We start from the raw sequence: 72,089 nt of genomic DNA on the forward strand, positions 1-72,089 counted from the left end.
ACGCTATGTAGAAGGTCTGTCCTGGAGCTTTCCCCACCTGCTCAGACCCATGAAAGCCCTTGAGGCCTTGGCCAGACTATCCTCAGCCAGAAGCATTAGCCTGTCAGTGTAGAATGCCCTACACTGATTATAATGTGATATGATGCTCTGAAAAGGTCTGATTTCCCCCTAAACCACCTGGTTACTAACTAAGCTTTCTCCCAACTCACTTTTTGGTCAGCTTAGGCTCACTTTCTTTGCTCTCTGATGCACCCAAAACTATAGAACTAAAGCCAATTTTTATGCAGGTATCCTGGGGTGACTGTATGATTCCATATTCCCTATGGTCTGCCCTATGCCAGACATTAATCCTGTGCCTTCCTGTTAAGCTGTTTCTCAGGAGAGAGGGGAGAGAAGCCAGGTGAATTCTTCAGAGAGCTTTGTGCTCAAGGACATGCACACTCCCCTGCATTCCTGCTGCTACAGAGCCGAGGAAAGCACCTTCCTGCTTTTCCCAGCTCTCAGCTCCTTTTCTCGGGAGAGAGATGGAGAGTTAAAACTCTTTGCTTTTTATCTAGCCTGCTAGTTGAGGCAAGAACTTTTCTTGGGACTGTTCTGCTCCGGTCTGGAACAACATCACTGGGAGGCCCGACACCGCAGCCCAAAGGGGCCCACTCCGAACCCGAGCTCCGGAGAGGGCAGAGCCGCACCCACAAAGGACTCTGAAATCTTCCCAGGTCTTCTCCACAGCGAAAGGTTTTATTATTTAACATTATTCATTCTTTTTGGTGCCTGAGTGCACCCTGCTTGTTAAATAAATAACTTTTTTTTCACTTTCCTCCAAGGAATTTCTTTTCCCCGAACCTGGTGGGGGAGGGGCAGCTGAAATCTGCTTTCTATCAGAGGAAGTTTCCTCCAATTTGTCTCAAACTGGGACAGCAGGTCATTCTGTCTATGTCCTGCCACCCATTACCTTATCATGTGTTACGTCTTTCTGAGGTTGCAACTTACTTACAGTGTTTATTTGCATAATTTTACATCAGAAGAGTCCCTGCTGAGATGCCCTTAACTCCACAGAACAGAGTTCCCCAAGCCTCTGGTTTCTTTATCTTCTTTGGAGGCTGAACCAGGGATGACACCTCTATAGCTGAGCCATTTCAGATTCCTCTTCCACTTGCCCTCTGCTAAGCAGAACTCAGACGTACTGAAGGGTGGAGACTTGCATGCCCAATTCACATGGAATTTTTGCAGACCAGCCTGCTAGTGACAGATCCATCAAGCATTGCTTCTGAAGAGCAGCTCCTAGTCTTCCCTGCCAACTACTATTTGGAAGGCAGAAATTATCCAAGATATAGAAGTTTTAAGGCACATCAGGAGGCTAAAAGCACAGTGTATATATGTAACTTTTCATTTGGGGTGTAGATTTAGCAACTTTGAAGTGCCAGAGGATGTTTATTGCGTGTATTGTCTATAAAATGACATTACTAAAGCATCTTCTCTTAGAAGGCTTAGGCCTTTACAAGGCAAAGGCCAGTACACACCATCAGCAGAGGACAGCATGTTCTTTATATATCCATAAAGATTTCCAGTACACTTGTTGGTGAATTTGCCTGAACTCCATTATTATATCCAAAGACAGTAGCCAGCAGCTATTCAGAAGTGCTCAGAAAATGTGTCAGCAGTTAGCAAGTGAATTCATTTTTCTGTTTTAAAATTCTTTCAAGAACTAATAAACTACAATAACAATAGAACCTTTGACACTCTTACTCAGACCAATGTTTGGACACCTGACATGCTTGAGTGAAGTGTGATGGCATCTCTCACCAGCCCATGTCATACAGTTACACAGCATCTCCCTGCAGCTGGGAGCTACTTGGATGGACACGCTGTGCTGTAGAGGCAGGTGGAGAACTTCCCTGCAGGAATGGGATCACAGTCTCCACAGCTTTCCCCTGCCAACACCAGAACTCCGGGTGTGCAGCTGGCCCTCACTCACTGCCAGTGGGAATTATACCTGTGAAATGATCTTCCAGATACTGAAACCTGTGGTACATTTAACTACAAGACATTGGTGGCATAACCAGATTTATGAGGCCCCTTGAGTTACACAATGCTGACAGAAATGGTGATCCAACCTACTTTAGTCTCAACATTTTAATACCGATTATTTTGGTTACCAAAGGTTTTGCTGTGCAAGATCAGAGTGCTAATAAGTTTTAAACTCCCTAAAAATATTTTTCATGTTTCTTATGCAATGGAATGCTACAATTTTCCAAAGTCTGGTATCTCAACAGTTTTATAGACTTGAAGCTGTAACCTGCACTCAAGTGAGTGCCACTTGAGGAATAAAACTCTCTGTTGCTATTCCACCAAATTACCTGGTCCTCAAGCTGTGCCACTGATTCTGGACTAAATACTGCAACTACTGTAATTCTTTCTTTAGATAAAAACCGTATTTGTGGTAGATAATTACTTTTCTGTTAGATTCTGGCCCTTCTGAGGAAACAGAAAATTTTGCAAGTTAGAGAAAGTCATGAAAGAGCTAGATGAATGCAAAAAATGCATGAAAAGCAGTTTCTCTAGCCAATATCACCATACTGCTAAACAGGATAGCAACAATAAAGCCACAGCACGTACACAGCACCAGTATGTATACCTGGAAGCTTATATAAAGCAAGCATGTTCATCAGAAAAAAGCCACCTACATTTGGTTCTTGTTTTTGGTTAATTTTTGCATTGTTTAGAAGTACTTTTAGAAGTACTTGTTTAGAAGTAGTTTTAGGTGAAGCATTGTAAAATGCATTTGAGAGCAAATTATTTGCCTGTATTTCTTGCGCAACTTAAAATTTTCTAGCATTGGATGCACACAGAGAAAGAAAGAGCAGCTGCAGAACCAGAGTCACCACCATTAAAAGTAATTAAAACACAGTATTAATCTTTCACGGCAATTATTCTTTAACTGACCCCTCCACACTGTAAGAAGTGCCTAGTTAGAGCTTTCCCTCCAGCAGCAGCACTCTGACCTCACCAAGGGAAGAGAACACTCCCCATGAGACATGCCAGAAGGAGAACCAACCAAGCATGGCATCTCCCCCTTCAGACATCCAAAATTTACACGGAGCGGTCACACTTGGCCACATTCCAGGCTAACATTCCCTGCAAAGTAAAAATCCTTTGGTTATGTCAAAAAAAATCCCAGAGGGAGTGTATACAACACCTAAGTCATGCAACTCAGTTGCACGTCAGGCAAATACAAGTCCACCAAATGCAACAAGTGCAAATCTCCCTTCTAAGGAAAAAAAATTATATGAAATTTATATGGCTGACAATCCCCTCACAGCCTTTCCCACATACTTCTATGCCACACTTTTTTTACTCATTCTCAGTCCATGGTTGCATCATCTCACAGGTTAGCTCTAAGTGTCAAAGCTGGTGCTAATGTGGTGACAGCAGGAAGGACAAGGAGGGGTCAGGCTGATCTAGACCTTAATACAAGGAAAGAAACAATTTTCATCCTGTGTCTCACCAGTTTCCTACCCTGGGTTCATCTCCAGGCCCCCATATGCCATCGCATCCTTCCAGCTTCCATCCCAGTGGCTTTCAGCTCCTGCACACAGTCCAGCCCTGAGTGCCACAGAACAGTGCACCGGGACAGGAGAACCATGGTCACAATTAAACCCACTTCTGCTTAGGTTTGGTATTGTTAAGCGTACAAAACATCCCCCTCTTTACAGGGCACAACTGGTGTGAAATAATATTGGCAATAATATTGGCAAGGGACATATTTCTTATATGGGACAGGCCTGGGGCTCTTGTGCTCCTTTCCACTACCTCTGGCAGGGCCAAGGAATTCAAAATGTCCCTTGTCAGGTGCAGCTGTTCTGTGTGTGCCTTTGACTCGAACTTCAGTGAAGGGACAAACGGAGCGTTCAAAAGGAGACTGTCCTCCACCCCAATTCCTCAAAGAACCCTTGCTCAAAGGGTTGTGTCCACATTAGAAGAAATATCCTTAAACTCCTGTATGTGGCAAAAATGAAAAAGGATTATCAAGCAGTGCCATGATTGCTTCTTTAATATAATTAAATTAATTTCGGGTAGTGTTGTGTAAAGTAACCCATCTGCTTAGAGGCTACATTTCATTGTGCAATTGGGCCACGTGGATGTGCACCAAGAAGTATGCAAAGTTCTACAGAATTTTAGGTTTTAGATTGCTAAATGTTTTCTAAAGAGTAACTATTTTTAACTTAATTGGTTATGTTCTTAAAATCTTTAATTGCAAAAATTAAATCAGCATCTACTTTTCTGAGAATCTGAATTCAGTGAGAGCAATCGTTCAGAAGTATTTCCTATTTTAATGGATCAGTGAAAAAATACTGAGATAAAATAACAGCATGGGGTAAGATGAGGACTAAAGCTACGCTTAGTGGTACAGTATATCTTTGGGCCAAGGCCCACAGGACAGAAAGCATAACCAGTAATCTTCATAATGAAAAATGGTCACCATCATAAGGGGATTCTTCGTTAGCATCAGGCATATTCTTGTCTTTTCCAACACAATTTTCTCAGTATGAGTGAAGAAGATTACTAATGGTGTCCTGAAGTAGGGGATGGAAGGGGATGCATCAAAGGCAGTAAGAGCAAGACCTTTTTTCTGATCTTTTGAAGATTTGATGGGAGGAAAATATGGGTCCTTTGCAGGGATCCAAGTTCTGTTTGTCAACTGACTTGGTCTTTTCCGTTTCCCACTGTGCCTTAGTCAGAGCAAGAGGTGAATGGAGATGAGGCTTCCCAACAATTCTTCTGTCCAAGAACTGACATCTAAAGTCTCTCATTCCCTCCTCTACCCTCCATCACAGAACACTTCTGGCAGCAACCAGCCTTTGCAAACTCTAGCTCCCGGTCACACTGTTTGGTTTGGGACTTCAGCTGGGAAGGAAAGGCAAAGAACACAGTGTAAAAAAGTGATCCTGGGATCAGACAACATCCATGTGAGCGAGCTGCCACTGCCATATCCCAAGAGGCAGACACTGACAGGCTGTCACGGCTCCCAGGACATGGATGAGGAGGGAGGACAAGCTCCCTGGGGAAGGTGAAGCTCAGTGGGCTGTTGGCAGTATCAGGGCATGTAAATACTTGTCATGTTTCCTGGCTTTTCTGGATGTCTACAAATTGCATAATGACACAACGAGGAAAAGGGCCATTTGTTCTAATACTGAGATATCCCATGTATCCTACCTCTTCAGAGTTTATTGCTGGGGTTTCAACACAGCCATCAGTCCTGAGGCAGAGCTAGCAGGAGCTGAAAAACACAAGGGGAGAGATTTGAAAGAATAAAATCAGTGTTGGGAAAAAAAAAAAAAAGAGTACAAGTAGAGGAAAACTGAAGCACCAGGTAAGAAAAGCCCACGTCCTTTTCCCACTTTAAAATAAAGCAATTCTCCAAGGCTGATTTATTATTTTTTCTCTCTGGAAAACTGCAAGCTCTCAACAACCTTATCCATGGCGTCTCTCACACTGCACACACCTAATTAAAGGATATGTCATCATCCAAATTTACTGCAATATGTCAGTGGTCTGCTTGCTCCTTTTCTGTGGCACTGAAATCTCAATATGCAACTTCTGTATTTTCCCTCCACTATTCAAAACCAATTCCACAAAACCAAACCAAACCAAATCAAACCCAAAAAGCCCCCTATCGATCATGACTGCAACCGCCAAAAAATCCACTGGACACACAAGGGCATCCAAGCTGTGCCTGCAACTTTGGCTTTCACTTAGGAGTGATCCAAGGGGTTTAGGAGCTGATGGAAAGCACAAAGTAACGTAACAGCTGCGTTTCCGACATTAGTGTTTGTATAAATACAGCATCTTTCACACTAGGTCAGAAAACAGTGTGTATTTTTATAAAAATAAATCTGTTTTCTACAGCAAGCAAACCATTAGAGAATATAAAACTCTTTAGTTTGTGTGCTTCTCACCTCCTTAAAATTTCAGAAACAACGGAAGAGCACATGCGTATGTATACACACACACACACATTCACACAGACACGTGTCAATTAGATGAATAATGCCAAAAAATTATTAATGCGGTATATCTGATACGCTATGAAAGAATTATTCACTTTAAAGAATAAAATAATTGCCAAAAAGAAAGCTATTTTGAGTGCATCCTGTACCAAAACACTCAACAAGGGTTTGAGAGAAAAAGATAAGAGAAATTTTTATTATTCTAAAATAAGAATATAGTTACACGTTTACAGTGTAGCTGAGATGCTTTGTTGCTCTTCATCTGTTTTCAGAGCTAGCTACAAAGAAGTTTCCCATAGACTACATCACATCCATGATTATAAAGATATTTAAAAATCCCAGAAAGGGACTTATCAAATTAGCCTTTGATTACACTGAACACTTTACAGATAGGTCACTACTCACTTGCATCCAGAACTTAATGCTAAAGGAAATAACTAGTGAATGGAACAGCTATTTTGTCACATGCAAAGTGCTTTATGCCTTGCAAATTGTTGGGAAAAAACAGGTAAATCCTCCAACCCCCAACCCTGTTGTAACTATAATATGATTGAATACAAGTGCTAAAACCATACTATTTCTGTATCCAATAGAGTCATAACTGAGATGCTTCTAAGTATGAACCACATGAGCAAGTTAGAAAAAAATATTTGATTCAGATAAAAGACTGCAGCTAAAAACTTGGAAATTGCATTTCCTTGCATCTTTGTCCATACCCAAACCTTAGAAGGTGGTATGATTCAGCCTATGCTTTCACTGGGTGGATGGCCCTCACCCAATCACTGTATAAAAATGTTTATTTGTCCATTTTGAAGCTAAGATTCAAAGAGCTAGATTTCAGAGCATGACTACATTTGCAGTCATGTTATCATTACTCCTTTACTAAATACTAAAGCTATAGACCAGTATGTCTCTAATTGTGGAAAACGTTCTTAATAAATCAATCATGGTTGCATTTTAAAAATTATTTTAAGAGTGGTAAAATATTTTGCTTAATAAAATAGTCAAAACTGACTGAGATATTTATTTACGAGAACAGTCAGAACTGATTTTTTGAGAGTTAAAAAAACCCTCCAACCAAATTATGACATGTTCTTCTCAGATTAATTTCCAGCGACTGACAATTTTATGCTGTTTGCACCACATTAGTAGTTGTGTAGGCAGAAAAAGGAGGTTCATAAACAACTATGTTTTTTGGTGCTTAATAGTATTCTAACTGTGGAGTCTTTCAATTATTCCAGACCATCTTCCCCTCAATACTTTATGTGATTTTTAAAAATGTTTATTTTAGGAGCTGCTTTCTCCCAGTAAAGTTTACTATTTTGGAAACATTTCCATGTAAAACATGCTTTTGCTCTCTGCATATGTCTTACCCAAGATGGCATTTAAAATAACATTCCCAACTGGATTTCCAAGGGTCAGATGCAACTTGGCAAGGCGGAGACAATGAACTGATTATACCTTTGCGTTTGGTTTGGAGCGATTGTTTGCAGCCAGTGCAGCTGAAGAGTTAAAGCCATGTGCTGAATTTAAATCTATAAACATGAACGATGGTGCCAACTTGGCAGAGAATCCTGCATTCAAAAGGAATGGGGCTCCCTGGCTGCCCCAACAGAGGCAGCAAGGAGGAGGGGGAGCTGCTGCCTCCCCAGTCTGCACATGCGACACCCCCGTGCCTACGCCCCCAAACAGCCCCTACTTTGCAGAAAGTCTCTTTACAACAAAACAAGAAAGGTCACAGTTTGCATTTCAATGAGCATATTAAAAGGAGATCTGGCATTATTTTATTCCTTCATAAGAAAATTCTCAGATCTCAAGCTATAGCTATAAAGACAAGTGGTTTTTGTAACTGAGTTTAAATCAGTCCAACTCAAGTGGGGCTTACGGGTTTCAGGGTAATAGGCCTGAGCCAGCCTGGAAATAAGATGTCAGCTCCCAGCAAAACTGCAATAGTATCCTGCACAATGCTTTCAGACACACCATTTAAAATTCAAAATGCAGCTTGGAAGGAATTGAATTACAGTGTATAAATCTATATTTCATTTTAAGGACTGCAAAGCTATACCTTCTCTAAAACCAGAGGACAAAAAAACAAAGCTAAGGAAATGCTTTCTTTGGGAAAGACAGTCTTTTTAGTACATATTTTTAGCTTGATTGCAGGCTCTCAAAAGATCAGGCTGTTGGTGATATACCAAAGTTTTCAGGAGATATCTTTATCAGTGTACATTAAAGCTGTATGAACGGCTTTCAACGTTCTGAATCCTAGAGGATGCCTATTCTTTGTCAGTCTGTACACAAATGAAGACCTCCACACCATCTTTGCATCTAACTAAGCAGGAAACATTTCAGGATGTAACCCAAACATACCGACATAGAAACAGAAAGCAAAAAGAGCACCCAAACCCAAACCAGAAGGGAGATTAAGCTAATGCAATGTTTTCTGTTAAAGGACAAATGTCATCTTTTATTCAGCTGGACTCTTTTTCACAGAAGAGAAAAACCCGGCAGCACTCCAGTGCAGTGGTGAGCAGTGCCCTCTCACTGCCTCCAGACGCACGGACATTTGATTTGCTGCTGATTAGTGCGGGCAAAAGAGGGGGGGAAAGCTGGCATCAAGTCACATCCTCCATCTTAGTCCCAGCTGGTACCAAGCTCCGAAGAAACAAAGCGACTTCAGACTGTGCGATCATATATTCATGACCAAGAAGAAATATAAAAACCAGCACGTTTGAATTCCTGACAACCATAGAAGAATAGTGCATTGGCATGTTGAATTTTTCCAGCCAGCCTTTGCTGACCTATAAACCTTTGTGACTGGAACAAATGCAAATAGAGCTGACTTGCCTCCCAAACTACTGAAGGGTATTCAAGCCGAGTTGTGTCTAACAGGCTAACAATAACCCACTGTCCCACCCATGCAAAACACACAGTCTGGGAAAAACAGCTTTAGAAAAGCACTTGACAGAGACATAAAGTGCAGACTATGCCAGGAAAAAAAAAGCCATCTTTCTTATCTTTTTTTATACTTCACCTAAAATTCCACAATATAATGTAATATGGAGTAAAATTATCTAGCTATTAAAAGAAGAGTGCACAGTTTCGAAAACAGGCTGGAAATTGGCAGCTGAAAAAATCAGCGACTGCACTGTCTGAGGTCCCATCAGCTTCAGCCACCAAATTTCATGCCCTAAAAGCAAACTTACAGTAAATGACAAACATAAAAAATGGTTGTGTGCTAACCAATTGCATACTAGCACTGAACTACACTACACTTCAGGAAAAGTGTATTCAGAGTAGAAGGTCTGCTCGACTACAAAAATTCCTGGCTATTTCTCTTTAAGTGGTCACTATTCCTGTGTTTTTACTCAGTGAAGGGTGATAACTGACAATATTGACTACTCCAGCTTCCATACAGGCCCAAAAAAAGCTACAGGTGAGGAAGATCCAACTCATATGGTAACCCAACAAAATCTTTTCCAATCAGAGAAAGGAAACAAGGCACCACTGTAGGGCATTTACTCAGTGAAACAATTTCTTTTCATGAGGGGGCTAAAACAGGGAAGTGGGCGACTCTTTTCCCAAGTATTGCATGCCCTTGTGATTCTTGTATTTGACTGAGTACAGGTCTGTGACTGAATGGGAGCAAGCAGCCTTCCCTTGGTCCACGTTCACCAGAGGCCAGTTAAAGCAGCCTCAGTCCCTGTGCAGATGGAAAGGGCTGAACAAGAGCACAGGAATGCAGTGGCAATGTGGTGCTACCTCAGTGCTCCTGCTGTGTGTTAGGCAGGGCCACTAGGGATGGAATCTGGCCCTAGACTTCAGCCTGAGCACTTCCACCTTATCAGATAAATTCGTGCTTCCTTAATTCAGGTATTCATCCATCTAATTCCCTGAAGCTGTGGATGTAAGCAGTGAAGAAAAAGGGGCACCTCATGATGAGCACTCAGATCACCAGGTGACTGTGCTTGGAAGCCTGGGCTGAGCAAACTCCTGATCTGGTACTGAGATTTAGTCCCCAGATCTCATCTTCCTAAAGCAGAAAGAATCCAGGCCAGAGCACCAGTCCTACAAGCAGCTGCCATTAGTCTTTTCGCATTCAGCAAAATACTTGCGTGTCGAAAATTGATTGTGTGCAAATGCTTGGATTCTGAGCATGACAGATACATTTTTGAAACTTTTTCAACATCTGGCTTTTAAGAACAGAGTGTTAAGGAAAGCTGAGAAGATTTGTCTCAAGTTTCCATTAAAGCGCGTATGACATAAAACCATTTCATAAACATTCCCCCATTCCCTCATAGAAAAAGCAGAGGCAACTGGCAGCCAGAAAACTTAAAAGATACCACAAAAGGAGACACTCACATTTCTATCACCTGTGAGAAAAAGGTAAGGCAGAACCCTTGTGAGAGGCTACTGAATTTGCACAGGAAGAAGGAAGTCTCTTCTGGACCAAACGTCAATGTACGCACGCGCTGGGAGGTTTAAAGCAGAGTCTGGCTGCATGTGGAATCACTTCAGAATCACTGACTTACATGCAGTGACAGATGCAAAAGATGTACAAAATAAGTAATGTATCTGTGGAGAACTCCCAGCAATGAGCTTAAAAATCTGCCATTTTGGCATGTTTCTTATGAAAGGAGATCTGTATCCCCAACTCTCAGACATCCAGGAGATTTGGGCTTGCAGCAGCCCACAGGGTGTTTAGGCTGGAATTCATCCCATGAGTAGCAGCCGCCTCTGTTAGGAACCAAGTGTGACTTGCCTTTTGGGCTGCTTGTGCAGCCAGAAGAACAAGACACCTATCACTATAGGAGTTGTCTTCTGAGGTGACAGAAGGCATTCTCCACCTCTAGAGCCATTACAATAGGATCCTTGATGTCATTGATGACCTCAAAAGACAAGATGTAACATCCAGAGGCTGAAGCTTTCTATCCATAGTCTTGTGTTATAAAGCAAAAGCATATTCCAAAAATAAATTCCACTACGTTGAAACTGCAAATGGTGAAACAAAAGCAGGTATTTCATTGAAACTCACTGACGGTCATCTCTTCCTTGCACTTCTGCATAAATTTTATATGCTCTAATTGTATTTTGTTTTAAAATACTTTTTCAGTGGCATTGGTATTGATCCTAATTTTTCTGGATTTGCAGCATTTATAACCATTGTGGGGCTAAAGTCTGTAGAAAGACAAATATCAGAATATGAAGGGCATGCTCTTCCTTTGGTTTTTCTCAATCCATGCTTGCTAAAGGTGTTAGTGTTGCAGAGTGTCAGCAATATTCTGCCTTGTGATGAAATGAATGAAGCCAAATTACCATTATTCTACCTTAGAAACAACTAGTAGATCATTCTGCAAAAACAAAGATGTGTAAAAAGTCTCTTTACATTTCATGTAATGCAGCAAATTTATTCTGTGGATTAAAAGGAGTTTACCTCTGAAGTGCACATTAAAATTCACAGATTTTATGGACTTGCTTCAATGTGAAAAACAACTATGCTTTTTCTGTTTTAAAAATCTTTTCCTGCTACAGTTCCAAGAACTTGAAGGGTCAGATGAGTTTCAAAAGCATTAACGTATCTAAAACTTTCATCTGATCCTTGGTAACTTTTGAAATATGGAAGCAGGCAAAGCACAGCTGAAAAGTGAGCTCCCAGCTGTGGCACTGCCCCGGTACACAGGTCTGCGGGATGTCTCACACATTTGTTAGAGGCCTTTTGGAAATGCACAGGCTCTGTTTACTCAAACCAATCAGATCTGACCCAGAAAAGCCTACCTCAGTGTCTCTTGGGTCAGGGGACTGCTCCATGCACCTCCTGGCTCTCAGTTCACATCACCTCCTCCATCTAGTCATTCGTAGGACCGCTTGCTGTGGGGTGCAACATGTTTTCCCAAAAGTCTGCTCCACTGGACAGCTCCATGACTGATTAAGTAAAGCTAATAAAGTAGTGGTAGACACCACAGTTCTCTTAATTCTGTTTTGCATGTCCTTGTTCTTTTTTAAAAACACTGAAAATTCTTATTAATACCAAAGACAGGCATGACAAAGCCATTTAGTTTTTCTGACCAGTGACAAGACCAACCTGTGGGCCCACAGGAGATACTACGAACACCCAGCCAGAAGAGCATGAACTTAATGACACTTCACATGTGTGTCCTGTCTTACATGAAGCTGAAGAGTGGGGAAAAAAAGGCCTTCATAGCATTTTTTTGAAACAGCAGAATTTTTCCGTGGTCCCTTTTGACCTTCTGCAAGAAGAATACCTGAGTAGGTGTCTCAGTCAATTGAACTTTAAATTCAGACTAAATGGCCATTTCAGTCCAAGCATTCCTTGATTAAGTTTCTTCATATAAGATGGGGTAATCATCAACAGTAGAGATTAGATATACTACAAAAAGGTATTAATCAGAATGCTTTGAGTGCTATGAAAACCTCAGCAAGCTAGGAAGGCCAAAGATGAGACAAATGCAAACCCAGAACTAGCAAAAGGACACTCATGTGGGGAGCTTTACACACACTGTAAGCTCAATAATGAACTCAGAAAACCACCTTTCAGGTCCACTGTCCTGAAACTCTTGGCCAGTGGTCTTCTATTTCTAGCAGGCTGTTGCTTTTTTTGAATCCCAAAGGCAGCACAGATTTTCCACCCATCGCTGTATGAAGACGGCCCAGGGTTTCCTTCTGCCACTCCCTACTGCAGCATTCTCAGGGGTGAAACTGGGCCTACAATCACGAGACCAGCAGAGGTTGCTGGTTTCCTCAGCAGCACTTCATTTTAGAAATGTTAAAGGACAGAGGCTTGAAAAAGAACATTTCTGGAGAATTACATTTGTTGTTTGCAAGGCAAGCCAAAATTGATTTGGGTAATAAAACCACACAGTTATCAAAGAAACAAATTAAAACCAAAAACCTTTGGACCTCCTGACTCACAGCTACAACACTACCACCATGTCTTGGTTATACACAACAGAACAGCACTAAGACCCTTAATTCAATGCCTGCTCTTGACTAAAATCAAGCACACAGGAGAACTGTCCCAAAGACCCAAACTAGGGATGCCTCTGTTCCCATTTCCCTGCTGACACTGACTCCAGCCTGGAATGGACTCTCAATCCATCAAGAGCTACCGACCCACAAAGCGCCTGCCAACTGGGAGAGCTTCTCCAGCTTTCCTGACACATGAGGAGTACAACGTGCAGCCTAACATCCTCTAGGGCTTCCAGCCCATACGTCTTTTTGCGCCTTTTAGAATTTTCTGTGCTGTGGATTTGGAAGTCTCTTTTCTTTACAAAGAAAATTATCACTGATAGACAGTTTAAGCATGTCTGATTAGTAAATGTGAGAAATCATCCCTGTTCTTGTGTTCCTGTGAGTTGGCAAATTTTCTCATTCACTCACTGTTCAGCTTTAGTTTAACTCACCCCTATTTGAACAGAAGAGCATTACTCCACTATTGGCGGTTAGGATTTTTCCTTTTGTTTCTTTCTCTCATGGAATTTTGTCCCATCTGTTGCTAAGAAACAATAACAACCACTACTTAAGAGAAACCAAAAAAATGGCCAAAGTGGGGGAAGGGTGCAGCTGGCTACTTTCTTACCTGTGGGGTTTTCTCTTTGGAAGAGCAAAGATACCGTGAGATTTTGGCTGGGGGCTGAGGGTCTGGGCTTGGCTCCTCTTGCTCTCTCGCTGTCAGCATAGGAGGAAGACGGTTGAGCTGTTGCTCACTGTGGGGAGAATTCACTGCCACCGCCAGAACCCAGCCCTGTACTGCTTCTTCCTTACTGTGGGTGAGCCTTCGCTCATAACAGCAGCCATTGGACCTTATTAACACCCTACCTCACTAGAAGGACTCTCACCATCTACTGGGCTGCCTCAGGGGAAAACCTGGGGCCCCGACCCCCTCCGAGGGAGCCTTTCCCGGCCGTGCTCGGGAGCCAGGCTGCTGCTGCCCAGCCCCACCGCTTCTCTGCCACTGCTCCAGCTTTTTCGCTACACGGTAACCCCACACCCCCTGCAGCTCCTGCTACAGCTGTGGAGTTTCTGATACATTTCATTTGCTCGTCCCTGCCATCCCAGCCACCGCTCCAAGGTTCCTGCTGCAGCCCATTGTCACCACCCAGCCCGCCCACCATTACCACGTGAGGGAGACACAGCTCAACTCACGCCACAGCGCCCCCTGCAGCCGCGGGGGAGCCACCGCACTGGCCCTGCCCGGCCGGGAGCCACCAGCGCCCCTGCCGGCTGTGAGCGGAACTGCACCCGAGGGGAAAGGGCCTGCGGCTGAGAGAGGGCTGTCACTGGGTTTGTGGTTCTGTTTGTTTGCCTTGTTACACATATACACACTGTTATTCCTTTTCCCATATCTTTGCCTGAAAGCCCCTTAATTTCAAAATTATAATAATTTGGAGGGAAGGGAGTCATATGTCATATTTTTCCATTCCAAGAGAGGTTCCCGCCTTCCTTGGCAGACACCCGTTTTTCAAACCAAGACACCTACATTGGAACAAAAAGAGTAAATCTTGTTTGCAACACAGTACTTTGTTCAGGAATAAAAAGTTCAAATTATAAATAATTCAAGATTTGAATTCTGTATCTAATTCTATGCAGAAAGTCTTGTTTAGGTGAGGTGTAAAGAGCAAGTAAAATAAATAAACAAGGACTGCAGATAAGATTTCATCCAAACTCAACCTCAGAAATTGCTTAGAATTTGGAGAGTGCTTTGTTATCACTAAGGTGGTTGGGTTTCATTCCCCAATCTAAAAACTGAAGGTTATTTGTAGGAGTCCATTCTGGAGAGGGGCCACCCCTCACATAAACCTGCGCGCACTTGGTAAATCTCTTGTATAAAAGGGACAACCCATATTGACACTGCATTTCTCAGAATATTGTAAGAAAGAACCTGATAGAAGTATAAGTGACTAGTAAATTTTAAAAGAGACAGTGAGAGAAGGTATTCTTTCAGGAGGAGTGCCATGGAAGGGTTTTGCTGAAGGATTTGGGGTGTGAAGGCATTTTGGAGCAAGCAGTGTTGGTGAAGTTCTGTCAGATCGAGTCACACATGGTTATAAATATAAAAGCATGGATCTCTATTAAAACATAGATGTTTATCAGGTACAGCAAACTTAAAAGCAGTAATTTCCCATTAATTTAAACAGCAAAACGTAGGGGGGAAAATTAAATTTTAACGCTTCTGATGAGATCATCAAAATTTATACCTTTGATAGTTCTAACATGTTGTAGTAAAAATCTTCGGTTTGACTTCTTTTTGTTTTGCATTCGATGCAACCTCTGTGTCTTTTGCTGTGTCACAGTGTTTTCTTTGAAGAAAAGTTAAACTGGCTAATTTTTTAGTTTAGTTTAGTTCACTAATTTCCAGGAAAGTCTTTTCTCAGTTACAGTTGCTAATATTTTTCTAAGAACATATTTATTCTTCATAGTATTATACACAGCATTTCCCTTGGGTCGTTTGTCCTTATTTTGTAAGGCAAAGGGGACAATATAATTCTTTGGAAAAATGAATTGCTTCATCTCCCCAGGACAACTGTACAGCTCTTATCTCCAACCCAACAGCATGGGCAACAGCACAGAAATCCTGCACTGCTTCCATCAGATCACAGGCGATCTAAAGCATCTTCCTCCAGACTGCACTTTCTTCTGTGCCAAATGTAATATAAGCACCCTTCATTAGTCAGCCCAAAGGTCAATTTTGGGAAAGGTGCTGCCATGCAGACTTGTGAGTGCTGGAGCCAGGACTGTCACAAGCCCCAGACCCATTACAGTAAGGTACTAAACTGTGTTTAGCTATTCATACTACACTGGTGCCACCAGTTCCTACTTGAATCACATAACAGTGGGAGAGCAGATACTCAAATGGTTTATGCTGAGAAAGCTAATGGATCTTGAGGAATAGTGCGTTCTCCTTATTACAGGGGCATTGGTTCAAGCTTTCTGTTGGCTTCAATGAAAGTAGGATTCAGCCTCTTAATTTCTGGCCTCTGCTGTAAATCGTGAATTATATATCAGAGCTTTAGGAACCTGAAGTAAATGTTAAGAGATTTGCACAATTAGCATGAGACTCATTTGTATGTGACTAGGGAGACAAGTCTTTTTGATTCATTCAATTAATTTGTTTCTTGTGTTCTGATGCTTTCTCCAATATTCCCATAAGTAAGTTCAAGACTGAGGTAAAAGACTCTTATTTTTAGAAGCATGGTTAAACCCTGTGTAAGCAGCACCACTGTCTGTCACAGCACAAAGTGGGAAGCACACAAGGTTATATGCCGAGTTGTACAAAAAGGTTGCCTGGCCAAACCATTTGGAATGGATCATTAGGAAGTCTCCAAACGCTGCACTGAACAGCCAAGCAACACAATCCCCCCGATTGTTCTGCACGAGGCAGTGTGAGCCTGCCTGTGCGGTGGGGGCAGTTCCCACGCCTGCCCTGGGCTGTGGTAAATCACCTCCATCGTTCCATGTCCCTGAGCTCAGGCTCTGTCACCGTGTGCTCAGGACACCCCGACAGCAGGGGGGGCGTGCATTTCATATGCCTCATTGCCCTGGCAGAGGTGCCTATTAATAAAATACTGGAAATTAGCCTCACATTTAAGAGAAGCATTTTCACTTCCAGCCTGTTCACTCACAGATGACAAGACAGAATAAATAAAAATTACTTTTTCTGAGATTGTGGCAGACCACACTAGAAACAACTGAATCAGGAGAAAAGTAAAAGAATTCTCATCTTGTCCCAAATCAAACCCCTGAGTAAATACATGGAGTTACATCCTTACTTATTCCAAGAATCAATTTATTTAGTTATTGCCAACACTGGGAAGAGCATAAAAAATACACACATACTCCAGACAATCTTCTTGATTGTTTTATATATTTAGACTTCCAGACATTCATACTTTTATTTAGTCCCAAAATGACTCTACCTACATAACTATTTTTTAGAGGCAACTAAAATATTGGTATGCCCTTGCTGTAGACAATCTTCTGGATGGTTTTAACTACTGACTTCTTCTATGTGCCTTTTAACTTAACATTTCTGTACACTGCACTAAGACCATTTTAAAAAAGACATTAGCTATACTGAGAACTACAGGAATGATCAGAAAGCTTCTACATTAAACACTCCAGTACCCTCAAAAACTACAGGAGTCTCAAAACTCATTCTACATTGATGTGAACATGTTTTCTTCAACAACTTTCTGTTGTGGAAAGTTTATTCATCCTTTCCTTGCTTATTTTTTGTGTAACACAATAGCAACAGAACCTTGCCTTCTCTCTGCGGCCTGATTGTCTTAGTTCAATTCTCCATTCTGCTTTTTACGGGGCGATTTCATGCTACTACATTTATGTTTTCTTGTGTTTTCATTTCTAGCACAAATATATAAAACACATGGATATATGAGAATTCATAGTTGTGCTTCAGGAGCATTGTAACGGGCTTTGAAGGAGACTGAGTTTCTATATCTGAACTGATTGCACCTGGATATTGGGTCCATGTGTGCTGGAAAGAGGTTTCTAGACATAATCCTTCTCACTTATCCAGACCATGTATCAGGCACCCAGATAACAACAGCTTAATAGTGAAAAAACATAGAAAAAAAAAGTCCTGTTCACTCTGAAAGAGCGTTTAGAATAAACCACCACAACATTCTACCCTTCCTTCCTAGCAGGTCCTTGTGTTAGAATGCTCATGGTATTCATCTGAGGGAAAGAAAGATGGGTAACTGTACCTCATATGAGAATATGACAATATGTGCGTCACAGGGCAAATACAATTTCATTGTATTCTATTCATGAATTACAGGTTCAATCTGAAGGCATTGTAGTAGCCCTATGTTATACACACACACACACATACATGTAAATAAAATACGCTACTTGTGAGCTTTATTCTTTGGTCTAAACCAGATGAAAAATAAACAACACAAACAAGGTAAATGTCTAACATCCTTCTACAGTGCAATTTCTTACAGCAAAACCCAGCATTAATTTATGCTAGAAATATTTCTATCTGCCCCTTTTTAGAAACATGGAATGCACTTTAGTATCTCAATGCTCTTTTTGTCAGGCCATGCTCCCTTGGGTAGGAGGGGCTGTTTCCCAACACCAGAACAGACAACTCAAGAATTTGGAGCTCTACACTCTTAAGTGGAATAGACATTGCCAAGCCCTTTAGGGTCACATTTTTTGAAGGAGATCATCTTTCTTAGGGCCTGCTTTGCAAAGCACCCAGCTCTCACACACACAGAGTGGCCGAAGTCCTAAAACACTGAGCTTCTGGGTGTTGATCTGTTTTGCAACTCTTGCTCCAGCTCCAGATTTTGAATACTGTAGATACTGACCTCTTGGTTTTTTGGCTTTAGCATACAAACACCATCAAACTACAGAAAGCTGTAATGTAGGTGAGGGCAAATCATGTGGGACTAAACACTCTGGTGGAAAAAAACTGCGGAAGTTTTTTTCTCTTGGTGAGCTGGAGTATCAAGAGCCCAGCTGTTACCATCAGATGAGCAGGCGTCCTGATTTATTTACAGAACATGATACATCACAACGAAAGACACAGACCAATGTGCTACACAAACTGTTTTTGTAGTGGCAGAAATAATTCACTAGTTTTGTAAATCCTCCAAGGACAACTTCTGCCTTGCCTGATACAGAGGGGAATGTTAGAGAATTAACTCTAACAGCAGCTGCCTTAGCCATGTATTTCTTTGCCTTTATTACTCTCATACTGTGGAATTGCAGTACTTTTTTCATAAGTCAGAAAGCAGATTTCAAGGATCTGTATTAACCTGCGGTTTCTGTTACAGTTTTTATAAGCAACCACAACAAACACCTGCACTATACTTAAGTAACATGCATTAAGGGGTTTACCAGACTGTCCTTGGAACTTAATGAAATTTGGTTTGACTTGGAGAAAAAATCTCACAACTTGAACACCTGTAACATTTAAAATGCTTTGCAAAAGAGACCATCAAAGGCCAAAACCATTTGATGTATGGTGAGTTATCCCGTACTTATATGGAATTTGTGTTCAGGTCAATAAGAAAGCATAAGAAAATGTATATAGTACAAGTACTGATGGGGTCTTGGGAAAACAAAGATGTAGTCTTATGAGAAAGACAAGTTTTTCATATTTATTCCTCTGAAACTGCCTCTTGTAAAATAATTCAGATACAAACCAAAAGGTATCAAAATTCATTTGGCACAGTATATGTACACTAGTGTTTATATCCCAATATTTGTGGGATAGAACTAGATAGAACTAGAGTTGAGCAGCCACTTCTTAAATATCCTTACCTGAGCGTCCCTTTGCTTCACTTACACTTTTTGGGTTTTCCCCCTGGTTTTAAAATGTGGACATCTGAGGAAGGGGGAAAACATTGTTTCATATTATCTTTAATGAAACGTTAGTTTGATCAAAGTTTGCTAAATAAAATGACAAGATTGTTACTTCTCCAGAGGCAGTTCCATTCCCACAGATCATCTTCCTGCCGCCCTTGTGCCATATGACTGGAATTTCAAGGTAGAGAGACTTCAGACTGTTTTACTGTCTGAACTTTGGGACCGCTTCCTTGCATTTCTAAAGAGTTCCATAGGCCAAAATCCTCTGCTGAGTAGCACAACAAAAGCTGCTACAAGACAGACACAAGAAACTTACTCATTCCTGCTGCCTTAGTATAAAACTCCACATACAACTGACTTCTTAGTTAAGGCATTTAGGAAAACAATTGTTGGGGTTCCTCCCCCCTGCCATGGGGTCCTGGGAGAGGGGACCCTGGGGTAGAGGCATGGCCTAGGCACGGGGTCTCCCTGCTCCCTGGTCACATGTACCCTAATCCCGTTCCCCATTGGTTGTTTTGTGTTCCCCTGCATGGAGAAGGACCCAGCCAGTCCCGTGATGAGCAGTTCTTCGGTAGTCCCCCGGCCATGCGGCTGGAGAATAAAGATCTCTGAAACTTCTATCAAGAATCGTTCCCTATTTCTTTCCATGGGCCTTGCTGTCTAATGCATGTTGCAGGAGACCCCACTGCAACAAACAATCACCCTCTGCACTGGATTGACATCCATGTAACTGTTACTAATTTTTTATCCCTTTACTTTCAATTAAGTGGCTAAAAAAACTGCCTTCATGAAAAATGTTATGCATATTTATAATCCCGTGTATTTATAAATCTTTTTCATTGCTCTTTGTACTTAAGAATGGAAGAGATGTAATTTGTACACCAAGTTCTATCCACACACTAAATACCCTACAGAAGTCACGTAGAATGGAAATGCTGTGGTAGAACAGCTTTATCTCTACCCTGCTAACCGTGAGGCCTCAAAACTGTGAAGCCCAGAGCAATATAGGTCATCAGAACTTAATGCAAATTAAACACTAACACCACACCTGACATCATTGTATCTTCTGCATATACACTGAAAATACCATAAGCTTTGTTATTTTTCCTCTCTTACACTGTGGTATGTCCTTCTCTAAAACCTCAGAAGTGAAATGAGAACAGAAACACTATATTAAAAAATTGCTAACTATAACCCAGTATAGCTTTTTTTAATGTGCAAAACTCATGATTTGAAGACTGTTCTCTGGACAGTAACTGGTAACAAGTGCCATGCGCCCCAAAAACTGGTACTCTCCCCTCTCCAGCAGGAGACTTGTTTCATGCAGAACTTACAACATGTCACTGTGCCACCGACTGTTGTGGACTCCTGGGCATTGGGCCAAAATAGTCTGGGGGAGAAATTCCACATATGCAAAGGGGGGAAAAAACGAAATCGCTCCCTGGCAGAGACATATATATGTGTGTGTGTTTCGTTAAGAGTAGCTTTAAGCTACAAGAAGAGATTATGAGAGTTCTTTCAGAGATTATGTATTGATGAACCAGCTGCACAGTCCATGGCAATAAATAACCACAATTATGGTTTATTTGTGGATATTGGTGTGCACATGCATACATGAGGACACCACATGCCCACACATCAGAATAAACTGGCATTGCAGAACTACTGAAAAAATGGGATGATCCTGTTACTATAGCTCAAGAAATACGTGTTCCCTTCTCCTGCCAGTGAAACCTTGCCTTGGGGACAAAGCCTGATAATATTCAGTGAGTGTTATCCTCCAAAGGCCTTAGCCAGACATCACCAAATTATATTTCTTAATTAACTCCTACCATCTCCATGCCCATACCATCTACTTTCACACAGGACCGAGTGAACTGGTCAGCCAAACCTGGTGAGTTTCTTCTCCTGTACACATAAGAGGAAGATTCGGGCAAAATCATGACCACTAGGGAATACCATGGGAATTTGCCATACGCACCTCTATTAATCACAAAACTCAGGCAAGCAGTGAAAGGGATAAAAAGATGGAAAAGTTTTAAAGCTGTGATGATCCTTTTTCCTGTTTATGCAGTACCTAGCACAATAAAATAATGCCTCCTTATCAGTATGACAAACACAGAAATAGCTCTAAAATCCCCTCTGGACTAAGATGGAAAGTTGTGCTTCTGCACAATAGGCTGTACTGTTGTGGGAGTAGTAAAACCAGAATACATGGAACAAGAAGAATGGTTTTCTTTCCAAGTTTTATTTAGAAACATTTAAATTAGAAAAATGGAAGGGAAATGGAAGGGATAGTTTTGAGAATCAATTTTTAATTATAACTTTCTAAATGTCCACAAAGTACTATTATTCTGACACCTTGTTTTCAAAGGCAATCTAAAAACTGGTGCCACAGGTGATATAATTAAATTAATTACCAGTACCATCAGGGACGGTAGTTTTCTGTTAGATGGGCAGATCTTACTGTGCCAATACTTACTGAAACACATCTGAAAATACTGTCTCTGAAAACACATCTCTGGCTCCCAAAACTGTGTGAGGCTGATCAAAATCTTGTCTTATTTTGATTTTCCAACAGTTACACCCTTTGACTCCACTGTGAGATTGGAAATGTTTACACATTAAAACAGAGAGTGAGAAAAAAGCTGCCCTAATGTACTGATTCCCATCCATGGGAACAGTGTGGCCATCACACCAGCCTGTCCCTAGCACTTAGGCTCTCAGAACAGTGGGAAACAGCTTTAAGAAGGGCCAAAAAGATCTGAACACACATCTAGGATGTCATCCCAGTCAGAAGATGCAGTCCTTTAACACTGAAATGCAAGGAAACATCAGTGTTCTACTCAAGATAGTGGGTGAGAGAGAGTTTACAAAATACTCAAATTGAGTAAAATGACAAACATATTTGCTGTGTTCTCTCTGCTCCTCGTACCCTTAGAACCCCATACTGAAACAGAATAGACTTCTCTGTCATGGAAGAAAAGAAAGAGCCAGAAAGGACCAATGAAATCAGTTACAGAAAGAATCACAAAAAATTACAGGGGAAATGAAATGTTAAAATATAAAAAATACAGAGTTACCTAATTCAAATCTACCTCCTCATAAACTTTGTTACTTCCAGTGAGGAAGAATGACAATCCCATCTGTGCCTTCCTGCCTCGTGTGTGTAACATGCTTCCACTCAGCTTGCTTTACTTATGGGAGATATCAGGCCATGTGAAAAGCAAATGCTGGGATTTCCTGACTTGCCTGATACTGTGGTAAATTGTTCTTCAGTCCTAACCAAATTCAAAAATATTTCCTAATACTGAAAAAAATATGCTGAGTCTTCTTGATTATCATCACAACAAAAGTCATGTTCTGGAAAGAGTATGTGCCAAAGACAAAACATGTACAGTAGCTATATATAAAGTTGGAAAAAAGGAGCTCTTCTAATCTGTTCTTTAGTTTAAAAAGATTACTAAAACATATTTTGTCCAAGTACTATGGAATATACTTTAAAAATGGCAATAAAAAATAATTTGCCTTAGGTGAAAGCTCTTACATGGTTACTGTTCATTAACTTCAGTTTAATAAGCACTCCCACAAGAAAGGCTTTGCTGGGCGGGATCCGCCCAAGTTTGGCACAGAATATTGTACTAAGGAATTTAAAGATGGGAAGTGTAGAAACACCAAACAAAAAGTTTGTATTTGGGACTCTGGCTGAATAATAAATAATAGAACAGTAATAAATACAGTTTCTGTGGGTCAGGAGCACCATTTGAGAGCATGATTTTGTCCAACATCTTTTGCTGAGGAGGGGCTAAGAAAAGGGAAGCTAGTGATTGGGAGGTGGGGGAACAGGAGAGAGGAAAAGATTGAGCCTGTCTCTTCTGGCTGCTATTACGTAAGGGCAGTGAGGTAGGTATGTCTGGAGAGCTCCGTGTTTCAGTGCACAAGTGACAGGGTGGTTGTGTCATGCACTGCTGTCACTTCTGGCTTGGTGGTCTAATACCTGACACGTTTCAAAAGCAGTTGAATCTCCTACAGATTATATAGAGTTTTTTTTCAAATGTACACTAAAGGTGATTATCATGTCTCAACCTTTTGCTCAGAAAGACCTATTTTGTCAAGTGGGCCAGCAAAGTCTATTTATAATGTATATTTCATGACCCTCGTTAAATAGAAGGGAGTTCTGTTTGTGCAGTACTCCAAACACGCCATATTACAAATACAGGCACACATCACTTGGGAGCCTTGCTCATTCAGGCCAGGTAGGTGCAGGTGCAGACACTGGAAGTGAGAGCTACTTCTTAGCTTCGCTCCAAGGTGGGAGCAACACCTCTGCTGCTCAGCAATCATGCTCCTTACTGCCACTGTGCTGCCTGTTGTCAGATTCCCAGAGGGAATAGGTCTCTCTGGAAAACTTTGTGAAGTGCTGCCTCACAGCTAGTCTTTCAAAGATGAACCCTTTTCAACAGTACCCTGTTTGCACGGAACACAAGTAGGTTCAAAAAGTTATTATTAAAATAAAAAATCCAGTGTATCTACAAATTTGATTTTCCTCTTAGCCGAAATGTAAGACATTAAAATTAAAATTAAAAGGTCATGAGTCCTGCTAGCTTCTCTTCATATCACTTTTCCAGAACAGAAGAGAGATGAAGTGGCCTCAGGCTTTGGCCAGAAGGGAGTGACAGAAATGGGGAGATTTATTTGTTCAAATACATAATTTATCATGCTTTAATTAAATATTTCCCCAGAGTTGTACGGGGAGGACCAGGGTGCTTGTGGTGGACATTTAGGATTCACAGCCACAGTACTATATTTTTTATCAGCATAGCATTCCCTAAACAGGCCACTAAACTAATCCCCAGGTGCTGACAACGACTATTGCTTCACCCCAGTTTGCACCAGCCTGCTCTGTCCCACCTAATGGTCTCAGTCTATAACATTATCTATGCTTTGCCCTGGACTTCTCAGCCTGGACTTCTCAGTCATTTAAGCTGTCCTCAAGCTGCTTATTACCTAACTTTTGATCTTTATGAAACACGGAGAAGATATTCTCTGTCATGAAGATGTGTGAATGCAGTAAATGACCAGTCTGTAACCTTTCCATGCTCAGGTCACGTCCAATTGCAAAGATTTTGTGTTGGATTGAACCCAGCAGGCTCAACAGCTCTGCTCACAGGAAGCAAGGGAGGCAGCAGTAACTGGCAAGATCAAAGCCTCTGAAACTATTCCCTTCTTTCCAGTTTGTAGGAAAAGCAGAGAGGGTCTGGCTTTTAACAGTCATGGAGATTTTTTCACAACGAGACAGATTAATCATGTTCTCTCCAGTAAATGCCACGAGGGAAGTTGGGAGCTGTAGCTGCTACAAACTCCACGTATTTTCTCAGACTCTGCTCCTCAAGCTGTCTATGCTCAACTCCATTGGCTTACGTGTGCCTGGACCTTTTTCATGTGCCAGCTGGTATTTACCCCCCATGTGACACATTGTAGATAAGCTGACACAGACTATGCCCTCTCCCCACTTTCACACAGATTTTAGACGCTTATTGCAAATAAACAAACAAAACAATACTATGCAACTGATGCTCCTCTTCTTTAAGCACTGCATTTCTAGAGAAGAGGATTGTAATAAAAATTATAAATAAATAAATAAATAAATGAAACCACAGAGAGGATTAAGACACTTCTTTCAGTAGTTGCTATATTTATTCAATACTCTGTTTCTAATAAGCTTTTTTATGTACTGAACTGTGATGCAATTTCAGTTTCTGTCTCCATAATATTGTGTTTCCATAGTTCAGGTTAAATTCCTCTGGAGCTTAATTGGAGTCTTTGCTTAGAAAGAAAGTGGGGATTGGCCAAAGTCCTGAGTGATAGGAACTGCAGTATGCAGTGGCAGTGACCTCCAGTTCTGCTGCAGAACCTCATTCTTACCGCCCTGTGCAATCTTCTCCTCCCTTTAGCAGGAATGTTTTTAAACTCTTCATTTCCAGTTCCAGTGTCGAGGGACTAAATTTGAAAGAGCTTTGGCTTTCATTAGCAAATCATCAGTACCAACAAAACCACAAGCAACAAAAAAAGCACATCAGCATGCTTTTCAGCACCGGCACTGACTGACGTCTCCTCCTTTCCTGAGCTTTTTGTGTTTTGGGGGATTTTTTGTTGTTGGTTCTTTAATCAGTGAAACTAGACTATTGAGCTTTGGGAAGGAAAAGAGAGCCAGTCCTTTCATTTTATAATTAGTGGAAATTCAGTAGGAGCATTAACAGCTGTCTCTTTCAAAGACGCGCTCAGCATCATCTATGCACAAGTTAGAGCACAGACTGGGGAGAAATAGTAGCAGCAACGTCTCACTTCCACACTGGTGACACACTAGCCATTGGTTCTGACTAAGGGACAGCCCCAGCTTGTTGTTTGAGCAGGCTAATGGCTTTGTTTGGCTCTTTGCAAGAACATAACTTTTCATTTTTTGCTTTCTGATTAACAATGTGGAGGAGAGAACGCATGAGAGAAGCAGACAGAAAGACAGACAGAGTGTCCCACATGATGAGATCAATTAGGCAATCATTTTGGACATGTTCAGACAAAGAAGGTGGTCTCCTTGGAAACTGCAATCACATGCACACACACTCAGAATAACTTCTCCCACATTCTATTCTCTGCTCGGTACAACAAACTTGGATGTAAGCTCCGAGGGACAATCGCACATCCAGTGTTGACAGACTTGTCAGCATTTCCAATGCCACAGAACAGGCCCCCTGCTCTCCTCACCGACAAATTCACCAAAGACTGAAGAATTAAAAAGTGTATCAGGAGGGTGACAAGGAGGGGCTAAGCAGAGCTACCAATGTTTAAAGACAAAAATGGCAGCATTTTGTAAAGCAAAGTGGTATAAAAATACCTCTTAAAATCTTGAAAGGCTTCAGAAAACTCTCAAACATAAAATCAAACAGTTGGAGAAAGTTACATGCCTGAGATGAAATAGTAAGCTTACGACTGGGACAAAGAAAAAACCCAGATACTTCGTAATACATTTTTTTTTTTCAACTAGAAAAATAAAGAAAACAATTTATATCCACATTTGCAAAAAAAATTTCTTCAGACCCCACTGTTCTTATTTACCTAAGTATTTTACTACTGAGACAAAGAAAACCCCACTCCCTTCAGACAGACTGAGATATAATCTTTAATGTTTTTGAGCAATAAAGTCAGACATTACAAAAACGGGCCTTAACTGTGTTAACTTTTGTACTGACAAAAGGTGGCTGTTTGAAACAGAGGAGAGCATGATTAAAGTATTTTTTTGAGAAAGTACAATTATATAAGGTTAGACTCCTCCCAAACACAACGTTTCTGAGTCTTCTGTAACATTAGAAGGCATCCTGGAGTTTTTACCATATTAAACAACCTTCATTGTACTAATTTCTTTGTATTAAAACTGTCTCTCACTAGAGTGTAATACAGCTCGATTAATATGAGAGCAATATGGTACCGGGTATTGAGACCAAACACAAGCTGGAACAGAGCTTAATGTAACAATAGGTGAAATATCTGCCATTGTAATACAGCTTCAATTAACCTCAAAATGAACTTCACTTTTTCAGGCAAAAAGACAAAATTTTGTAATTGGAAGCTTTAAAACCAAGCAGTGCCAACACAATCAGTGAGAGAGCCAACTAACCCTGGAAGAGAAGAGATCAGTTACCAGAGCTCCCGTTTCACCCTATACAAAAGTTCCATACTGGAACTCCCTGGAACTCCTATGAGAAAAACTTGAAATTAATGCAAAATAAGATGGTCCGACACACACATAGGACTGCAACTACCAGCAGAGCCCAAACCTGCCTGAGTAGCTCTGAACTCATCAGCTCATTGTTAGCACTGGGACTAACAATGAAGGAAGATGAATTAGTCCCACACACTGCACCAATTACCCTGGTAAGGACATTCCTTTTTCAAATGGACCTCCAGATGCCATATTAAATTTTTCCTTTGCTATCTGAAAGCAGATGCAAGTTGCAGCAGAATAAATTATCACAAATGCTTAAAAAATTCCAAGTTTTAGAGAAATCTGATTCAAACTGAAATTTTGAGCTAAAGCTGTGCTTTAAAATCAGTAGGTCTAATGGAAAGGTTTACATAGGATTCTCTCTGCATTTTGCTTCCCAAGGGAAGCATTAAAAAGGAGGGAGCATACTTATCCTCTCCTTCTGCAGAACAGCTTTTTGCAAAAGGTATGTGTTACAATTTCTTTCTGAACCTTAGCCCAAGACTCCTTGCAAGCACATTTTTCTTGCAAGAAACTAAATCAAACTGCAACTCTACATCTCTACAGATTCAGCTTCATGACCTCACCTGCTGAGTTTTGCAACTGCAACACATCCTACTCCTAAACTGTAAGCAAACAGGATTAAGAGCATGAATTCCTAAGTTCATAAAACTACAAAGAAAGCATTTTCATCCAAGTAAAAAAGGCCAAAGGTCCAGGGTTCCTGCTGACTTCAGCAGGAGCCTTTCGGGTTTCTGAGATACCCCTGAGCCAGCCTTTGCCTATGACATCACCGTACACGTCACTTGTAATCTCATAATTAGTACAGGGCATTGCTGTGTAAGGATACACTGAAGGGGATTCTTGGATCAGTTTTACATAGCCAGACCTGCCAGCAGAAGATAAAACTGCTTTGTGGATCTTGCAAATTAGAGCTCTGTGCGCTTTTAATAATGAAAAACTCAGAGGGTGAACTACTAAATTACTATTTTTAAAATTAATAATTGTAGGTATTATATTCTTTTGCCCTGATTTCATGGAAACATTTTTCATATAGAATGGTGGAAATAAAATCTAAAAATTACAGCATTCCCTTTAATCTCTCCAGTGCAGTTGGTCATGTTGGTCAAGGATTTGAGTTTTGCACAAGGGTGACCCACCCATTTCAGAGATGCCTTGATTCAATCTGCTGCTCAAATTGGTAGTGCTCAGAAATGAGTCACCTGGGCAGTCAGATGTATCAAGGGCATATTCAGCATTCTGCTGGAGAATGCCTTACATGAATACAGGAGGGGAATACTGTGATTCTCTATCTTTTGCACAGGGATGATGGCACAGTTAAAGCAAATGTCTCCATTTCAGGTGCTGAATGCAGTCCCATGGCAGCTCTCTCTTCCACCACTTCTCAGATAGAAATCTGGGCTGCCAGGCTTCTTTACACTTCCCATTCTCCTCTAAATGGCTGATCACAGAGATGGAAACATGACATGGACACTGTGGTGGGATCACTGCTTTTTCTTAATTATAGACACGTGGAAAAACGTGAAATGGGCTTAGCAGTCTGTTGGTGTTGCCAAAGAGTCAATTAGATGCTTTCTTGACAACTTGTAGAGCTTGTGATGAGTCTGTGATGAGTCACCTCGACATTGTTCACTCCTATCCTCTAGTACAAGTACTGGCCCAGGTAACCTGAGCAGGTTGCTTTCTGCTGCTTTTGTTTTCTTGGACAGAAAAAATCATGGATATCCTGATTTATGTCCAAAAAGTATTTTGTGTTGTTTCCCAGAGAAGGAAAATTGAAGGTGCCTAATTCTAGATTGCTGAGATTGTGTTCACTGAAGGCAATGGAAAAAACCCCAACAAATTCCAGGTTTCAGTGAGCACTGGATCAGGCAAAGAGGCCTTCTAAAGTGGCATATCAAACCAGAAATATATGAGGGGCTATTTTTCTTGTAAAAGGATAAGTTGCGAGTTAAATCACTGTTGACTTTTAGTTACAGAAAGCCACTTAACACTGCACTTGAACAGATAAAGAGATGGGAGCTGAATTCCAGAAGAGGTGTTCTCCTTTCCTTTCAAAGACACAGAAAAAAATACACCTAAAATGAAGGAAAGCACATCTGAACTAAACCAAAATTCTGTACACATTACTAAATTTTAGAATCATCACAGCAAGCTCACATGCAAAACATGCTGGCATTTTCCATTCTGCATTGGCAAAAGGGCACGTTTTGCTACATTGTTCCATTAAAAAAAAGTAAATATAAATATATGAATGTCTAAATTTAGAAATACTTAAAATTACTAAAATATACAGATTTTGAAAAAGAAGCACAAGTTAAAATATGCAAATGTTGGGGTTTTAGGAGTTCTCCTGGTTTTTTTTCTGTTAAAAGAATTTTCCCCACACGTGTTGCTAGGGGGACAAATGGCTGGGTACTTAAGAAAAACAAAAGACCTAGCCACAGAAGCGGGGGTGAATCTGGCTACTCTTTTGTTTCACCTGGGTGTGTGGGCACTCAGTTCCCGGCGTTTGGATGGAGAGGGAGGCTGCTTCTTCAGCTGCTTTTCCTTCTGCCACAGAAACCCCGGGATCCCAAGCCCACCTTCCCTGCCCCACTGGGAGCCGGGCTGTGGCTGCCCTGCCCCCGCTGTTGCTTCGAGCCTTCGCTGCATTGTAGCCCTGCTCGCCCTGCCTGCCCAGACCTCCAGGGGGTTCCCACCGCAGCTCTGCAGTTTAAATACGTCTCGTCTGCCACCCAGGATTTGTGCTTGTCCCTGCCATTCCAGCCTGCTGTTCCAGCCTGCTGTTCCTGAGAGTCCGGCTGGACACCGGGATCAGCTGCCCAGGGGTTTGTGAAGCTCCTTTGTTCCATCCTTCCCCGGGATCCCAGGGCACCGGTGCCGCGTGCTCCCCGAGCTCGCTCCGGAGCGCCCCCTGCAGCCGCGGGGGAACCATCGCACCTGCCCTGCTCACCGGGAGCCGCCAGCGCCCCTGCCGGCTGCGAGCGGAACTGCACCCGAGGGGAAAGGGCCCGACAGCCGAGAAGGCTGGGACTGGGTTTGTGATTGTTTGCTGTTACTGCCATAGTTATTGCTGCTTGTTTGACTGGTTATACACATACAGATATATAATAGTAAAGAACTGTTATTCCTATTTCCCATATCTTTGCCTAAAAGCCCCTTGACTTCAAAATTATAATAACTCGGAGGGAAGGGGGGTTGCATCTGCCATTCCAAGGGAGGTTCCTGCCTCCCTTAGCAGACACCTGTCTTTCACACCAAGACAGCAAATCAGGAGAGCAGTTCAGGGGAGGAAGAAGACAGGAAGGGAAGGATGCTCTTTGGCCTCATCATAAGATGGGATCCATTTTTCTCCCCTGTGGGAAAGTTGCTGAAGCTTTGCCCAAGGCATGGATTTGTGTTGAATCTGCCATGTAGTGTAGAAACAGGCTTCAGGTTTAAACCTTCTGGTAATGGGTTACATATGGCAATACGACCCTCTTTGTTACAGCATTCTTGGTAAGCTCATGTGTTAGACAACAACTCAGGAGGTTTCAGGCAACATCTCCCCAGCACAGAGAAAGAATGATAAAGTAGAATTCCTTTCCAGCTGTATACAGCTGTGCACATTTCAACCAGTTATTACAGAATCAAGTATAACTGAGTTTGGAAGGGACCTCAGGAGGTCTCAGCTCCCTCCTCCTGCTTAATGCAGGGACAGCTATTAGTTTAGACGAGGTTGCCCAGGGCTTCATCTGGGTGGGTCTTGAAATCCTTTAAATGTGGGGATTCCACAACCACTCTGGGCACCCTGTTCCACTGCTTGCTTGACTGAACTAATGGTGAAAGATTTCTTCCCTACATCCAGTCTAAACCTCTTGCTTCAATTCATGTTCATTGTCTCTGTAGCCTCTCATTTTTTACTGCTGGGACTCCATCATCTCAATAACCTCCTTTGGAAACTGGAAGGCCGTTATCAAATCCCCCTTTCCTCCAAAGTTTTCTCATCTGGGGTTAACAGAACCAGCTTCCTCAGCCTCCCCTCCAAAGAAAGCTGTAGCACCCTCACCATCATGGTGGCCCTTCGCTGGACACTCTACAGTTTATCAATGCCTTTCTCATACTGAAGGGCCCTACCCTGCCTGGAGCTTTCTAGATGAGGTTTGACGAACCATATGTAGGCTCTTCCCTCAGCCTCCTGACTGTGCTCCTGTTAGTGCAGCCCATGTCACAGCAGCCCAGGATGCCGCTGGCCATCGTCACTGCCATGGCACCGGGCTGGCTCCTGCTCAGCTCTCTGCCAACAACCCTGGTGCTGTCTCTGCACAGCTGCTCCCCAGCCTCCACCACTGCAGGAGGATTCTTCTCTCCCACGCACACGGCATTGTATTTATTCCTGCAGAATTTTGTAGGGTTCCTGCTGGCCCATCCCTCCATCCAGTCTAGGTCCGTCTGAGCAGCAGCCCTGTCCTCAGGTCTATCAGTTGCTCTCCAATTTAGTGTCATCTGCAAACTTCATGAACATGCCTCTATCACCTCCTCCAGGTCTTTGCTGAAAGTGTCACACAGGACAAGTCCCCCCAAAAAATCCTGTGGTGTTCTCTCTGCCACAGACTTCAGCTAGAGTATGATCCATAAATCGCTATCCTCTAAGCCAGACCAGCCAACCACTAGTTATGCATTTATTTGTCCACCCATCCAAATTCTAAATTGGACACAAGAATATTTGTAGACCTTGTCCAAAAAGTCTTGTTGAAGTTAAGATAAATGACATCTACTGCTCTCCCTCACCCACAGCCTCATCCAGCTGTTTTATCCTACAAGGCAGTGAGTATAACCTTGGTAAATCCATGCTGATTGTTTCCAGTCATCATTTCCTCCCTCCAAATGTTGTCTTTATTATTTATTCAGTGGCCCATATCCACAAGTTGGGTGTATGTAGAAGGTACCAGCCCAGGCTTTATCACTGAACCAGCACAGAGGCTGCATCAAAAAATACTCTCAACTCTCACACAGAGCCTACACTGTGCAAAGCTCTGCTGCTCTGCAGTTGCACAACATTCAGCCCCAGCCACAAAGGAGAGTGTGTGCATATATGGACAGATGTGTAAATAAACATAAACCAGCCAGTTGCTTTTCACCCTCACTTGTCAAAATTCAGTATTCACTCATGAGCCTTTCAGACTGCTGGTCAATTCTGCTTAGCTGAGGTATTTTAAAGATACTACTGCACTATGAATAATTCGGGGGGAAAAAAAAAAGACAAAGAAACCATTTCCTATTGCTTCTAAAACCCTAAATATTAACTGAGTCTAACATGTATATGTAAGGACTACAATATACACTGCGACTCTGAGGAAAAGATTCCATTATACATGATGTTAACCACCAACGTGAATGTGGTGGTCCTGCTACAGAATTACAAATGAATAATGATATCTCTCAAAACTAAAACATCATGGCAACAAAATGTATTTGCTTTTAGAGTGATTTCTATATAGAATCATGCATTTATTTAATCCAAATTAATTTCTACAGCCCTTTTCCACAGAGGGATATTGCCTGAGATGAAAAATAACACACTCAACCTTCTTTTAGCAAGGCTAATACCTGCATACTCTTGAGACTGCATTCTTATTTCTGCTGGTAGGTACTGTATAAATTTGTAACAGAGACCATCTGATAAGTGTTTTCCAAGACTGCTTCTTCCACGTGAACAGAAATAAATTCTCAGCATCTGGATGTCATGGCAAGAAGATGGTAACTGAAACCCTTGCTCAGTACAGTGAAGTATCTAGAGGCAGCACAACATAATGGAAATTTTCAGCAGAAGCATAAAATTTCACAGGCTCCTGCAGCACATCTGACCAGGATAAGACCTGCTGCCAGAAAGGACAAACTGACCATACCATGGGAAATGCAGTATAAAGCCAGATAAAGCTGACCTTACTAAACACACAAAGCTTCTCCAAATGTCTGACACTATCATTAGGATCTGAGTTGCCTTTTTTCCAGTTGAAATTTATAAAATCACTGTTGCATTGATAAACAAATAATTAAAACAATTCATTCTCCTACCTGTATCACCCTAAAGTACTGGGGAAACTAGAAGGATAACTTTTTGGGACATACACCGTGGTATCTGCTCTCCTGACTTGAAGGAAAACGTATCTGAGAGTGAATTGTCTTGAAGTCTCATTTTAAATCACAGTCAGAGTAATGCAATTATTTATAAACAGGTAAAGGTTAATTAATTTAGATGCTGCAAACCTATAAAAGACTGACATGAACCTAAGTCTACCTTTCTACCTTATCTTCCTTTTTTCCCATGTATAACCTTATTTTAAAATACACTGGGGACACTAGCTGCATCCTGATCAATGGCTATGGTTTGATTTTCAAATTTTGGATTGCCTTTCCACTTGAAAGAACAAAATAGTGCATGGTTGATACATAACATAAAGGAGTTTTATGACATGGCTGAAAGAGTTACTACATTATCTAAATGAGATATAGCAGTATATGCTGTTGCATACACTATGCTTTTCCAGAAGTTTCTTTTTAAACAAAAGTTTTACTAAATTCCACTTACATCAGTGAGACGTCAACTTCAGACAAAGTTATACTTAGAAAAATGTGTACTATTTAAACATATTGTATTATCAGAAGTCCTCCTCTGTTGTACTTTAGGTTTGTTTACATTCCCGTCACAAAAATTTGCTATAGGCAGATATGGAAACAAACTACATAAGACAATATTCTCTGTCTTTCAATTTCAGCAAATTTTTTAACACTGCTATTTGACAAGAATGCCTTTCCAAAGCTTGATTGTTAACAGACTTCAGGAAAAAAAATTATTTCATAAATAACATCCAACGTTTCAGTTTGTAAGTTCTGAAAACGTGTTTACTGTTTGAGAAACCTCCAAATGGGAAAGGAAAACAGGAAATAAAAACATCTGATTAATAAAGAATGGTGGGATTTAAGTTGTTTTTTAAAGAATAGTTCAAATGAACCAAGAACAAACCAAATTTAATAGAAGCCCTTCTATTTTCATAAAATAAGAGAACTTCAACACTAGGATTTTTGCTAGTTTCCTACACGCACACACACTCATGTGCCACTCCAATGTGGAGAAAGTTTCTGAGATCCTAAATTGCTCAAATGTCTCCATGGGTAGCCCCTCTGATCAAAATTTCACAGAAAACTGCAGTAACATCTCCCAACCTCTGCTGAGAATAAGGGAGAAAATTGAAACCAGAGAGCAAGAGACCAGCTTACAAAGACCCTATCCCCCCCCCCCCCCAGTTTGGTGTGCATCACATAGCGCTCTCCATGTCCAAAGGTTAGTGCTACAGCCAAGGGCTTATGGCAGACAACAGTTCTGAAGTCAAACATCTCTTAAACTCCTCTAATTTTAGGCATGCCTCCTATTTGCAGAACTGGTCATGAGTAACTGGCATTTTTACTCCTTTCTAAAGCCAAAAGTAATCAGGTCAGAAGATGCTCATGGGCAAAACAGGCAGGTGAAAGGCACAGTCCAAACTTCACTCCAGCAGCAGTAGAAGAGCAGCCATGCAGCAGAGCACTGTGCAGGAGAACCAGCAGGAAGACTGGAAGCAATGCTACAGGTGGCATCAAACCCATACCCACTCAGTAACTACAGTTACACAGTGCAAAGTTAAGAAATGCGTTGTCCCTCTCTCAGGATCACAATTTCTCCTGCTGATGTGCAGATCTTTGTTCCTACTTACTGGCACTCAGCAGAATTCTTCACTAAAACAGAGCTGCTCTACCGACAACTGAAGTGATGCCCCATTGCTGTGAGGTGCCATCAGCTCCATTTCAGGGACTGTAAATGCTTCTGACCACACTCACAGCAGGGCCACTGAGTGGAAAACACACTGAAATGAGTTTTCAGGTTTCACCCATTGCTATACAAAACCTCTTTCACACACAGGAAAAGCCAAGACACTGCTTTACTCCTAGGACATTGCAGCAGCCCCCGCTTGTCCTGGCAAGGCCATATCTTTCCAGAGAACAGTATGAAGCAACTGAAAGGATTATGGTTTCAGCTTGGCAGTGATTTTGTATTGAGACATGGCTTTAGCCTCACAGAAGAGGTTTATGAGGTGGACAAATCATAATCTCTGTATAGCCCTAAGACACCACTTCTAAACATAAGATGCTTAGCACTTAAAGTAAGCTTCCCAGTGACTCTCCGTTAGAAGGTCTGTCCTCCTTAGTCATCCCCACTAAAAAGAGAACCATCCAGGCCATGTTCACTTCAACTCAGTGTGGACACTGTTCTCACAATCACAAATGTTTTTCACAAGCAGGAATTTGCTTTGTTTCTTTATTAATTACCAGTGCTGCTTAAAAATCCAACACCTCACAGCTTGTCTCTACTCTTCCAACCACAACTGCTGAAGTTAACTCAGATGGTTATTTCTAACATAACAATGACTGTCATACTTTCCCCTCAAGTGCTAATAGATGCTTTAGTACAAAAGATGTGGACAGATTAAAATGACATACAGGATTAAACAGTTTACAAACACAAGGTAAATTGATTTGAAAATCCTGGTAACTGCTGACATATACTTAAAAACAGTTATTACAGCAAATGTTGAGTGCAGGTCTAGTGACAGTCATTTTTGCTCATGGGGAGCCAACATGTAATACTGTAATTTCATCCAAAACTGCCTGAGAACTTCTAGCTATGAGGTTCCAATGGGTATAAACCAGTTATGAAAAAACCCTCTCCCCTTCTGAGACAGCTCAAATACTGGCTTCACTTAGTGCCTCTCACCTGGCAATGGCTACCACAAAGAATTGATTGGGTATTTTTGAAAACTGGAACTGTAAAATGTTCAGTTTGGGAGAAAAAGCGTGTAAGTATAGAGAGGTCAACTGCTTTCTCACTGATCCAAATTTAAGCCTGCTCTTAGTGTGAACGTGTATCAGGTAGCAACATGTATCATCAGCCTGAATCAAACTGAAGAATTCTCTAATATACACATTTACAATTACAGTCTTTGAAAGCACAGGAAAGTTCAAAATCTCATAGCTCTCAGCTTAACTTACAATTTCCTTGCCCGTTTCCCACACCCCATATATGCTGCACAAACAGGTACCTACACATAGATGTTCGCTTGCCAGCTGTTGTCAGGCACAATACATATAAGGAACTCCACCAGTATGTATTTTGAATGCTATCCCAAATTGGAAGCAATTTTCTGTCTCAGAAATGCATTCTAATTTTCTCTTAGTATTACAGAATCATATATACCTACACAAATGTGAGATTAGAGCTGAACAAGTTTTTCTTTCACTCTTTACTATCACACCTTTAGTATGATGTTTTCCTCACATCTCTGTGAATAACTTAAATCAATTCCACAAAGAATATTCACTCAAAGACTTACTGCAGAAAAGGAAATAGGAAACAATTTGGGGATTGCAGAATGCATAGGATGAGCCCCAGAACTCTTTGACAAACATAAACTGTAAGATTACCTTTTCATTTCCTGCACTGAACAGAGTAAAATAACCATGGAATAAATGAAAGACGTTTTGTTTTTAAAAACATAGCCCTCTTGATGAAGTATTGTGAAATCACAACTCATTTTTCTCGTATCTTTAAATATGGTATTTAACTGAGTAATTATTTCAGTCATGTAGGCCACGTGGATGAGGAGCTGGATAGACTTTTGTGTTGGTTAAATTATAAATAACCCCATACAAACACTGTTTTACTAGAGCAAGAGAAGTACAGACTCCACTTCTGAGGGGAGAAAAAAAGAAAAAATGGCAAACTCTTGCTTCCTGTTATGTTTCATGTTATCTTTCAAAAGTTCAGCAGCAAAGAGCTACCATGAAAGAAGCCAGAGTATTTAATGAGACAGCAACTGGCAAATAACACATTTCATGGGACAAGTTGTACTTTTTCTTCACGCTAGTCAATAAATTATATTTTAATGCATGAAAAGTACTGCCTATAGGTCTTTAAATAAATATTAAAGGACAGGTAAAAAGAAGCAATGTATTAATTTGGGGGAAAACCTTACTGTTTACTGAAATGAATTTAAAAACTAAACTAATTGGAGTCAAAGAGGCAAAGAGAGTCTCTTCACTTCACCTGAAAGGTGAGGGAAATTTGATGAACTAGTACTTACATGAAAAATATTTTACACTGGTTTCTGTAACTGCAATTGCAGGCTAATTTCAAATAGAGTAAAGCCAATAAAAAACTTGTTCCTAAAATTTAAAAATTTCTAATTTAGTATCTGTGAGATTTTTTATTTGAATGTCAAAAAAGATTGTTCTGCCTGTATTTCTGCATCAAAGTCTCTCTTCTGGTAATGGTGTCATTGAACAACATCCTTAGCTTCAGTCTGCCTTCTTTTACACCTTGGCATCCACATCTACTGCCCAATTTCAGTTAATCTTTGTATTACTGGTTCACAGCTGTACCTTTGCATGCTTTCCCTGCAGTCTTCCTTCAGTTCCCTAGTATGGATACAGCACATCACCTGAATGTTCATGTAACTCTCCACGGCAAAGAAAACTCTGTGCTGAGTTCAGCAGCATCAGTGTTCCTCTCTTATAGTGGTGCCACCAAACTGCCATTTCGGTCCCGTATTTGATACCTTCTTCCTTCTCCCTGAATATAATGGATCTCAGTAATCTGGTTTCTTTTCTAGGCTTTTCCATGTATTTCCAGGTTTAAATTTATGCTTTACCAGCTAAAATGCAGACTGGCATTTGGTCAAGGTGCTCTTTAGGAAATCATGGTACTGTGTCTCAGCTCCTGCACCACAATCCCTTTGCACATGGCAGCAAAAGGGTTTCTTTCCTTTCCCTCCCACAACCCAGATGTCAGTCCTTCCTGTTCACACTTCTAGCCTGAAGTACATTTAGTGTTGGGTTCAAGCCACTGAACAAATTCACCATAGGGTAAAGACCATCTTTAATCAAAGTCTTAATTCTTAAAACTACTACCTTGAATTTCCTGCTTGTCTTTTATTATAATATCCATGTAAAATGGAAAACAAAACTATGTCTCTTTTTTTCCTACCAATGTTCCTGTTCTGTGTGCATTTGTAAGGTATCTTCTTATTGGCATTCCTACTTTCAGCTCTAACAAACCCATTGCTACTTGCATCTCTAGAAGACCATTAAGATTTATAATTTGTATGTACTTTTATTCTTTTGTTTTTCTAAATGCTGATTCTCCTAGGTTCCCTTGCTCTTCAACCTGAGCGCTGAAAAAATCTGCCAAACAAGAATGAACTTGTCCCTGGACAAATTATTCTTGCAGCTTTAGAGGCTGTATTCAGAAACTTTTCCCTTTAGCTGAGTGAGTGATTCTGCCCCTGGGAAGGTGTGGTCATCAGCATTCACATAATATTAGCATTCAACACATCCCTGAGTGAGCTCATCTTTCTACAACCCCAGGGTATCACTGTTTCTCCACTTCTGCAGCACTCTCTCTGAATTGGCACTGCAGGCATTACTGTGTTAGTCAGGAGTTTAAACCTTTACTAATCTTGTACCTATATACAGAAATAATGGTCCATACAGCCTCTGTGTGAAAGCAATCACAGAGGCATTCAGCTTCTATACATTCTCATGGATATAATGCAGAGCTCAAGAAGATTTCATGGAGTCTGTGCCTGGTTTGATTGGTTTGGAAAATAAGAACAGGCAGTTTTACCTTATCTGAAGAACTATTTACCAAAGACGCCTCATTACAGATTTCACCCAAACATCTGCACTGACTATTGAAAACCACCAACAAATGCCCAGCTAAGATCAAAGGAAACCTTTTAGATGGGGTCCAAAGTAACAAATGCTCATTTTCAGAAGTCAGTGCATGTGAGACACACTCACACAGCCATGCCAGCTGCACGAGGATCTACGTTCTTTCTTAGCACTACTTGTGCTGTAAGAAGTGGTGTTGGTATGGGATCTCCAGACTCACAGTTCATGCTGCTCACTTCTAAAGTGACATGTAACACTTGCTTTGGCATTGGACAATTCATGTCACAGAAACCATTCATGTCTGACTGCCAGGAAGAGCAGAAAGCCAGATATGAGGTGCTGATCACTGCAGTAGCAGTAGCCTTGCTTTGTGAGCTTTATCCACATGGTCTCAAACTACAGAAATATCAAGGAGTTCCACACACAGCAAGGTGCCCCATCACTGTGCCTATGTGATGCAGCACCACTGATATGTTTAAAGATATGGGAAAATGCCCATCAACATACTGAAAACCATGCTGAGAGATGCTGATGTAGAACTCCTCCACTCATTACTGGCCCAATCACAATATGCCTATCCTGTGCTAGGGGGTTCACAATAGAAAGATGCTATATATGCAAATCCTAAAAAATGAATGCCTTTGCTTTCAAAATTTCAGTATGGGTTTGTTTCTTAAATTACCTGATTAATAGCAAGTGGTCGTAGGTTCTGGCATTCTTCTCAACTAAGAACTGGGCCATGATCACCTGAATTTTAAGCTTACTCAAGTTTCCAGAGAGCTTTAAAGACACTAGCTGGAATACTGTTTTGGTTCATTGTATGATAAATATTACATATTTGGTTCAAGTAATGGTTTATTCAGCATATATCCTATTTGGAATTAGGAGTCTGAAACCATTGTAGGCCGCTGAATTTCACACATCTGTCTGGGGGATGTGTGCCGTTGTAAGAGATTTGTCTGATTTGCACTTACACTGTGGAACTTTATTGAACCTCTGGCATCCTTTATCAGATTTAACACAATTTCAACATGTTTAATGTGTGTCGGTTTTGACAAATTTGGAGGAAAATATCCTCTGAGAGAAGGCAGGTTACAACCACCTCTCCCCCACCAGGTCCAGGAAAAAAAACTTTCTTTGGAGAAAAGTGAAACAGATAAAAAAACTATTTCTTTAACAAACACACATGAAAAGAATAGTAACGCTGAATAATAAAATCTCTTGCTGTGGAGAGAAACCTGGGAAGATTTCAGAGTCCTTCTGTAGGTGTGGTCTCTCTCCTCCTCGGAGCTGGGTCGATGTGGGCCCACCTCCAGGGCCTCGGTGCAAAATTCTCCTGGTGTGTTCTGATGTTGAACCAGTCCAGAAGAGAAAAAGGGAGAAACCGAAGTCCCAGGAAAACAAAGTTCAACTCTCCGTCTCCCTCCAGAGAAAAGGAGCCAAAAGCTGGCTGAAAAGCAAGAAGGGTGCTTCTTCTGCTCTTGCTGCTGCAGCAGGACACAGAGGAGTGTGTATCTGTGTCCTTGAACAACTGTTTTGAAAAGCTTGCTCAGTTTTTTTCCTCTCCCCCCTCTTGGGCTCAGTTTTAAAGGCACAGAATGGCACGGAAATAATTTGTGGGTATAGAGCATCAATAGGGGATACACATCATATAGTCACCCAAAGACGGAGGGGATTTCCTGAATCCAACCTACAGACAACTCTTTCCAGGACTGTTTTTATTATTTCCAGGGTAGCATATAAGAAAGAGGAAGGGGATGATAGAGACATCTGTAAAGCACCTGTCATTATTTGTTATGCTGCTATTTGTATTACTACCTTTTAAGTCCAGTTGTAGCCCTGGAAAACACACACTGAAGCTTTATTGCTGCAAAACTGTACTGCCTTGCCAAAACCACCCATTTCTTCCAAGGTTTCAACAACTACAGAATAGGATTTACTGCCATAAGGTGACCTAAACTAAATGCAAACCAAAGGAAAACATACAGGAAAACTTACAAGCCTTCTACAAAGAACAAATTTCTAATTTTAAGAGACAAACACCACCAGCACATAGGTGGCCTGGAAGTACAGATTTAATTAACACTCCTGCAAACTTCCTCAAAGGCCCAAGATGAAAAGCATGCCTACAGACAAAAATCATGCCCAAAAGAAGCCTGTATGAACGTAGTACAAAAGCAAAGTTAGGTTCTGTGACTAATCCTGGTCCTTAGCCAGACAATGACAGAGACAACAAAAAACCCGACCACATTTAGTAAAGCAACAGTTCTGCAGGACGAAAATGAGCAACACTCATTTTCTCCCCTATACATTTCATAGTACTTTAAAAGTGTCAGGGAACAGCCAGATCCCTGTAACACATTTGCTGTGGAGTCCTCATTAGGGAGAGGTGGTACTGCTGCTTGCTGATGGGACCATCCCTACCAGGACACCTGCCAGGCATGTAGCAAAGATGCAGCGTTTTCTAAACTTCTAAACCCTTTCTTTTGTTACTAAAAAGACAAGTAGGACTATATGCAAATATTGAAACAGTATTGATTTTTTTTCTGACATTTAAGTTTTGCAATTAGCAGCTAGACAGCTCTTAGACTGGCATGAGTTACAAGTGGTGGGAGGAACAGCCCTTCCCGACATCACCTTCCACTGGCTTCAGAATTCACTGAAAAGTAGACTCAGGTCTGTGCCAACAGGGGCAGCTGGGTGAGGAAAGCAAAGGTGCCCTTCATATCTGAACTCAGCAAAACAGTGAGGAGAAGAGCTCCAGTAAGTTCCTACACACAGGACAGATGGTCTCAAAGCCCACAAGCTTGAACTTCGGTGAGATAAATATTCTCAAGCATGGTTTAGGAGAGAGATTGCATGGACTCGAATTGTGCTAGAGCACACACTTAAAATTTAAAGACAAGGGATGGAGATCCAGTGTCTGAGTCACCCACATCTTGGCCCCACTTAGTTTACTAGGATAAATAAAAGCATTGTTTTCCAGATGCATTTGGATGTTGATGCCTGACTCCTCAGCAGAGGAGAGGAGGCTGACGTTGGAGAACCAGCAGTGAGGGAGTTCAGTGTCAGCCACCCAGCAGAATGCAAACAGATACCTCAGAAAATCATACACAGTCTTCTCTGCCAAGGCCTGATGGAGGTTACAGGCTCTGTGAAATCTCAGAGAAGAAGTGGAAAAGGAAAAGCAAAGTATTTTTTAGGGAATCTCAAAGCAATTCAGGAGACAATATGTGCATGTACACCTAATTTCAAGAGAAAATGACTTCTTGGGCATGGCTGCCACTCTGTTCTTGCCTGAGGTAAATGTTCTGAGATGCACAAAACACCCGAGTTTTCTCAGGTGAAAACAGAGCTTGTTTTTCATGTTCAGAAGGTGAAGGGCTTACAGGGGATGTACAAGTGCCTTGCACACGGTAAATGCCATCTCTCTTCACAACCATGATGATGGAGCAAAGGTAAGGCAGGTTATTGAAGCAAAACAGAACTTTGGTGAAGTCACCTGCGCCACCTCCAAAAATTAAGACAACCCAAGGTTACCTAATAATCTAAACCTAAGTCCTCCTGTCTGCATTAAAAAAGTTATATGAAAGGGTGGTTGACAAGAAATTAGGACATCTATCACCGTCAAGAAAAGCCTGATGGATACTCCTGTCAGTGGAGCAGGAAAGAAGAGCCTTCTACCCATCTCCCTGGAGAGGATCTGCCCGTGTCTGTTCAGATGTAATGGTTGAGTACCAAAAAACAGGTGAGTATATAAAAATAGGTATCTTTGTATTCAGCACTTTGGATCCTGAAGCATTGCTGAGTCACACCTGCTTGTTCTAAAACAATAAAAAACTCCCAAAGTTTCATAACTTACCAGAATCTCAACAGTAAGGATGTGAAAGCACTTGAACCGTGTCCTTTTGGCATGTCAGCCACAAGCAGCAAACTGAATTCCAACTGCGAATTCTTACGGTGAGTGCAGTGCTGAAAGCACACACAGTAGTTTTCACATTGAACCCTTCTCTGACCTGTAAGGAAGGCAATCTGTAAGTCTTTCAGAAAAAGAAAAGCAGATAGACACAGGGAAAGGAACGAATTAAACACAAAATTCCCAGGATGTTCTGTTTAGTCATTCTTTACACTATTAAAACACCTTGGAAAGAATTAGTACTCTCCTGCGTGGTAGAGAAACAGCCTTGCAGGAGTAGAACAGTAGCTGGAGTCTCAGAAAAAGGAACACTCTCAGCTCCTGAGCTGGTATTTTACTAAAAGGAAAAACAGTCACAAATTGAAGTTGTACAGGGACTGCACTGAATAACCAGACTGCTGACTCCGATTGCAGATTTCTAAGGCTACCAAGAGGTACAAAAGTTGCCTTAAGACCACATTTGAAGCAAAATGCTACATATCCATACTGACTTTAGAATGGGAAATTCTAAAGCCAATGAATAATCTGACCAGAAATTTTACGCAGGAAACAAAATAATCAATGACAGACTGTGGCAGAAGGTTCTGGGTTACAATTTATGTGGCAGTAGTACTGCCACGACCAGGGATGAGATCCATGAGGCTCTGGATGAAACAGAGAGCATGTGGCATCACAGGTTACTGCTGCCTTCAGCAGCTACAGAGTCACGAGACTCCCTAACCCAGGGAAGAGAGAGAGGGTTTGCCATGATTCTTACTATTCTCTTTGGAATAGTGAAATTTTGCCTAGGGAAAATAAAAATACCCATACTAGTTGGTTTTTTTTTTTTCCTTTTTGGCCCTTTCAAAGGGATATAAACAGGTGGAGTTTTCTCCATCTCTTTCAAAAAGGAAAAGAAAAAACCAACACAACAAAAAACAAACCCCAAAATAATTTAGTACTGAATTTATTGAGCAGAACTGCAACATCAGTTCTACTCTTAAACCATTTAAAATGTGAGTAATATTAGATCTGCCATTCTATTAATCTATTTTGATTTACATCTATTAAACCTTACCCATGGGAAGCATCTCTCAACCCACCTGGAAGTATGGAACTTACTGCTTAGTACCCCGGAGTCATTTACATGGGTTTACATAATCTCCATCTGCTCAGCTGCTTTGACACCACCAACAAATAGACTGAGTCAGATTGATTTTTGTGAGGATTTTTGCAATCCAGATGTTTTGCAGAAGAAAAAGGCTGTATACAATCCATCCACTAAAACTCTTAAATAAAAAGTTATTTTGACCCCCTCCCCCAAATATTAAAAAGGAGAGAGAAAAGTAGTGACTTCCAGAAGAAAACCTTGCATGCACATCACTTGTTCCCAGCCTTCCCTTTTCTCCCAACAGACATGTCTACCTCATGCCTTTTCCCCACTTATTCAAACAGCTAATTCCTTTGGTTTACTTGTACTGAATTATAAAAGCACCATTGCATGAGATGCAAAGAGAAGCATAAACCAAATGAATGTACATACATATTACATTCAGGCTAACGTAATAAAAAAATTAGACATTCTCTTTTCCAGTTTGCTTGTTCACTTAGCTGAACACTTTAAAGAACGCTGACAGTTCTCCTTACCCATTTCCCTTCCCTGGCTTTTGGTGGTTTACCAAAAGCCAAGTGATCAAATGTGGTCAAATGATCACTATCATTTGACCCATAATGAAACTATTTGATGGGTTGTCATTAAATTATTCAATTACATTATGTGATACAAGCACTTCTGTAATTTTCACAGTCTCTGTCTAATTCCAACAGGTTCCTGCTAATGGAAGGGAAGAAAGATGCAAGTGATTCTCCTAAGAAATGTGTAATTTATTCAATAAGAAACTTCATGGCAGTTCAAGGCTGTAAATAGCAGATATTTACAGGAAGCATAGGAAAACAGACAAGGTAGCACAGATATCAGATCTAACTCTTACATGTTGGAGGCAGTGTGTCTCCACATCTTTACTTCTTTGTCAGTGTGTATTTTTCATTGCTACATTACAATCCAAATCCAGTAATTCAGAGAAAATTAATATTAGCATACGGAAAAATCAGAGCGCTATAAACAATTAGTTATGATGGTTTTTTTCCATCCATGTACTTCAATGTTAGATTCAAATGACAAGAGTGTAACGAAAATGGGATGCCCATGTACTTGCAGTAAATAACCATGTAAAACCCAATCCAGCTGACGTCAGTGAATAATTTGCCTTTCTGTTCCTGGGAACTAGGATGAAAGTAGCTTGTCTATGCTCCCAGTTCTACCAATCACTTAAGGTGTGCTTGGAACAGTGTTAGCAAAATTTCTGCAAATGCCTGCCCAAACAGTTTTGCTGAGTTTAAAATTATGTTTATTGTGTTTAGCTTATACCAAGTAAATGAACGAAGCTATATTAAAAAAACCCCACCCCATTACTGTAAGACCAAACACCCAGAGCATTAACTTATTTGTTTTGTATTGTCACATAATTACATTGGAATAGCAATTCTGATAAACACTCTTTTATGGACAAGGTCTTAGAATCCTTTTTAGACCAAAGCGGTCAGTCAGAAACTGAGACCAGTGTTTCACAAGACCACATGAAGCTTGACCAAACCACTTTGATATAAGTGCAACAATTACTGCAAAAAAGTGAAGGTAGAATGATTCAACAAATTAGAAGTTGTTTGGAAGCGAAGACCACAACAACTATCAGCTAACAGCAACGCAACCCTTTCCTATTTCTAGTACAAAGGATTTGATTCTCACAAGTTCCTGCTGAAGAATAAGAATGGAAATGAAAGAAAGACTTGAAACCTTCACCAGTTTCTGCGAAGGAAAAATCTTTCTCATGGAACAGAGTATAGGACAATAGAGCAATTACATTTTAACAGAAATGCCACTGCTCTGGAAGCAAACTTCAAAACGTGACTGTCAGCCCATATCTTTAAGCATTGAGATCACTGCAGTAGTGCCTCTGGAAGAAAAGCCAAGGTGTGAAAGGAGCAGAAGCCAAAAATGCACTTACAAAACTCATCTGACTTACCAAATTTAATATTCAAAAAGGGGGAAAAAATATCTTTGTACAGAAATGCTTTATTGTTTTGTGGCTTTTATTATCCTGGTACATATAAATACATATTTAATCAAGGCGCAAGACTTCACTCTGGACTCCTGAAAACCAGGATCAATACCCTGACAAGCTGTCATATAGAGTAAGCTAAAGTCAAGATTTAAGAGCCTAAAGGCTTCGAATTTTTTTTTCAGACTATATCCATTCAAATCTTCTTCAGCTTCCTGCTATCCCTTGCTCCTTGTGTAATGGTACAAGGGGCACACCCACCGAAATGAAATTTTGCACCCAAATAGAAACCCTGACATAACAAGCACACATGGTTTTTATTTCTCCTCTTATGCTGGTATACTTCTGATTCTCAGTAATTCATTTGTAAGCAGATCATTTTGGTACTAGTCATCAGTGAAGAAACCCCCCAAACTATTTTCAGGAACATAGACAAAAACTTGCTCAATTTCTTCCTCTTGAGTCAAATCTGTTCATCCTCTACTGACTTCTGCTTCCTACAAAGCAAAACCAAAAGCTCCCAAGCTTACTGAATCACTCTAATTGTTCAGGAGTTAGACAGTTTAGCTATTTAGTGCTCTGGTGATCTATTTTGCCATAGGAATCCTTGAATGCCTTCATTTTCTCCCATCCTCTGTTTGCCGTATAAATAGGCCTTCTGTCCACCCAGCAGCCACCATGTAATGCTGATGTCTTGTTTACTGCACTCATAACCTCTCTTTCACCGTGACCTCGCAGTAATAACAGCTTTTGTTTTCACGTGAGATTAGCTGACATAAAGTGACTCTAGCAAAGTATTTATTTGTTGCATTTTTTGGATGAAAAAAATTACATGTGGAATGTTTTTAAGGACTTCAGTTACAGAAGGCTTTGAATTAGCTGTTTGGTTTAGTTGTTTTCATTTGGGTGGGAGACAGACATGAGTAAATTAGTTCTGACAAAACCCTTGATGAATGTTTGATTAAATAATACACATTCAGACTTATAATGAAAAGTGTACCAGGATTCTCAAGATGTGATGGCCATTTTACATGCTATTATCATGCTCTTCTCCAGTCTTAAATCCTCCTAATTCTCTGTCCTCATTCTCTTTCTCCTTGACCATTCCCACTGCCAAAGTCAGTATCAGTTAAAAGAGAACAGCTTCTGCTCTTCAACCACAAGCAGTTCTAATGGTAAAAACAGTCCTTACGAGCTACTGAAGGGTACTGCCAATCTTCTATTTCTCATTTCCACTTTCTTCTTCCTCTTGTCTTCTTGGGCAGTACAAAGGAAGAGAAGCATTTCAGTTGGCTGGCTCATTTGGTAGATATTTCAGCTTTGGCTCTTATCCTGAAAGACTGAGTAAGTACTATCCCATTCTCTTTGACTGGCAGAAAGCAGGGTTCAAGGATATCAGCATGATATCAAGGCAGACGCACGACTGTTCCGTCAGAAAAGTGCTCTGGCCCCTGGCACAACACTCTGGAGGCACACAGACAAGAAGAGAAGGGAATATGCATCTAGTAAGATTACAGTTACCAAAAAAAGAGCTAGTTGGAAACCCAGAAATACCACCTTTTAAAAGCAAAAGTTGGTCTTAAAAAGCAAACCAGTTCCAGCAAGTAAATCCACAACCACAGGTTTCTGTTTGTGCTATAGTTTGCATACTTTATCACTCACTGGTTATTATGCTCACTGGTCTGCATTTCCACAGGCTGATGATCTGGACACTTCCCTAGTCTCTTGGTTTGAAAGACAGGTGTCTGCCAAGGAAGGCAGGAGTCTCCCTTGAAATGAAAAAAAATTAAAAAAAATTGCAACCCCCTTCCCTCCAAATTATTATAATTTTGAAATTAAGGGGCTTTCAGGCAAAGGTATGAGGAATAGGAATAACAGTTCTTTACTATTATGTGTATGTATATATGTGTATAACAAGGCAAACAAACAGCAATAACTATGGCAGTAACAGCAAACACAAACCCAGTGCCAGCCTTCTCGGCTGTCAGGCCCTTTCCCCTCGGGTGCAGTTCTGCTCGCAGCCGGCAGGGACGCTGGCGGCTCCCGGTGAGCAGGGCAGGTGCGATGGTTCCCCCGCGGCTGCAGGGGGCGCTCCAGAGCGAGCTCGGGGAGCACGCGGCACCGGTGCCCTGGGATCCCGGGGAGGGATGGAACAAAGGAGCTTCACAAACCCCTGGGCAGCCAATCCCGGTGCCCGGCCAGACCCTTGGGAACAGCAGGCTGGAACGGCAGGGACAAGCACAAATCCTGGGTGGCAGACGAGATGTATCAAACTCTGGAGCTGCAGTGGGAACCCCCGGAGGTCTCAGGAGGCAGGACGTGCAGGGCTACAGAGTAGCAACGGTGGGGGTAGAGTGGCAGCAGTCTGGCTCCCAGTGGGGCAGGGAAAGGCGGGCTTGGGAATCCTGGGCTCTCTCTGGTAGAAGGAAGGCAGCCGAAAGAAAGCAGAAGTCACCAGTGCTGGCGAATTCCTTCCAGCCTCCCTCTCCATCCAAACGCCAGGAGCTAACACCCCACAAGCCCAGGTGTAAGACAGTAGCCAGATGGACCCCTCCCCCTGAGGCCAGGTCTTTTGTTTTTCTTAAGCACCCAGTAATTTGTCCCCTGGCAACATGTATGGGGAAAATTCTTTAAGAGAAAAAGAAAACAGGAGAACTCCTAAAACCCCAACACCTAGGCAGCAGGAGACCCAGGTGAAAGTCTCCCTTCAGTCCAATTCTCCAGAAAGACTTCCAGCTGCCTGAATACCTGACAAACAAGCTGTTTGTGGATAGATCCAACTCTCTTTTCTAGTCTTGCTGAAAATTTTCAGAAGTTCTTTCTTATACACTGATATTCAGACAGTTCAAGTGCCAAAACTTGAGCTTATTTTGAACATAAATGCAGCCTAGTGCTGTACTAAACACAGCACTGCACTATTGCCTTGGAACAGCAATGCCACACACGGTCTCACTTTCAAGGACCTAATTCAAGACAGGACACAAACTATTAAGTCTCAAATCTTCAGATCATCATGCATTTTTTTCCAACAGATTTTCACAGCTCTATAAACCCACTTGGAACAACAGTGATATACTTTTCTTTCTCCTTTCACCTTGCAGATACAACGTCCTCTTGCACTTCTTCAAGGCTGAGGCCAGAAATTCCCCACTTACATTGCTTTTTCCCCATCCTTGAAAAGAAAAAAGAGGGACTTTCAGGTTCCTTTGTGTGTCACAGCATGGCTAGATGGGGTAAAACACTTTGCTTTTATTACATGGCCCATAGTTTCAAACTGACGCATCTCTGAGTTCATGACTCTCAGAATTTGTGTCTCAGGGCTCTCAACAGATATGCAGGAGTACTACTACACTTCTAAAAATTAGTTTTACCTGGTTTATGTTTTTCAAGCTTCTCTTTTACAGAGAGAATAGCAAAGATAATATACAGGTAGAAAATGGAGAACTATGTATCCACTACATGAATCTAGACACTGGCTATACAAGGATACACCATTATTATCAGTATTTCCTAGAATCACAGAATGCTTTGGGTTGGAAGGGACCTTAAAGCTCATCTCATTCTACCCCCTGCTCTGGGCAACACCACCTTCCACTACATCAGACTGCTCCGAGCCCCATCCAATATTCAAGTTGGCCTTTATTATACAGCACAGAGTCAGTGTAAAATAGATTGAAATCTTGCCAGGGAAATAAGCTGAAAATTTGGGTATCTGAGGGTCTTCGCAATCCAGAGATCAAATACACAATTACAAATATTAATTTATTTTACTAGCAGCTTGTGGTTTGTTTTTTTGTTTTCTACTTCTGCAGAATTGTGAACATGTAAAATGGTTTCACAAAATTTATCAATTATTACCACCCAGCTAACACATATATATACAGTTGCAACTTTAATTTTTATTTTTATTTATAAACATTTCCCACATTCTCAGAACCTTTAGTAAGATGTCCCTGGTGGTGGATTTCTCCCCATGTATATTTTTAATTTTTTCCATACTACTGTATTGGAATAAATTATTTTACTGTTTAGTAATAAAAGTATTATTTACATTCCATGAATGAAGTAGAACTGAAAACAAACCCCCCCCCCCCACATATTCCATATTCAGATCTCCTCCTATGCTAAACAGAGGGGAGAAATGTAAAATCAGCTTTCATTAACTCCTTTGAAATAAGAGGGGATGCCTCAAAGGTTGACAGATCAGTATCAAATTGCTTGTCATACTTGTCAGTCATTTTTGCCCCAATGAAAGAGCAGCATCAGGAACTCCAGTTTGAGCATTTACAAGTGTACTCCATTCACAAAGAGTTCACTTCCTAAAGCCACCATGGACACTAAAAAACTGTAACTTAGAGGAAGAAAACTTAGGATTAAGACCAGCAACTGGATGAGATTCTTCTAGAAAAGGCAGTTAATATATGGTGCCAAGGTTTCAGATGGTTTAAACACTTACAATTCTAGTAAAAGGCTTCAGAACTGAGGCAGTCAAGAATCTGTATTTTTAAGGAATTGCACTGAAAGCAAAACCAAAATGGCATAGAAAAGATTGATATTTAAACCTGCCACCTCAAAGAACAACCAACCAAATTATTTTCCAGTCAGTCAGGGAAGTTCAGCAAGTAACAACTGAACTTAAATCAGATCCTTCTGCCTAAGACATTGTTCTCATATGTGGTTTTAAGAACTAAAATGGCAGCACATTAACCTTAATTATTCCTTGTTTAGCTTGCAGCATTTAAATAACACATCTGTTTTTATAGATACATCATCTTCATACGTCCTCCCCCACCCCCAGCTTGGGAGGAAGGAGGGGATTTGTCTACTAATTTTGCTCTGTAAGTGGGAAATGTTATTCATCACATAGAACATGGATGCAATTAAGTAACCACACTGAGAGCTGCTGTTCTGTTTCTTAAAGCACCAAGTTAACTTGAGCTGACTTTGTCCTCACCAAAGCGGGATGGCTCCTTTGTCCAGGCTGGGGAAGTTCAGCCAGAATGCCAAGCCTGGCCATTCCCACAGGACAGAGCAGAGAATCCAGGAGAAAGGAATGATGAGCTCCTGACAAAACAGGGCTGAGGAAGAGAAGGTCAGGGACTTGGGCATCTTCATCCTATGGAGAGAAGACTGAGGAGGCATTCTTACAACTGCATATCCATTTGAAGATGGGCGCCAATGGGGTGTCACTCACACAATTTTGCCATGTCACACACCAGGGCATGGTGGGGCTCTCCCCATGGGGTAAGTGGGATTAATTTACATGAAGGGAATGTTTGCTTGGCATGGCCTTGCGAAAGCTTGCTAAACACAAAGGAGGATATGCAGATTACCTAATTAGCCTGGAAATTCACATTATGGGGATTTTTGATAAACAGGGTAAGAAGCATCTCTTAGGAATAACGTATGTATTGGACATTCATGTCCAGTCAGAGCAGGAAGAGTCAAGATTATAAGGTATGGCTGTTATTATTTCTACATGCTTTATTTCCTTTTAAAGGGGTTTTTTTTCCCTTCTTCTTCTAAAGGGTTTTTTTACAGTTCAGGAATTTAAAAATAACAACTGTGGCTAAAAGAAATTTCCCTCTTAGAATAGGAAGGTCATATGTATATTCCCAGGCCAGTTATTTTTTCCCTCTCAGACATTAATCAGACAAATTAATTTGGCTACAAACAAAAGTAAATGTAAAATTGGTCCTTGAAGATACCCAACACTTTTATTCGTAAGACCCCATGCCAAACAAAGCAGGCTCATTAGATATATCACAGAGTTAAAACTCATTGAAATATTATATACCAGCTTTACTCAAATTGCATATGTAGGCTTTGTGGGGTTTGATACTATTCTTTAAAAATAAATGCCTCTTTTTCTCATTCAGCTGAACTGTTCTTCCCTAGAGAGTTTCATTCCAAGCAGTCAGCTACTGAAATGCCTGTTATTGCTACGGACTTCCAGGATATCAAGACATTACCTTCAACTAAATTGTTGTTCTAAGAACCAAAGTTCCCTAGTCACAACAGAAATGGGGTGCAGACTGATCATAAACAATAAGCACTTGTCCCTCCCCACGTCCCCTCAATCTACATGGATGATGTTTTAGGGTCAATGTTAATACATGAAGTTTCAGGAATTTATCACTTCAAGGATTTCAGTGTAAGCAAAGACAAACTGCAGTGCTGTTGCCACAGAGGACAATGGAAAACCTCCTGGAAAAGGCACTTCACACACAGAAAACGTGAAGAAGCTTCTTGAAAAAAAATCCAGTTAAGAGAAAAAAATACAGTCAACAAGACAAAACAACCTTGAGTTCTTTAATGAGAAAACCAATTCTTCAAACATATTATCACCTAGCACTGCAGAAGAATAAAAGAGAAGAGAATATGGCCAACAAATGGAACAATAATTCATGCTATAGAGGAAGAACACTGATAAATACGACAAGAAAAGTGGGAACATAAAGTTCTGAAGTATGTCCCCTGTGAAACTTGTGTGCAATGTTCAGAGGAATACATAAAGAACAATACGAGACAGAAGACTCTCAGTGACCTTTATCTATCCTTTGTTTAGTTCAGATTTCTGAGGAGTTTCACTGCAATTCTAAAATCCCTCAGTTTTGCAAATCCTGTTCATTGGGGTACTTAAAACAGTTCTGTAATGCTTTGTGGCCTGGAGTCATTGATAACTGTTCTTGACTTTAATTCTCTTTAAATGTGGATTTTGCCAGGAATATTCACCAGCACAATAGAAAGCTATTAAACAAATCGCTTCAGGGGATATTACTTCTGAAAATGCTGTGCTTGGCCTCAGGTAACCACAAGGTGCTCCATGGTCATGGCTACAGACTATTACATAACATTAGACTGTTTTCCTTCTTGGAGAGGCCCCAAGAAGTGGTAGGCCTCAGCTTTCTACCTAGAAACCTCATATGCTGGATAATGCAGAGCTCTCTGATCCTCCTGGATCCAGTGTGTGTCACGCAGTGTAAAATCCTCCCTGGAATTTCAGCTGGATGCTGCACTCATTGGGGTCTGTCCCAGCTCCTGCAGGCTGAGGGGCATTTCCAACAGCTGCTGCACATCCCTGCGGAGTCATGGTACTGCAGGGGCAGGGCAAAGACATGGTGCACCTCACTCTCAGTCACCTCAGGTACCTGCAAGTGATATTTATATACTATTATATTTATATGAGATATAAATATGCTTACACTTACATTTATATACCACTATTATACTACTCCCCTCTAGCTTTCTAAAAACACTGACAAGAGTTTTTGCAAATACTTGAACTACCTTCAGCTCAAAAATAAAAAAGTAATATGTATTAATATTGCATGTCCTCTATCTTTACAATATCTTTGCCATGAGTTTGAAATAAGCACAGGAATCCTGTGCAGTCACTGAAAATCTCTGAGAAGACATCCTCCAGGTCCTCCACTGTGCTCCTGGAACCCTGGTGTCAACAGCTTGTAGCCAATGCACAATTCAAAGAATAAAATCAAGCAATACCCTTTCTGTTCAAAAAGTTGTAAAAGCCTGTCAGAAAAGCCACGTTTGCCTTCTGGATCATTACTTTGCAAAAGGAAGCACTGCATCTCAGACATACTGCAAACCTGTAAGATACTATAAAAAGTCACCAAACCTAAAACTGCTTCTCCCATTTTCAAACTCACTGAGCTATATCGCACCAGTATTTTGTGGTACAGACAATTAGACATGTACATTTACAGAAGTTTACATGTACAGAAGAGAGTAAAACTTATGCAAGTCAGGAAGATGGAGAAAACCCCCTAAAAATTACAGTTAATTTTTCTCCTCTGCTCCACTTTGATGTATTTAACGGCATTAGTTTGTATTTAATCCATACTAATAGAGCAGAAAGCAGTTTACTGTCTGAGACAGACATGGATGAGATTAACTCACTTTATTTAGAAGCAAAATTAAAAATTAAAAAAAGAAATTAAATTAAAATTGCTATAAAATTCTGAGTTCTAGCTTAGGTGCCTCAGGCCTGGTAGGATGTACATTACTTTCTACCTAACCTAACTCAATTCCACTTCATGCCCTATGCATATTTAAATGAAAACATGCCTCATCCTCACTAGAATTTGAAAGCTTGCTGCCATATGCACATGGACATATTCTCCACAGAGTTTCTTCCCTTCCCCAACTACACTTCTCATGTGGTACTGTGCCCTTACACACAGAAGGTGAGGATGAGGCGGGGGGGTGGGTGGGGGAAGCCTCTAACAAGTATTTTCTATTTCAGAAAGAAGAGGCTGTTTCCCTGGGAAAGCGAGGAACTTTTGGCTTGATCAGATTTTCACAGATTGCTGTATTTGGAGGAAAACAAACCATTCTCATCAGAGATTCACCATCTCAGGTTATCCAGCTGCGTTTCAGTATACCATTAAATACTACTTCTCTAGAAACGAGGCATAGGGAAGAAATAGACATTGTGTGGTGCCATGCAAGTTTTCCTGACATGAGAACAGGCTTTCCGTATTACCCACAAATGATAAAATGATAGGCAGTCACACAGGTTATTTCAGACTACTGTTGATAAATCTTTACATCTCTTTACATCTTTCTGCACCAGGGCTATGCCATAAAGCAGAAGGTATGTTCTGTCACAGGAAAATCCCCATCCCAAAATGACTATTCCTGCCCTAGGCAGGCTTTTCACTCAGTGTCAGATACGACTGCAATTTCTGTTCTTCTTCTGTAAAGAGAAGGCACTGGTAATCTTTGCAAAGGCAAACTTTCACCAACTTCCCTCCACAAACAACCCACAACACCCCCCAAACACACAAACCTTAACAGTTTAATATTTTTAGAGGCACTTCTAAAATAGTTAATTAACTGCTGTAGGTGTTAAAAAAAAGTTTTTCTCTAAGGTGAGAGTGGGAGGTATCAATATCAGCATCTTGTTCTCAATACCTTTGTCAAGTTGGTAATTTAGTGCATTATTTGAATGGAAACTTTCTCTGTGCTGTTTCTTCTGACCAGAGAAGTCAGTGTGCCAGTTTTGTAGTTCCTTTTTCCTTAGAACATTATGGATCTTCCATGTCAGTGTGCATCAGTCAAGTCAAGTGAACTGACAGTTATCTCCCTACATATGACTGTAACAAGAGAATAGGACAGAGGGTGTTAACTGCTGCTACCTTGGAACAGTTAACCCAGCCCAGAGTTTTACTCAGCCTGCCTTATGGACGTGGAGAATGCAGCACAGCTTCAAAGTGTTCCACACCCGGCTGGTCTTTGCAATCTGCATGAATCCATGAGAAAGTAAAGTATATTTTGCAATGTTACTATTAAAGGTATTTAATGGTATAATGTATAAGGTATTATGATATTTTATATGGCACTCAGACATTCCCAGATTTTGGCAAGGTTTCTGATTCACGTTTAGGAGTCATGTCCACAGGCATGAGCCACTTAAGCAACAACTTAGTATTTGTGCTTTTGCCTGTTAATTCTGCCAGCCCACAGCCCATGGCCACCTTTCTGAGATCTACCAAGACCTAGAGATACAGAATGCTGATCCTTCACAGAATGTTCCTTCCAGTGTCCTTTTACTGATATTTGTCTGAAACACTCAACAGACACTGTCTCACTAGCAGTCTATCACTGCATTTTCCAGTACACTCAGACTGTTCCAGCCTCTGCCATTTGCAGCCTGAAATGACCATTTCGGGGAGTGAACAAAGAAAGTCAAGACCACAGGGACATTTCCCCATGCTTGTCCCATGCCTGTCTTCCCAGCCATGCTGTCTGCAGTAACTATCATACATCTGCTCCCAAGCTGGAGAGTGTTTCTAGAACAGCAAGTCCCTGTCATAAATCCTTATCACAACAGTGCAGGACATGGGATGGTACAATGAGGGACCACCTCTCGTTCTTAATATCTATTACCTGCCTCACACCACCATCAGATACCTTACCCTGAAATATTTGTGATCTTAAGGTAAATCCTGAACAGGGCAAACAGGGCTCAAGCATGTTTTGAGCAGTTCTCTGTTTGCATGATCTCCCACTCCTTAACTCCATAAAAGCATTACACGGTACTATGTTGCACTGGTATGGATCTGCTATAGCATTTCATTCTCCCACATGGTACAAAGCAATGGCTATGAACCACCACCTTCATAGGACTGGACCATGAAGCAGCAGGTATACTGTTTGTATTGCAGAGTTTTGCCTCAAAAATCCATCAGGCTGTTGGCTGATGTCAATACTGACTATTCAGGCACTGAAAAGATGTTTCAGGGAAAGGGATTTGCCTTTCAGGAACTTTGCATTTACTAGTTGCTCAAGTCACTAGTTACGGAAGCTACCAGTTCCTAAAGACTCCAACCACCAAGAGCTACACTCCAGCGTGTCAAAATCCCATTGCCAGTAAGGTTCAGAGAGATCAGATGGCTCAGGAAACAGAACCATGACGTTGCAGGAACTGAAGGAAAACACAACAGCTCAGTCTGTAAGTGTGACACAGCTGACCTATGTGCAATCCACAGGGCTTTTGACAAAACACAGAACACATTACAAAACATTTCCATCGGGGTGTGCCAGAATGGCAGTGGCAGTGAAGTGTACTCAGCACTGACACTGATGCCATGTAAGTCAACCAGTGGAACTGAACTGCACCCGACCAATAATATGATTACATCACTGAGGACACAGATGGATGAGGACGCAATGTACAGTTTATCTCTCCTCTGGAGACTTCAAGTGCAAATGAGATCACTGATTACATCCAGACTGGAGACACTGAGGCAGAAGTGCAGTGCAAACATCTGTAGATTGAAGAGCTCCAGGCAAAAAATCTCTGTCTGACACTGGGGTTCATCACCCAAAATCATATTTGGTAGGTAAATGACACAGGCTGCCAGATGACCTGATGCACATGCTTAAACAAGGTTTTACAGAGAGCTGCTTTTCTGTGTTTTGAAATATTTTGTTTTCAAGACTACAAATTCTTTAATGAAGAAATGTTTACCTACAGATACTTAATTTACAGACTTTTACAAGGAAGGCGAAAAAGAATAAGAGAGAAGTGACTTGATATTTCCCCAACCAGATAGCAACAATGCCAGGAACAGAACCTGGTCATCTGCTTTGCTGACCAGGCCCCAGTGCCTGCCCGGCGTGGAACTGCAAAGGACCAGAAGTAGAGACACTACAGCTACAAGTAAGAACAGACAACTGGAGGCTTAGTAAGAGCACAAACCTGACAGAGCCACAAACTATTTTTTTAAGCCTAAACCTCTTTCCATGCAGGGATGTAAAGCCAAACTACCACCTACAGATCAAATAAGCTTGATTGCACCACATTACGACTACATCATCACTTTATGTGACAAACTAATGTGACACATTACAGAAGTTTCACACAAGTAAGGGCTTCTCAGTTATATCCAAGTGCCAATTGTCTTTGTGTGCATCTATTAATTCGCAATGAGGCCTCTTCTTGCACCACCTCTTAGGAGACTGATGGGGGGGAGAAGAATCCTAGCTAAAAATTAGGTAGCACTTGCAGGTGCCTGGGGTGGGTTTGGACGGTCGGGACGGATGGAGACGAGAGATCTCTGAAGTCAGATATTGGAACATGCGGTTTATTGCAAAGGGCGTGGGTACAGGGGCACTGCTTAGAGCTGCCAGACTCAGCTCGGAGCAGGCCCAGGAGAGCAAGAGAGTAAGTAAAGAAAGAGAGAGAGAGAGAGAGAGAGAGGAATGAGAGTGAAGAAGTGAGAGAGAGTGTAGTAAGAGTGTGAGTAAGAGTGTCTGAAGTCCTGGTTACAATACAATAAATCATCTTCTGTACTGAATATTCTAATTGTCACTAACCAACCTAATACAAGATACAAATCCTATAGCATTTACATACAGCCTATAAGAGTTCTTATATTACCATAGAGTGTTACATCTTAACTTCTAAAAACTACTCTTTGGACCCCTTCTGCTGAGCTAGTAGGGTCTGCTCTGACCCTTGGACCTGCCTGCAAGCAGAGGGTATTGTTCCATCAAGAGGGGATTACCTTCAGTTGGCCATACCATTGTTTTCCAGTTGTTCAGTAACTAAGACTTGGTAATTCAAAAGGTGGCTTTCATTTCGATGTTGCTTATAGTTTTCATATTCCCAAAATCTTTTGTCAGGCAATCATATTTATAAGGCTTTCCTGTTTAATCTTCCCCAACAGCACTGAATTCCAAATACTATGTAAAATAAAGCTTCATGCACATGGTAACTGGCTACTAGCTGGGGAAGTATATGAGCCACTCTGAAACAAAGCAGAAGAGACAGGTAGGAGATCAATATTATTTGAGATGAAGAAGATAATTGAGAGAAAAAAAACCACTGTTCAGGGAGCAATAAGGAAAAGAAATACCTTGAAAAATCTTCAATTTTTCTTTTTAATCTGGTCTTTTGCTCCAGAACCTAAAGCTCAGAAGAGCAACATGGTCTAAGTTCAATTCAAGGATGCTTTGTTTTCTGCAAAATTGTCTTGCCCATATAATTTTAAAAGCCTTTTTTTTTTAATAGCCAACAGCAATTACCAATTCCCTGAGTCACACAGATTTAAGCAGCAAGAAGATACCAACTACAACCAACTTCCTCCATGTACTGTTTCCTCTACAACTCCTGGGAAGCAGAAAGTCCAAGTACAGCAGGAGTGGTACAAAAAGTGTAACAATGGAAACAATCCCTCCTCACAGAGTATTTGAGAGAGCCATGTCCAGCTCAGAGCAGAGGATGGTATTCCAATACCCAGCCCAGAGCCTGTTGCTTACACACCTCCTGTCCATCCCTGCATAACTGAGGGCTGGGTCACAGACCGAGTGCCACAAAAGCAAGTCCAAGGCATAATTCCTGTTTTAGGAGTGCCTGTTCTTACAGGGTTTAGAGCTACAAGCCCCAAGGTCACCTGAGTTCACCATTTGGGCCACCAAGCCCCAGCGATTCACTCCATGCCAGTGGTTCTGCTGACATCAGCAGAGCCATTGCACACCTGATTTAATCAAAGACAGATCAAAAGGGAAAAAACATTCAAATTAAGAACATGTAAAACAAGTTATGTAGGGACACCCAATGTAAAGCTTTATGCTGAAAAACTCATCATTCAAAAACACAACATAGTGGGATTTGCAACCAAAGGGAACTGAGCAATGCTTTTGCCCTGATACAAAGCTCCTGGTTGTTTCTAGCTATGAAATGGGGGGGTGGGGAGGGGAGCAGGGAGAGAAGAGAGGTTTTAAAACTCTGTCACAAATATTTATGTAAAATGTGTTAGTGAACTAGACAGGAGTTTTGCCCATCCCAGACACCCAGAGAACAATGCAGGAAATTCCATATTCCACTGAGGGAGGATAAAACATTTCAGTCATTTTTTTTCCCGTTTCTCCCCTTTCTGCTGTAGGGGCAGCTCTGTGAAACTCCTAGTTGTAATCTTAGGAAATGTCAGGGAGAAATGCCAATTGACAAGGAAGAAGATGGTGAACTCTTCTTTTATCAAACTGATGTTACATACATGTATGTGTAGGTAAAAAAAATAAAATTAATAAAAAATGCAGACATTCACCAAGCTCTGGCCCTGCCAGCAGAGCAAGCAGCACGTTCCCAGTGCCTGCCCTCCTCGAGACACTGACAGCTGGAGTGAGTGCCAGCACTGCACTGAGACACCACGGTCCCGCAAAAGGAACTGCTCAGGAAGAAAAGGATTAAGGGATTCAATTACATGATTTTTCCCCTGGACTGATTTTCAAAGATAATGCGCTCGCTTTTCATTCTTTAGAGTATAGGGGCAGGCTCTTTTTTCTTGTAAGAATGTAACAGTTTTCCTATATTTTGCCTTCTAGCAAATCATTTTATCTCTTGTACAACAAAGTGCATTATATTGGAAATTTAAATGGCATCATATGATGTGTCTAATCAATCAGTCCTTTTTCCATAAGTCAACTTGTCTAAATATTGAAAAGTTGAGCCCTGGAAGGCTTTTCTATACTCTGCAAACAAAAAGGTTTGAGATAAATTTCTTCATAAGCTACACCAAAAGAAAGCCTTCCCAAAAGCAGTATCTACAGGACTAATTTCAGAAATACACTTCGTAACACCTGCAGAATTATAAGCATTTTTTGTACTATTACTTATGTATTTTTACTACTGATTGACTTCAAGATAAACACAAAGAAATAAACAACTTTATTTCTCCATTTTGTTTTGATTAAAATAATGAAAATGTAACTTAAGCACACTTAAGGAACAATGAAGCCATTGAGAATGTTCAGTAGATGTATATGTGACATAGGAAGCGTAGTTAAAACTTTTCAGAATGCTTTCATATTTCAACAAGCAGTTACACTTGTAAAAATAACAGGAAAAATTTGGAAAAAGCTACCAGAGACTATTACATACAAAAAATAATCAGTAATAAAACAGTAGACTGAGCCCTTAAAATGACACAGTTCAATCTGAGTAAAAAAAATACTAATTTAGATTAAATAACCCTACTAATTTAGATTAAATAACAGAAGAGTTATGGTAGCTTCTGCTTTCAAAACACCAAAAAACACACACTCTCTCTGAAGCAGTAAACACTTTGCCAGCTGTATCCTGTTGCCTTCACTCGTATGTAATCACTTATCTCCACAGAATATTCTAGTGCAGTCAATAGCATTCCGAGGGGTCACAGGACTCAGGGTGGGCATTATCTGATGTGTGAATTATCTGATCCTTTGGAGGTAGGGGAAAGGCCCTTGGAGTGTTAACAGCAGTCTTTATAGGAAATTTTATTGTTAATTTCAATAATAATTGGCTTGTTAATTTCAATAATTTTGATAATTAATTGCATACAATTTAGCAATACTTCTCCATTGTGCGTATCAAGAAATTTCAAATGTTAATCAACACAGACATTCAAAGCCCTTGCTAGACAGACTCATTTCAAAAGACACGGCCCTTGTGCCAGAGATTGGGAGAAATTTCTTAAATAAACAACAGAACGTAACCTAATTTTCAGAAAAGTCTTAAATGAAACGAAGATCCTTCCAAATTCTGATCTCACAACTATGACATTTTCTTAATGGCAATGAGAATTATTTCAAGATCTAAAAAATATCCAATAACAATCAAGCTAGTGCTTTAGCAAGCACTTAAAAAGTCTATGTTTTGTATTTCTAATCACATTGTCACCTGTTACATATGCTGAAAATCTGTATTTGTATATTCATGGATATTTTACTCAATACATTATTTCATTGCACTGATGTTTATGTCTACATATGCAAAAATGGATATGGATTAAAAAAACCCCGAACGCCGCTCCCAGCTTAAATTTTTTGACTTTGTAACTTAGCCTATTATCCCTGTCAATATTTACAGAATAAAAACATGCACATTAAAAAAGAACACTGCTGCCGCTCACTCAGCAATGTTATAAAAAAATCCAAACCTTCAGATACTTCTGATATACTAGTATTTCCATACAATGTGTTAAGGTTTTATTCCACCTGCCTTTTCTATCACAAAATTTTCAAAATGAAGGAATAAACACAGATCGAGCCTGCTGCTTGCAAAATAAAAGCTGACTACTGGGCAGAACTCAAGAGAAAAGGAATTTATTCGTGCTGGAAGCATTAAAAGCAATTCAGACTTTCTGGATTACATCACTGGAAGCAGTATGTCATTTGTTCCAATTGATGCCATTTGCTCACAGAAAGCCAGTATTTTACAGAGCACCTTAGCATATTTATATTTCCTTCTTCCTGACACTGTGATCACTCACTTGCAGCTGACACATGGAACACATGGGAAAGGCAAAGCAGAAGAATTGTCTGACAAATGTATTTTACCCCAACCAAACTAATCGTAACAGATGCAGTGCTGTATCAAACAGAGTTTTAAGCATCCCCTTGTAACTGAAAATGTCAAAAGAATTCCCACCATTCTGGTCATACAGTGACCTTGGATAACTTAGATTTGTACTTGTGGGATTTGGAACTCTTTTCCCAAATGGATGTGAGATGAGGTAATGCCATTGAAATGGGGCTGAGCGCTGAAACGTTACATGCAGAACTGAAACTTCTTGGCCCCAGTTCTAACCTTGCAATTACAGTTAACTGGGTCAATGGAATTTCTCAACTTCCACTTCTGGTTTCTTCACTTCTAGATTTCAAGAGTGCCAGTTCCAAATGGATAATAAACTAATAGATGGTATTTCAAATTAACACCACAAAAGCACTGGCCTGCAAGGAGTACAGATTTGTGCTGCTCACCCACACCATGCACTACAGGATGAGACCGTGCTGTGTCTGCTGCGTGAGGGCAAGGCCAAGTCCTGGCTGTGTCACCACAGCAAGGACACAGCCACCCAGCTGCAGGGGAGGGTTTTAATTACCCAGGGATACTCCTTTTTAAAAGTATTTTAACAATGGGCTCTGTCTGAAGCACAGGATAATCACATTCTTAAATGGACTCTGAGGTCAATTAAAATCAAGCAACTTCATTCCATGTCCTTAGAACTGAATAAAGTTGTAAAAAAATATGTTCTATATGATTTGACCTGTGAAAAAGAAGACCACACATTTTAAGATCTCTGGAATAACAGTGGCACAATCAATGCAAGTGTTAATTAATACATGCAGAAGCTGAGCGTGTGTTAAGTGAAACAGAGAGGGTTTGGTACCTGTCTCAATCTATTTACCCAACAAATACATCATGCTAAGCTTCTAAAACCTCCGAACACTGAACTCTCAGTAAGCAAGAATTCACCAGGGCATAAGCTTGTGCTGTACCAATAAAATATCCATAAACAACTCACAGAGCTCTACAGATATCCATACCTATACAGATACAGTGAGGTAAGTTTCCAACTGATTTATTTTGCAGAACGCAATACAGAAAAATCACCAGCCAACTAGTAGAAGGCTAGACATGCAGACTGAGGTTTAAACAAATTGCTGAGTCTCTGATTCACCTCTGGCAGAGTTCTTTTAATTTTAAATGCATACCACTTGTTTTTAAAATATCCATGTCAAAATAAAAGACAGATTCAAAGAGAAAACAGAATCATAGAAGCAATGATGTTGCCCTTTGTCTTCTTCATCTTGATGGGTCACTGGTAATTTTTTGTCTATGCCTCAAATCCTGTTCACCATTTTTAAATGAAACTGTGGAATGGCCTGTCTGGCAACAGCATAAATCACTAGTACAGTATAAGTAACTGCATATGCACACTCCACGAAAAGGCACCCACTCACGGTTTCAATCCTGTGTCTTCTTTAATAAGAACAAAAGTTCGAGGCAGAGAACAGCCTAAAGTATGCAGAGCAACACCATAAACTACACAGAACAAGGACAGTGCTGCAGATGCTCCCTAAGCTGCAGATGGTACTAAAGCAGATTTTAAGATAAAGATGAAAATTAAACCTCCTAAATTCACTCCTCCTTGTTCCTCTTTTGGGAACACACACACGCACACCCACTGCACACGTCACCAAGGAAAAAGCAATACCAAATACATTCACAATATATAAGTTATTTGCAATTTCTCCCTCTGGGTGACCAAATGTTAACAAAGACCTGTGCAGGGAGAACCAGCTTTAAGGTTTTACTTTTTTCTGAACTGGATATAAGCTGAGAGCTCCAGTTACAATTAATGCTTCTCCACTTTGCTGTAGTGATTTTTTTCAGCAGGCCATCAGAATTCATGATTCTTCATACCATATGACTACTAGAACATCAGAAGTTTTGCAGACAAACACTAGTGTAAACACACTCAGATATAAGCTTTCTGTAAAGCTTCCACAGAACGCAGTGTTTGCAGTGTTGCAGTGAAGTCTTTTGGAGCCCGAGGCTGTGTCTAGAAGGCAGGACGGGCAGGACAGGCAGGCCATCCCTCCCCTGAGCTCACCCCTGGCTCACACCTGTGTCACCCCTGGCTCACAACCTGCCTCACCCCTGGATCACTCCCCGAATCACACCTGTCTTACTCCTGTCTCAGCTCTGGATCCCCCGTGTCTCACACCTGGATCACCCCTAGATCAGCCCCTGGACCACACCTGTTTCACACTTATCTCACCCCTGGATTCCCCTGGTTCCCCCCGGCTCCCGGCGCGCTCCAGCCCTGCCCGCGGGCCTTGTCTTCCCTGTGCCGCCACCTGCCGGCCACGCCTGGCCCTGCAGCGCCCGCTCCCGCAGGAACTCCGGCTCCCGCAGGAACTCCGGCTCCCGCAGGAACTCCGGCTCCCGCGTCCTGCCCAACCCACTGGGGACGGCCTGCACTCAGAGATCAACATGGCTTTTCTTGGCCTGAAAAAACTGTGCTTCAAAATGCTGTCCATGGCCATATGGCATTTCACAGTTGTATCTGTTTTTACATTACAATTTTTTTCCAGTCCAGATCCTTGAGACTGCAAAAATGTTTTCCAGCACTAGTAAAACTTTCTGAATCTCTTATTCATTCTTGTCAAAGAACATTGTGTCTTGAAGTTCATATGCAACCACTTCCACATGAAGTTTTTCTGCATTTCCTGATAAAACTCAGAAGGGCAGTAGAATGTTTTCCCATGACCTAATAGCATAATAAATAAAATGCACCACAACTTAGTTCAAAGCAAGGTTAGTAAGCTACACAGTATGCAGTATTTTTAAGCAAACTAGTTTTTAATTAACATTTTACTTTAACTGAACCCGCTACATGCTACATTCTACTTCAAGGGCTTCTCTACTCCAGAAACGTGGTGGGATGGACAGCCTGCCTGGAGTGCATCTACACCAACACACACAGCATGGGCAACAACCAGGAGGAGCTGGAAGTCAATGTGCAGCAGAGAAACTATGACAGAGCTGCCCTCATGGAGACATGGTGGGATGACCAGCACACCAGGAGAGCTGCAGTGGGTGGCTACAAACTCTTCAGGAGGTTCAGGCAAGGAAGGAAAGGTGGTAGGGTAGCCCTGTGCGATTGGGAGTTTGGATTGTCTGGAGCTTAGTGATGGCAATGACAGAGGTGTTTATGGTTTTATCAGGGAATGCCAACAAGGCAGATATCCTGACAGGAGTCTGCCAGAGGCCGCCCAACCAGGACAAAGAGCTGGATGAAATATTCTGTTATATTATAATATTAAAATTAGGATTAGAACATTCCCTGGGAGAAGTCTCATGATCACTACCATTGTTCTTGTAGGGGCCTTCAACTTACCAGATGCTGGAAACTCAACACAGAGGGAAACAGTCCAGGAGGTTCCTGGAGTTTTCAATTCTCAGAGAAGCAAGGAAAGAGATCAGCAGAGCTGCCACCTTGGATTGCTGGAGGGCAGATTTGGCCCACTTAAGAGATGGGCCAACACACTCCCTGGGTAGGCATTCCTGAAGGACAAAGGAGTCCAAGAAGGCTGGACATTTTTCATGAAGGAAATCCAAAAGCAGGCTGTCCCCATGTGCCCACAGACAAGCCAGCAGTGAAGACCAGCCTGGCTAACAGGGAGCTTTGTCTGGAACTCAGGGTGTAAGAAGAAACTTCATGGCCATTGGAAGAAGAGACAGGCAGCTCAGGAGAACTGCATGGATGTCGTGAGGTCATGCAGGGAGAAAATCAGAAGGGTCAAAGCCCACATAGAACTTAATCTTATTCCCACAGACAACAAAACACTATTTCTATTAATGCATTAGCAACAAAAGGAGGGCCAAGGAGAATCTTCGTCCTTTGGTGTCCTATAGTGACAAAGAATGAGGAAAGTGCCTTTTCTGCCTCAGAATGGTAAGACCATTGTTCTCTGGGTACTCAGCCCCCTGAGCTGGAAGACAGGGACAGGGAGAAGAATGAAGCCCAGATAATCCAGAGTGAAATATCTGGTCAGTGACCTGCTGCACAAGTCCATGGGGCCAGATGGGATCCACCAAGGGTACTGAGGGAGCTGGTGGCAGTGCTCATGGAGCCACTTTCCATCATTTCCCAGCAGTGCTGGCTCACTGGGGAGGTCCCAGGTGAAGGGAAGTTGGCCAGTGGGACACTCCTCTGTAAGAAGGGCTGGAAGGAGGATCCAGGGAACTACAGGCCTGTCAGCCTGACCCTGTGCTGGGAAAGGTCATGGAGTAGATCCTCTTGAGTGCCATCATGCAACACGTGCAGGACAACCAGGGCATCAGCCCAGCCAGCCAGGGTTTATGACAGGCAGGTCCTGCTTGACCCACCTGATCTCCTAGCACAGAGTGACCCCCTCAGTGGATGAGGGAAGCTGTGGATGTGTCTGCCTGGACTTTAGTAAAGCCTTTGACGCTGTTTCTCCCAGCATTTTCCTCATGGCTTGGACAGGGGCACTCGCTGTTCACTGGGTAAAAGACTGGCTGGACATCTGTGCCCAGAGAGTGGTGGGGAATGGAGCTACATCCAGCAGGGGCTGGATTACACTGTCAGAGCTGTTTAAGGAGCATGTGTTTATTTAGCTTTCATTTTGCTTTTTTATTGGCAGGGCTGTTCTGTAACAACAAGACTGAAAGTTTGCAGACATTAACTTACTTTTTTCAAAGCACAGGTGCACATAAATGAACTGCCATGCCTTGTGCTGTAAAAATACTCTTGCAGTTCTAAGGTGTTAAACTAGTCCCCTCACAGTCTCATTGCTCCAGCTAAGCACATGAGAAACTGAGTTCTCTAATACTTCACAGACCACAGACAGACACCAGGGAATTAACCTGTAATTCTGCCCTTTTCTGAGCTGTGAGGCTGATAGAGATTTTGCTGATAGAACATCTTCAAATAACTGGCTGACCTGAAGAAACAAATAAAGTGGAAATTAAAACCCACCAGAGAGCCCGATTAGTCCAATTTCTTTATCAGCACCAATATGTTTTACTCCCATCTTACAGTTTGTGAAAACTTTGTATGCACAAAATACATATGTTCATGTATCTGTTCACATACTTCTGGCATACTGGAATCCTCTTAAGCCATTAACAAAATTTGTCTTGTAGGAGAAAGTGAGTAGGACTAATGGTATGGACAGGTAGTCAGTGCTGGAGGAGCAGAAGGAAAAAAACCATGAAATAAAAACCTCAGAATTGCAGTGGAGTAGTGAGGTACACTAAGAGCAAGACATGATTTTCAAGAGCGCTTTAGCAGCAACAAGATTTGAACAATATCCTCTTTGAAATGCTGGTACAGAACAGCTGGTTTTGATGCACAGGAGCCAGGACAGAGCCAAGCAAAGGATGTAAAGTTCAGACACAGCAGTTCATGGCGAGTCTAGATCCCAACTCACAGCAGAATCATGACTGCATCCTCAGGTATGTGATCAGATTTTAGGGAAAAGAATTGAAAGACGGATCACTGAATGTTTTGTCGTGTTCCATGACTGTGCACTCCTGCAAAGTCATCCTGCTGTATTAGTATTTCAGTCCTTCAACAAATGCTTTACAGAGCAGATGCCTCTAAAGAAAGTCAGGCAAGGACTCCATCAAATTCCCAGGGCTCCAGAACAAACATGTTAAAAGGGATATGATAATAAAATCAAGAAAGACTTGGGAACATTATTTTCAGTGCATTTACAGTCTCAGAAACTAGTTATTTAATACAGTACTATTTAAATTTGCTTTGACATTCACCTGTTTTACTTTTCAGAAATGTAATAATCTATGGGACTAAAATAAGAAAGCATCCTTTTTTTTTTTCCTTTTTAAACATAAATCAAACAATAGATGCAGAAGAAGCTTACCCAACATGCAGCCAGCTGAACACCAAAGCAAATCAGTAACTTGTACAATTATCAAGAGAAAAACATCATATTGATTTCATGGGTAATTAGGCTCAAGAGTCCTTGACTCTGACATAGGATTTCTTCTTAAAGACTTAAAATACATAACAGTCCAATAGTGTATTTGGATCACGTAACTTATCCTGAGAGCATTCTGAACCACCTTTCAAGAGAAACTATTCTTGTTTTGAAGGCAAACATGGCAAAATACTGAAGGTGCGGATATATGAAACATACACACGCAAGCACAAACAAACACAAAGGAATAAACAGGGACACACAGCTTTTACCATACTTCAGGCAGTAAGATTATTGTGAGCTACTCCAGGAGCAAGAGCTTTGTAGGTGCCAACATGTGATTAACACGCACACATCCCACTATACTTCAAAATTACCCATGCCCAGTACTGAGACAAACAGCTTTTTAAACTGGAGCAGAGTTTATGCAGACCAGATGCAACCATAAAAATACAAACCACTTGAACCTTAATAAAATACGCAGTAATGGAAATGTTGTAAAACAGATACTAAACCCATAAAATATTAACAAGCTTAATCAAAATGAACCCGGGTCAAAACCACTAAGTCCAGCCATCATTTACAAAAAGACAACAAACACCAGATGTATTCTGATTTGGGGCAAGAGGAGGAGGAAAAAACCTCCAAACCTATTTTCAGCATCTCAGCAATCTACAAGACAAAATACACAGAGCATTTAATATTTCACTGACATGAAAAGTTACAGGTCTGTTACTCAAACTCACTTGGTCACAACTCATAATCTGTTCTGTAAAAGAGACATCTGGTATGTGTTAATAATATACAAAATGAGGGCAGTTGGCATTTCTCTCCCCTCGATCCCTTCCTTAATGCTATTTTCTGAAGAACTTTGCAAAACTCTTCTGAACAAGTAACTCCACTTTAATGCAAATCTATAAAATCCTAAAATTTTTAAGACACAGGTCCTTATAATTTAGTATTTCTTACATATACATGAGGTTATGTTTTTGTACATGAGGTAACATCTATGTGAAAAAAGTCTGAAAATGAAATAACATATTTTTGTGTATATATATGACATATATATATGTATATATATATTAAAAACCATATATAACTATGTAAATGTGACAAACCAAGAAAATCCCTCCAATATTCCTCCCAAAAATGATCTGCCACATCTAAACATTTTACCTTAGTATTTTCCTTTTTGCCTGAATGCAGCTCCCTGTTTACCAAACTTTCTGAACCACTTCAGTTCCTTCAAGGCAAACATGACATTCCTTACTGTGGTTTGATACTGGTATGATGCTGCGATTGCAAATACCATGTTTGTATAAAATACAGTTTATTAACCATTATTCTACAGGGCAATTGTAGTAATCAACTCTGTACTGATTTTGAAAACAGCAGAAAGATATTTTTGCAGTTACAGATTATCAAGTTTAAGATTCACTTTTCTGAGCTGATTGCTGTGCTCGCACAGATCCAGGCAAGTTAGCAGACCTTCATGCACATATGGATCAAAACCCCTAATTCTTTGAAATCCAAGCATTTAAAAAGCCTAAAAATTTATAAAGCAAACTTAAAAACATTGGTTGCCAATTCCTTTGTTTCTGATTTGGTTTTTTATGTATAAGTCTTTGCAAGCATTTTCCTGGGTGGGGAACACTTGATTTTTTTTTCCCCCTTCTGCAATAAAAGTGAAGATCTGTGGCTCAGTAACTATAGCTTCAGGAAAAACACCAAGTATCATGAGACAGACATGAAAATCACAAAGAACTGGCAAGAATTTCCTAGTGCAGGATTGAAGTGTGAGACTGCCAAAGGAACTGAATTACCTAGCAGCCAAGTGGCTCATGCAGTTTTCTAAAAGCAAATAGAATTGCATTCCAGATCATCACATAAAATGAATGATGTGGGAAGGTTTTGGCTACTTGGGCAGGGGGAGAAAAAATTAAGGATTAATAGTGTGAAGCATTGCCATGGATTTTCCCAGGAGACTGTGGGATCTCACTCATTAGAAGTTTTTATGAATAGGTTAGACAGGCATCTGTTGGGAATGAAGTATGGTTTATCCTCTCTCCAGGCAAAGGAGTGGCCAACATAACATCTGGGGGGCTCTTTGAATCCTACTTTCTGTGATGCTATACTCTGCAAATGGAGAATGGAAAACCACTTTTCAAACAGTATTCAAGTCTTGCTGCAGTGCTTTGGAAAGGAGAGCAGAGCACTGAAAGCTTGGAAGGTTCAAGCTGGATGTTCTTTACTTGATACTGCTATTCTCTAGCTCGGTGAACATTATTTCATGCATTGCTTAAGAAATCTCCAAATACAACCACTGCTGACAGATTTAAAGTTTTCCTACTCTGAATTCCCTGGAAGCAACAGGTTTTGGGGGTTTTTTTCCCCTTTTATTTTTCTTTTTCCTTTTCCCTGGAAATTTCTTTATTCTCTTTGAGGAAACACAGAGGCAAGTACGTATTTCAAAATAGTGTGTCAACCCTGCCCTGATCTGTACCCCACCAGATATCACCCTGCAAATCTCCTCAAACAAATTTGTTACAGTCAGGTAATACTCCTCACAAACACTGATCTTTAATGATTGCTCTAAGTAATTGCATCTTGAACTGAGAGGATATACACTGTCACTTGATATTTAAGGTATGAATCCTAATTTTATTTTTGTGCACACACACGTGTGTACGTATGGGAGAATCCTCTCTGGGGACAAAGCGAGATTCTAGCAAATGTGCCTAACATCGTAGCAAAGTGAGGGGATCCACCCAGGAGAGGCACTTCCTCACTGGAACTGATGAAGTTGTAGTCATTTGCATGAAGGCTGACCCTGACCTTGATTTGGACCTATCTTTCTGGAAACTCTTACTTCAAGTCCGGTTACCCCCTGTTTAGCGAGAACAATACCCAAGCTCACGTGAAGACTCAGAGGTGGGGTGGAACAGCTAAGGCTCATATGGCACAGAGCAGAGTGGAGAGCTGGCTGCCAGGGGTTTCTCCAGGGCCATTGCCAAACTCCAGTGGTATTTTAGAGGCCTTGAAGTAGCCAAAGCTGAACCTGCTGTGAAACACTGAATGTGAAAACAAAAGGGCCAAACTCCTCCCAGAATCCAGTCCTGGGAAGCAGCTCAGAGCCTGAGTGAATGGGGGCATGGCTATACAAAGGATCCAAAGGCTCCCATCTCGCCGGTGCAGCTGCACAGGGAACAGAGGCATGAGCCCTGCTCTCCCTTCTCCCACGGGCACAGCAGGCTGGTCCAGAGCCACATCATCCCTTGGACTGGCCACAGCCTGGCCTCAGCCTGGCCTCACAGTCCTAAGTCTGAGATGGCCACAGCCTTTGCCACCATGGCACCCAGGGGCAGCACTGCCGGAGTCACCTCCAGACAGGACACCCGGCACTCTGGAGCAAAAAGCAGTAGCCAAACAAGTTACAATCTTTACCATGATATTTCTTCTTTGAGGTTTTAAATCCGATTTAAACATGCAGTAGAGAGCGTTTATACTGCACGTGTCTCATATGGTTTCCTTTGTTCTCTTAAGTAACTACATAGTCAAGCACTAGGAGACATATCCTGAGCTGCAGAGAACTGAGGAATGGCACCACACACCAGTGAACCACCAGCCATTGGCATTTTCTAAACTTCACTCTGTGTTTCAACAATATTCTCTGCACATCTGAATTTAAGAACATCTACAGGCAATCTGCAGCCTGAAGATGAAAGGGAAAAAAAGTTTTCTTTGTGTCATTTCACTGCATTGTGAATGTTGCTAAATTCTTATACTAAAGAAAGGGTAAAACCCCTCCCAGTTCACCTTCTGTACACCTAATTGATTTCTGTATTTTTTATGTCTGTCCTTACTTATGTCCTACGTCATATAATTAATCTCTTTCATTCCTATATATCTTCATTTAGGAGCTTCTCTGCACTTTCAATTAATTACGATGTTTAAAATGAGAGTGTTCTTTTTCTAGGTAACTTTTCTGACAAAATATCTACTATGACAGAGTATATCACATATTACTCAAATTAAGGACAGAAAAACATTAGAGTATTTCTTATATTCTTATGAAAAAAAATTTCCTTTTCTTATTTCCACCTCAGCCCCAGCTCTCTATTGCTGCCTTCCGTTGCAGTGTTTGGGAATAATGTCATCATTTCTCAAGCCCTTTTGCACCTGCCTCCTCCCTCTCTCAAAGTTCTCCACTTGGGAACCTACTTGGAGAACTTTGAGAATGCATTTTTTTACATGCACTTTTAAACTTACTTCCCAGGCTTTGCCAACTAATCGGTTTAACAAAATGATTTATCTCCTGTTTCAAAGGTAGAGCCTGTCATGCAGGAACCCATCCTACTTTTCATGTTCATCATCTGCACTAAAGATGTCAAACACAAATAGTTTTCAAATTTGCCAGCCTT

The 72,089-nt window shown here is 41.1% G+C and overlaps 1 long non-coding RNA gene across 1 annotated transcript; it reads right to left on the reverse strand.

Moving 5' to 3' along the window:
* Positions 1 to 823: 823 nt before the first annotated feature.
* LOC104696096 lies at positions 824 to 42,899 on the reverse strand. Its single transcript, XR_752958.4, has 3 exons — positions 42,752 to 42,899; positions 5,215 to 5,278; positions 824 to 4,905 (listed from the first exon to the last, which is right to left on the reverse strand). It is a non-coding gene; the product is annotated as an uncharacterized LOC104696096 (long non-coding RNA).
* Between the last annotated feature and the right edge of the window lie 29,190 nt (positions 42,900 to 72,089).

The sequence above is a fragment of the Corvus cornix genome, chromosome 1A (genome assembly GCF_000738735.6).
Source record: "Corvus cornix cornix isolate S_Up_H32 chromosome 1A, ASM73873v5, whole genome shotgun sequence".
Classification (NCBI taxonomy): domain Eukaryota; kingdom Metazoa; phylum Chordata; class Aves; order Passeriformes; family Corvidae; genus Corvus; species Corvus cornix.